Raw genomic sequence first — 72,089 nt, forward strand, 5'->3', positions numbered from 1 at the left:
GTGGGCAATACCTCTTTCCCACATTACTGTTTAAAGCTTATTGTGTTTATTGTTTGCGTTTTGTGCCTTTTACTGTGCGTTAATTGTTTTTTCCGCTCCTGCGTGTGTGTGACTAAAATGAATGGTATTTGACGTCACCACACGCACAAGTCTTATCTACGATTTATGACGTCAGTTTGGTCAGCTCCAACAACTGTTGAGCTGGACCAGTCACGTCATTTTTTTTCAAATGATTGTGGTATGAGTTTTTGCCGAAAGGTCTTTTGTGGAAGTAATCACACAGGTAGTTACTTGCTGTCACGACCATCTATTATGTTCTATATTAGACACAGATATGTGTTGTGACGGTCTGGGAGGAGTTTTGTAGCGAGTTTGCACGTCAGTGGCGTTGAAACGTAACGGAACTGATGAATCCGCACGAATTCAGGTTAGCGGGTGTGCAATTTGTGCAGCTTAATATCAGTTGTGTTCCAGTTTTTATTGAGAAAGCGCTCCAGTTCCGGCGTGTTCGTGTCGCTGCCCGATGGTTGACTTGTGTGGAATACAATTGTGTGTTGTGCTTTATGCGCTGGATGACGATCTGTGTGACATTTTGATCCTGTTTGCCAGTAATTTTGCGCGGAAAAGAAGGGAAATACTGTGTGACGTGTTGTTGCCAAACCAATTTAAAGACTGTTTCTAACACGGTATAATGTTGCAGTGTTCAAACGACTCACAGAGTTCAGTTCAGCGACCGCAAATCCTTGAGTCGGCGAGAGATTTCGCTGCACAAACAACTGCTTGCAAACCTTGTTTCTGTGCAAAATTATGCTCAAAATTTGGTGGAAAGATGTCGAAAGAAATATATTTGTATGTTAGACACAGCTTAAAGTTTAGTGCGTGTGCAATTGTTGTGGTGCTTCAAATCGGCGGTACGTACGTTGATTTGCAATTTAAAATTTTCCGGAGGGTTGCTGTCGCGGCCATCCATTATGTTCTATATTAGACAGAGCTGTGTGTTGTGAAGGTCTGGGACGAAGTTTGTGGTCCCGGGTAAGATAAGCGGGCAACTTTTATGCAGCTTACTATCAGTTTCACATTTGATTTGATTTTGTATCCTTAGATTTCGTGTTTACTTGTAGCGTAGATAGATTCTAGTCTTAATGAAGTCATGTTGAAGTATTACTTGCAAGCTTTACAATTCCTGTTGTTTTATGGGCAATATCCAAATGTATGCAATTCGATGATAGGTAAGCTGTGTGTTAAAGTTGACCGATTAAACGATTAAACAAAACTTTTCGAAAAGTTTAGTATTTTAATCTGTTACTCTTTTTGCAGCATCGTGTGCCACAAGGTTGTCAGATTTAAATCACTCAATTTCAAAAGTAATCTGCCCACCGAACTGCAGGAAGAGATATTCGGATTTATGTGGAAGTGATGATTACGCAAAAGGTCCTCTTTGTCTGGCCGCAATACATGCAGGACTGATGGATAGTAAGTTTTATCATAAATAGTTAGCATTTCATTTAGGCCACCTGATGAAGGTTGGACGGATTTTCTTTGATATAAAATTATACCAAATTTCATTTACATAGATGATGGAGGCTACTTTGAAATATATAAAAATGACCCAATACATGAATATAAAGGAACAACCAGGAACGGAGTGACGAGCGAATCTTGTTCGTTTGCAGGATCCTCTTATACATTTGAAAGTACGCATCGGGTAGCGGTAAAGTTTGAAAAAAATATTTAATGTTATCATTACCATCAATTTAGTGAAATGCAGCACGAAAGGAAATACCGAGTTTTCTGTAACTGAAGTATTTTGTCCATCTGGTTGTTCGACCAACTACGTTTGTGGGACAAATTCGTACAACAAAAATTCCTCCGTTTGTGCCTCTGCCATTCACTTTAGAATTTTGACGCGTAGGTTTTCGTGTTCAACACGTTGTGATTTGTTTGAATTAACAATAAATATCTCAGAGAAAGGAGGCTATGTGACGGTTTATTCAAGAAACGGAAGTCGCTCATTTAGTGGTTCGAACAACGGTGGTGTTACTAGTCAAACCTGTGGGTCAGCAAATCAATATTTTTCGTTCCAACGTAAGTGAACAAAGCACTGTAAACGTGAAACAAATCACAAGCGAAATAAAGCTTGCTCACTAGTTACTAATTAATATCTCAGATGAAGATTGTTCACGAACTTGTTCAAACAACGGTGAATGTTTGTCCGGAGTTAATGATCAGCATTGTTCTTGCAAAAGTGGATGGATCGGGTCGGATTGTGAAATAAGCGAGAAATTGGCGAATGGTTCATATTAATTGTTATATTTTGTTATGAAATATGACATAGTAATTTGTGCTCGACTCCCAATCACTCCTAATACACAATAACACCCGTCTGTATTTCCAAAAAACGATAAAATTGTTTTCTTTGAAAATTACGATGGTCCTTCCATAATGATAAATGATGATTTCATGTTTAGCAGTGACTGACGTATGTGCAGTACCATTCAAACAAATTGTCGTTCTATGCGATACATAGAATGTCGTTAATTTATATCAACAAGTTTCACGGTTTTCGAAACCCAGGCAGTTTTTCATCTTGCATGGACGCATTGCAACACGGTGTTACCAAGAGCGGAGTCTACAATTTGACGTCCCCTCGGCCTTACCAAGGATATTGCGACATGGACACAGACGGCGGTGGTTGGCTGGTAAGTTTATGTCTGCAAAGCAAACAAATATCTCAGGGGTATGGCATAGGAACTTAATCATTTTTTTTAATTGACAAATATTTGACAGGACGTAACTTCTAATTGAAAGAACTGGGTTCAATGCTATATAAAAGAGTTAATGCCACCGTAGTTCCGAAAAATAGTTTTTTCAAAATCCATTTACATAAAAAGTCCTGCCTGAAATACGGTTACATGCGGTTACATGCGGTTACATGCGGTTACATGCGGTTACATGCGGTTACATGCGGTTACATGCGGTTACATGCGGTTACATGCGGTTACATGCGGTTACATGCGGTTACATGCGGTTACATGCGGTTACATGCGGTTGCATGAAACGTTTCCCCCAATGTCTGATTATAGTGGTGGAGATCCCGTACGCACATGTGAAGGTTACATGGCAAGTTGTTCGCTTGCTTACCAGTGTATTTGAACACAATGCGGACCCTACAAAACCACTAGGCTCCCGCAGTTCAGTTGGTAGAGCGTTGGGCCGTGTTTGCCAGGAGCTTGATACCTCAAATCTCTCTTAGACTTGACGGGAAAAAGTGGCTGATCCAGCTAGACTCCATTGTCTAGACTGCTAAGCCTATAAATCTGAAAAAACACAAACGTTTTCTATGCAAGTACTTGTTACTACTGCAACTATATCTTACCAAGTATATTGCGACATAACAAATGAAGGCGGTTGGCCGATGGAAAAATTAAACAAAACCGCACTTACTGACAAAACAAAACATCAATTGGGTTTCTTAAAATTTTCAGGTTGTACAGAAAAGATTTAATGGTTCCATTGATTTTTATCGGGACTGGAGAGAATATGAAAATGGATTTGGTTCCTTGACTGGAGAGTTTTGGTTAGGTATTGCGACAATAGCATTACCCGCATTTAAATCAATTGTGTATTTTGTTTATTTACATTTTACCAACTCCCAATTAGTTTTCGTTCTTTAGCGCCTCCAGTGGTAAATCATATAGTATCCAAGGTAGATAGGATTGTGTGCAAATGTGTTATTATTTCCTCGTCGTCACGATTGTCATATCTTGGGCTGCGCATTAGTGCAAGCAAAGCTTTTCATCGTCAAACACCAACACAGTTTGCAAAAGCATAAACAAATAAAACTTAACGTTTGTTGATTAATTAAGGCTTGGAGCTGATGCACGAACTTACAAGTTGGAAACGTCAAGAGCTCCGCGTTGACCTGCAAAATTTCGATAACACAAAGTATTATGCAAAGTACAGGTAAATACATGCGTGCGTTTGAGTCCCAAGTTTTTGAGTTCCTATTTGTATCATCTTGACAGCAACTTCAACATCGGTTCATCAGCGGAGAATTACCGTCTGACTGTTGGTGGGTACACTGGTGACGCAGGTAAGTGAGCAAACACGTTCAAATAAATTAGTCTTGATACAAAGGTAGTTTAATAGAGTCTCTAACTCAGGGGCGCACAACCTTTAGATTAATACCGGCCGAATCACACAGACTTTATTTTACCAACAGTCGCCAGTGATTCCCAACTGACAATTACGCATTTATTTATGCCTTCGAAGTGTAATGAAATTTTGTAAAAAATACTTGATTTTGTTCTGTTTTTCTACTAAGACTGTCCAATTCAATAAGCCAAACATCCATACAAAACCTGTTAAGTTTTTTACAATGCACAGCCGACAATACAAATGTAATATAAAGCATGTTTACGGCCGCAGGTGAGTCAATGACGTGCTGAATTTCACTCGTTTTGCTCATTTTTTTATACTTTTGAAGTAAATATACGAGCCAATCACTTGTGTGGCGGTTAATAAACATTTTTTTATCATTTGTGAAATTCGCCAGCCGCCAAAATCGAAAGTTTAAAATAAATCGAAAAATTATCTCCAAGAACTAAAATTTTTACGAAGTCTGAATACGCAATACTAAAAAATCGGAATTAAAAAATAATGTGTTTCGCAATCATAGCGTTATTGGCACATTTGTCTATGTTACTCACAAAATGCGTAAAACTTATATATATTAAACATTCACTGCTCTCAATTATATGCCAGTTGATTAGCTGGTTAACATCTGAACCGCAAACTAAACCTTTAAAAAATTTACACCAATAGGTGATCGGCTGGATTATCACAATCAGAGGCCATTCACCACACATGACCGAGATCATGATTCATATGGTGGTGAAAACTGTGCTGTTGTGCGTCATGGAGCTTGGTGGTATGGGTATTGTGGTTACTCCAACCTGAATGGAAAGTATTACAAGGAGGAGACAAGAGCAGCCGATTCGAACCGTTGGAAGCCGGTATCACGTAAACGTTCGGAAATGAAAATAAGACCTGTGATGTAATAAAACTGAAGATAAAACAAAACAAATAAATGAAACTATTTGCGTTATTAACGAGAAATCATCGAAATTACTGGAAACATTTTTTATTCTTTATTCTTTGAAGAAATGAACAATTTATTAACCGCATATACGTTTTACCACCACGATGGCATCGAATTCACAAGTGTGTTTGCTTGATGCTGTGAATATTTTGTAAATACTTTGCTTCATCACATATAAAATAATATACATGGAACTTTAAAACATGAAACCTTTTGCTTTTTGTGTCATTATTCAGATAAGCGGAAGAGACTTTCGGGTCACAGTTTAGCGTTAAAGTTCATATGACATGGAAAATAACTTAAACATAAAATGGTCAGAACTTTCTACAATTTTTGGTGAAAAAAGTAGCTTGATACGATCTCAAGTTTCTAAGATACAGCCGATCGCACTTACGTTTAACCGTTGCGAACGTGATCGTGAGAAAGCGAATTACTTTTAGTCGGGAAGTAGCGTTGCCTACGGGTTTGCGTAACATCTTCAAGCATTTACATGTGAAAAGATTAGACTATAATTACATGCGTTTTCAAAAATTGTTTGTGGGTCATGTAATCACTTGCCACAAAATGGAATTTCTATCATATTTTAGTAACTATGCGGGAGGCAAATGTACATTTACAAGAAAAACAGGCTCTTTTCACCAAAAACGTGAGACTCGAGCCGCTATTAATAAATCAAGCTCAAAACAAATGGGAATTTTCGTAGTGTATGTGTTTCAGTTGCGTCTCCCATTCTGCTCAACATTGAATACAATTGCGTGTTGTGTTCTATGTGCTGGGTGACGGATCTGGCACCGCAAGATATTTCCCTTGCAAAATAATGGACGAGATATTTCTGCATAAGATCTAGACTCAAAACAGATTTCTGTGTGTACTGTTGTATTGTGGACCTCCAAGTCAGTTGTACGAACATAATGACTTCCTATTTCAGTCAGACATCGCTCCAGCGTTGCCGTCGCCACTTAGTGGTTTACGCAATGTCATTCAAGCATCATTAACACGCATTGCATCGTAGGTCCTGTAACATTGTGCATTGTTCATATGCTTGTGGACAAGCCTGATGAATCCATTTGTGAACCCCTGGCTAAGGCATTTGTCAAAAGATTTATAAGTGAGTTGATACAAGTGAACGAAAACTAACACAAGATAAACATATTTGTTTCCCTGTTGATGTTGCGTTTCTTTAAAATGTTCGTATCGAAATGACTGTAGGCTAAACAATCAACTGAAAACGTTCGATAACAAGAACGCATTTATATGACAGTTAATTGCTATCAGTATTCCGCACAGTAATCACACAGGTAGTCACAGATTGATTGTGGCACATTATACTAATCACACGACGTAACCAGAACAGTTGCAAACGGTCGTTTCTTTTAGATTAAATACAAAGATAATACGTTTTTGTTTGTGACTCGTGTACGAAAACCTATCCCTTGCGAAAAAAATAGGTTTCCTAATATTTTTGTTATGCCTTCGAATACAAAGATACTGCAGCTAAAAAACCGGCCCTTTTTCCCGTAATATATTTTGCCACGATCCATAATTCATGCTCCATCACTGTAGCGGTAGAGACAAACTTATTTTGCACTGTAAAATATGCTTATGTTTTTCCATGTTAGACACAGCTTAAAGTTTGGTGCGTGTGCAATTTTTGTGGTGCTTCTAATCGGCGGCACGTACGTTGAGTGGCAATTTCAATTAAAAACTACGTCAGTTCCGGTGCGTTGCTCTCACGGTCATCTATTATGTTCTATATTGGACACAGGTGTGTGTGAAGTTATCGAAACAACTCAAAATCTGTTTCAAACACGGTATAATGTTGCAGTGTTCAAACAACACGACTAATTTCTTCATGAAGTTTCGATGGGAAGCATGAATTTAATCGCTTTGTTTTCCTACGTCCTCAAAAAAACTATACTAAAAGTAGATGTTTCGTGAAAGATTTTTAACGCCATAAGAGTGAGCTTGAATTTTGGGTTTCGATAAGTCGCTATTTTATACTGGGAGTTCAAATACATTTGCGATACTAATGTTTCGGGGAAAATCGTAGTCATATACGAAACCATAGGTTTAAGTCATATAGCGATGTGGATATTGCAGTGGACAATGTCAAGTTTTAACAGTCATTGTGTGACTTCCCTTTTTCCTCTTCCACTACGAGTCGCTGTTGCTCTAGCAATGTCACGTGATCTTGCGTTTCAAATCGCAGCGCATGGCATTACAAGTTGAGTTAAGATCAGTCTGGTAGGTGTTCAATTGCATTCTCTATTATCAATGTAACAAGACTAACAACATTGAGTCTCTATAAGCTATTCGCCGGGAATTGAAATTTATTCTCAAAAGCCCGATAATTAACTGTTATTCGAATTAAAGTGTTTGTCATTGTAAATTCTACAGAGAGACAGTTGGATTTGACATTCGCGCAATTATTGGCCAACAGGACTTTCGCCTCCACGGGATTTGTTGCGCTTATAGGGGCCACAGTGGATGATCAAGCTTAGGTGCCAAGCCTTGACTGCGATGTCAGCGATCACAGTTACGTCTCATACCACAATAAATTTGCTCCAAACTTCGATTCATTTCGCAGTATCAGAACTTAAATATTTGGGAAATCTTATGTGGGAAATTGTTTCATTCTTACGCAATGCCCAAGTTCAAATAACTTGATATATTTGATGATTCACATAAATACGGCAATGTCACTATTCAATGAAACTCTTTTGTTTTGTGCTCCCTTTTATTGGTAAAGCAAAATACATGAAACTTGCACGTAAGAAGCAATTTCTCCCGTAGAGACACCGGAAGTGTTTTTTTGTGTTTATGCATCGTCATATGTACCAAACCAAAATGTTGTTTTATTTTTTGTGAGGCATTAAATTTAGTTACCCTTATGCAGTTTTCCGCGTTTATCCATTGCATTAATACGAAGAACATTGGTTTGATGGAATCACATTGCGCTTTTTGACAATGACTTTGAAATTATTTCCGAGGTTTCAGTGCCGATACCAGTCCTGAATGCATCCTGTACGAGTGGTTTTGACGAATCTATTGCTTCGCTTGCACACACATATTAATAACCAAGGCTTGACCTTCTAGCTCCTGGGAGAAACTTCTTATAGATTTGATAATGAACCCAATGGTTCCCAGCACTATTTCCACAAATGCATAACGTTCCCAAAAATATTTCCAGGTATGTTGTCTGTTGCTGTGCAAAATTATAAAAATATTGAGCGTAACTTTTCGGGGGAAATCTTACTTATTTACGAAACCAAGGTTTGAGTCATATAGCGATGTGGATATTGCAGCGGACAATGACAAGTTTTAACAGTCATTGCGTGACATTCCCTTTTTCGTCTTCCACTATGTGTCGCTGTTGCTCTAGCAACGTCACGTGATCTTACGTTTCAAATCGCAACGCATGGCATTACAAGCAGTGTTAAGATCAGTCTGTTACATGTTCAATTGCATTATCTATTATCATTGTGACAAGCAAACCATCACTGCGACTCTATAAGCTATTCGCCGAGGCTTGAGATTTATTCCCAAAAGGCCTGATAATTAACTGTTATTCCAATTAAAGTGTTTGTCATTGTGAGTTCAACAGAGAGACATTCAGGCAATTATTGTCCAACAGGCCTTTCGCCTCCACAGGATTTGTTGCGCCCATAGGGGCCACAGTGGATGATCAGGCTTAGGTGCCAAGTTTTGGCTGCGATGCCAGTGAACATTTGATAAAAAATATATGACAAAAAAACTATTAATGAAAATATTTAAATTGCATTATTTTGTTAACATTTGTTACCCTTTCATTTGGCAACATTTGAGTCAATCAAATAATTGTGCAGTGAGTTTAGTCTGTGACTACACATTACGCATACTTCCAAGCTCGCACCTAGAAAGAGCAAGACATGCCGTTAAAATAAAAGAGAGAGACATGGAAAGAAGTCAACGTTCTTTTTTCCCAACCTTCCCTCAGAAAACGCCCAGCTTCGTTTTCCAATATAAAAATCCCATGCAAAAGTCGAACTCAAACCAAAGCTTACATTTGCACAAGTTTATTATGTAGCAATCTGCAGCAATTACTATTACGTGTTACACCCAGGGTTATTATCGACAACGTAAGCATGTTGCTTTTGAATGCCGACATTTCTAATGCATTTCACACTTCGTCCCATCTTGAAGATATATTAATTCGTGAGAATGATTGGACTTTTCTGAAGGTGGTCCATCAGAAATCGTTTACCACCGCGCCATGTCACTGATAATCCGTAGTTGTTGAGGAAATAGACCCGTTAGGACGCAAAACATCAACAAAAAAACAAACACGTAAGCACAAAGGAAACACGTGTCATGAAAAAGGGCACATTTTTATTTTCAAAAACACTGCTTGTGGAAATATGCACAAATTCTAGAAATAAGCATGGTATGGAAACCCTCTTTATACTCCACACCAAATCACAGTTATGTGTAATACAACAAGAAATTTGCCATCCAGACAAACTCCAAACTTTGACTCATTTCGCAGTATCAGAACTTAAATATTTGGGAAATCTTTTGTGGAACTTTCATTCTCACGCAATGCCCAACTTCAAATAACTTGATCTGTTTGATGATTCACATAAATATGGCTATGTCACTATTTCAGTATATTCCCTTGTGTTTTTGTGCGCCCTTTCATTGGTAAAGGAAAATACATGAAACTTGCTCGTAAGAGGGAATTTCCCCCGTACAGACACCGGAAGGGTTTTTTGTGCTGATGGTCGTCATATTTACCAAACCAAAATGTTATTTTTTGTGAGGCAATAAATTCAGTTATCATTATGCAGTTTTCCCCGTTTATCCGTTGCATTGATACGAAGAATATTGGTTCGATGGAATCACATTGCGATTTTTGCCGATGACTTTGACATTATTTCCCAAGTTTGAGTACCGATACCAGTCCTGATCGGTTCCTGTACGAGTGGTTTTGACGAATCTATTGCTTCGCTTGCACACATATTGAGAACCAATACTTCACCTTCTGTATAGCTCCTGCGAAAAATTTCTAATGGCTTTGGTAACGAACCGAATGGTTCTCAGCAATATTTCCACAAATGCATTACGGTTCCCAAAAATATTTCCATGTGTGTTGTCTGTTGCTGTGCAAATTGTGAACACATTTACTTTACAAAATATTAAGCGTAACATTTCCGGGAAAATCTTGCACATATACGAAACCAAGGTTTAAGTCATATAGCGATGTGGATATTGCAGCGGACAATGACAAGCTTTAGCTGTCGCTGCGTGACATTCCCTTTTACCTCTTCCACTATATGTCGCTGCTGCTTTAGCAACGTCACGTGCTCTTAAGTTTCAAATCGCAGCGCATGGCATTACATGCGTTGAGTTAAGATCAGTCTGTTAGATGTTCAATTGCATTCTCTATTGTCACTGTAACAAGCAAATCATCACTGGGACTCTATAAGCCATTCGCCGGGGATTGAAATTTATTCCCAAATGCCTGATAATTAACTGTTATTCGAATTAAAGTGTTTGTCATTGTAAATTCTACAGAGAGACAGTTGGAATAGACAGGCCTTTCGCCTTCACAGGATTTGTTGCGCCTATAGGGGCCACAGTGGCTGATCAAGCTTAGGTGCCAAGCCTTGGCTGCGATGCCAGTGAACATTTGATTAAAAATATATAAGAAAAAACTATTAATTAAAATATTTAAATTCCATTATTTTGTTAATATTTGATACCCTATGATTTGGCAGCGTTTGAGTCCATCATATAGTTGTGCAGTGAGTTTAGTCTGTGACTACACATTACACATACTTCCAAGCTCACACCGAGAAAGAGCAAGACATGCAGCTAAAATAAAAGAGAGAGACGTAGAAAGAAGTCAACGTTCCTTTTTCCCAACCTTCCTTCAGAAAACACCCAGCTTCGTCTTCTAATACAAAAACCCCATGCAAAATCGAACTCAAACCAATGCTTTCATTTGCACGGTTTATTATGTAGCAATCTGCAGCAATTACTATTACGTGTTTCACCCAGGGTTAATATCGACAACGTAAGTATGTTGCTTTTTACGTCGGGATTTCTAATGCATTTCACACTTCGTCCGATCTTGAAGATATATTAATTCGTCAGAATGATTGGACTTTTCTGAAGGTGATCCATCAGAAATCGTTTACCACCGCGCCATGTCACTGATAATCCGTAGTTGTTGAGGAAATAGACCCGTTAGGACGCAAAACATCAACAAAAAAACAAACACGTAAGCACAAAGGAAACACGTGTCATGGAAAAGGGCAGAGTTTTATTTTCAAAAACACTGCTTGTGGAAATATGCACAAATTCTAGAAATAAGCATGGAATGGAAACCCTCTTTATACTCCACACCAAATCGCAGTTATGTGTAATACAACAAGAAATTTGCCATCCAGACAAACTCCAAACTTTGATTCATTTCGCAGTATCAGAACTTAAATTTTTGGGAAAGCTTTTGTGGAACTTTCAATCTTACGCAATGCCCAAGTTCAAATAACTTGATCTGTTTGATGATTTACATATATATGGCAATGTCACTATTCCAGTATATTCCCTTGTGTTTTTGTACGCCCTTTCATAGGTAAAGGAAAATACATGAAACTTGCTCGTAAGAAGCAATTTCCCCCGTAGAGACACCGGAAGTGTTTTTGTTCTGATGGTCGTCATATGTACCAAACCAAAATGTTATTTTATTTTTGTGAGGCATTAAATTCAGTGACCATTATGCAATTTCCCGCGTTTATCCATTGCATTAATACGAAGAACGTTGGTTCGATGGAGTCACATTGCGCCTTTTGCGGTTGACTTTGACATTATTTCCGAGGTTTGAGTGCCGATACCAGTCCTGATTGCTTCCTGTACGAGTGGTTTTGACGTATCTATTGCTTCGCTTGCACAAACATATTAATTACCAAGTCTTGACCTTCTGTATAGTTCCAGAAAGAAACTTATCATGGCTTTGCTAATGAACCCAAAGGTTCCCAGCAATATTTCCACAAATGCGTGACGGTTTCCAAAAATATTTCCATGTGTGTTGTCTGTTACTGTGCAAATTGTGAACATATTTACTTTAAAAGTATTGAGCGTAACTTTTCGGGGAAAATCTTAAACATATACGAAACCAAGGTTTAAGTCATATAGCGATGTGGATATTGCAGCGGACAATGACAAGTTTTAACAGGTCATTGCGCGACATTCCATTTTTCCTCTTCCACTATGTGTCGCTGTTGCTCTGTCACGTGATCTTACGTTTCAAATCGCAGTGCTTGGCATTACAAGTTGAGTTAAGATCAGTCTGTTACATGTTAAATTGCAATCTCTATTATAATTGTGAAAAGCAAATCATCACTGAGACTCTATAAGCTATTCGCCTCGTCATATTTGACCGAACCATAATGTTATTTTATTTTTGTGAGGCATTAAATTCAGTAACCATTATGCAGTTTTCCGCGTTTATCCATTGCAATGATACTAAAGAACGTTGATGGAATCACTTTGCGCCATTTGCCGATGTCTTTGACATTGTTTCCCAGGTTTGAATGCCGATACCAGTCCTGATTCCATCCTGTACGAGTGGTTTTGACGAATCTGTTGCTTCGCTTGCACACACATATTCCTTACCAAGGCTTGACCTTCTGTATGGCTCCTGCGAAAAACTTCTTGTGGCTATGCTAATGAACCCAAAGGTTCCCAGCAACATTTCCACAAATGCACGACGGTTTCCAAAAATATTTATAATTGTGTGTTGTCCGTTGCTGTGCAAATTGTGAACATATTTACTTTACAAAATATTGAGCGTAACTTTTCGGGGAAAATCTTAAACATATACGAAACCAAGGTATAAGTCATGTAGCGATGTGGATATTGCAGCGGACAATGACAAATTTTAACAGTCATTGCTAGACATTCTCTTTTTCCTCTTCCACTATGTGTCGCTGCTGCTCTAGCAATGTCACGTGATCTTACGTTTCAAATCGCAGTGCATGGCATTACAAGTTGAGTTAAAATCAGTCTGTGACGTGTTCAATTGCATTCTCTATTGTCACTGTAACAAGCAAATCATCACTGGGACTCTATAAGCTATTCGCCGGGGATTGGAATTTATTCCCAAAAGTATGATAATAAACTGTTTTTCGAATTAAAGTATTTGCCATTGTGAATTCTACAGAGAGACATTCGGGCAATTGTTAGCCAACAGGCCTTTCGCCTCCAAAAGGGTCATTGTGCCTATAGGGGTCACAGAGGCTGATCAAGCTTGGGTGCGAAGCCTTGGCTGCGATACCAGTAAACATTTGATTTGAAGAAATAACTAAAATCTACCATTTAAATCATCAAAATTCTTTATTTTGTTTATATTTTTTCCATTCATTTTGCGAACATTTGAGTCAATCATATAGTTGTGCAGTGAATTTAGTCTGTGACTACACATTACACATACTTCCAAGCTCGCACCGAAAAAGAGCAAGACATGCAGCCAAAATAAAAGAGAGAGACGTAGAAAGAAGTCAACGTTCTTTTTCCCAGTGTTCTTGCAGAAAACGTCCAGCTTCCCCTTTCAATATAAAAACTCCAGGCAAGTTTTGTCTACGATCGGAAGTCGAACTCAAACCAATGCTTTCATGTGCACGGTTTATTATGTAGCAATCAGCAACAATATTTACGGAAATAATTTTTGTGGAACTTCCATTCTTATGCAATGCCCAAGTTGAAATAACTTGATTTGTTTGATGATTCACACAAATATGGCAAAGTCACTATTCCAGTATATTCTCTTCTGTTTTTGTGCGCTCTTTCTTTGGTAAAGGAAATTACATGAAACTTGCACGTAAGAGGGAATTTCCCCCGTGGAGACACCGGAAGTGTTGTTTGTGCTGATGGTCGTCATATGTAACAAACCAAAATGTTGTTTTATTTTTTGTGAGGCATTAAATTCAGTTACCATTATGCAGTTTCCCGTGTTTATCCATTGCATTGATACGAAAGAACGTTGGTTCGATGGAATCACATTGCGCCTTTTGCCGATGTCTTTGACATTATTTCCCAGGTTTGAGTGCCGATACCAGTCCTGATTGCATTCTGTACGAGTGGTTTTGACGAATCTGTTGCTTCGCTTGCACAAACATATTACTTACCAAGGTTTGACCTTCTCTATAGCTCATGAGAGAAACTTCTTGTGGCTATGCTAATGAACCCAAAGGTTCCCAGCAATATTTCCACAAATGCGTGACGGTTTCCAAAAATATTTCCATGTGTGTTGTCTGTTGTCTGTTGATGTGTAAAATGTGAACATATCTACTTCACAAAATATTGAGCGTAACTTTTCGGGGAAAATCTTTAACAGATACGAAACCAAGGTTGAAGTCATATAGCGATGTGGATATTGCAGCGGACAATGACAAGTTTTAACAGTCATTGCGTGACTTTCCCTTTTTCCTCTTCCACTATGTGTCGCTGCTGCTCTAGCAATGTCACGTGATCTTACGTTTCAAATCGCAGCGCATGGCATTACAAGTTGAGTTACGATCAGTCTGTTACATGTTCAATTGCATTCTCTATTATCATTGTGGCAAGGCCATCAATACTGAGACTCCATAAGCTATTCGCCGGGGCTTGGATTTTATTCCCGAATCCCTGACAATAAACTGTTATTCGAATTGATGTATTTGCCATTGTGAATTCTACAGAGAGACATTCAGGCAATTATTAGCCAACAGGCCCAAAAGACCCATTGCGCCTATAGGGGCCACAGTGGCTGATCAAGCTTGGGTGCCAAGCCTTGGCTGCGATGCCAGTGAACATTCGATTAAAAGAGATTGAAGAATAAACTAATAATTAAAATATTTAAATTCCATTATTTTGTTAATATTTGTTACCTTTGATTTGGCAACATTTGAGTCAATAATATAGTTGTGCAGTGAGTTTAGTCTGTGACTACACATTACACATACTTCCAAGCTCCCACCGAAAAAGAGCAAGACATGCAGTTAAAATACGAGAGAGACGAAGAAAGAAGTCAATGTTCCTTTTTCCCAAAATTCCCCCAGAAAACTTCCCGCTTCGTTGCTTTCTTGTCTGAGTATCAGAACCTTAATTAGTGGTTCTTAACCTTTCAACCTCATCGAAGCCCTTGGATTCTCTGCAAGGATTCGTCGAACCCCCGAAAACATGCAAAAATAGCAATAATTAGAATATATAGACTTCAAACGAAACGGAATACGAACTGAAATCAATCTCAACTCAAAGATCCTGCAGCTATTTTGCAGCCATCCACAAATTAAGAAAAGATCCTATGCAGTACGACCTGGTTGATGTCGTCAAAGTTGACACCAAGCTTTTCGAAAATTACCTCGAAAAACACAGAAATCAAATGTAGCGGCCATTCATTGCTCTTTCGATGGCCTACACATACAATTCAAAATAATTTTTTTGTAATTATTTTGATAATTATGAAAGGTGTTGGTGGTAAAATAATCCAGCAATTAAACGGTTTCAGTTGAACGTTTCTGTGCTAGATTCGCTCCAAAATGGATCACACCCAATTTACCTTTGCAGACGGAGTAATATCCCAAGGCATACAAGCTTGTTTCCTAACTATTGTCAGAGCAGCCAAAATGACTGAATGTAGTTGGAGGTAAACTTTTATTCATAGCTCCGACATCATTTCTGACACCAGACTGGGCGACCCATACCCCGACAATTGATGATACACTGCTCTTTTCTGCTTTAGTGCTGTATTAAAAACTCACCTAACAGTTTGATTCCCATCTTACGCCAAACTTGTATTTCGACTCAAACAAGTTTGTTTGCCGGAGTAAAAGGTATGGTAAAGAACACGCAACAGCACAATAGAATTCAGGTTCAATAGAATTCAGGCAGCCAACCGAAAATATACCAAAAAGAAAACCTAATCGGGATTTGCAAAAGCCGCAAAATTCCGCAAATAAATTGGATAGTTGGCATCCTATATTCCAAATATGTAGAAGGGAAGAAAGTAAAAAAAGAATTTTGACATCTTTTTGCATCTCACTCTATCAGTTTAGCTGCATGTCCTGCTCTTTCTCGTTGCGTGCTTGGAAGTATGTGCAATGTGTCGTCACAGACTGAAGGACGCATATTTTTATGAAAATAAGTTTCGGTGGCGGGAAATGCCCACCGTGTTGACCTTTGTCACAAAGGAAAGGGCCTCAATTTTTCAGTTGAATGGATGCACATGCGTGTGTTGTTGTCATGGCGAATTTGTGTGTTCGGGCAGTTTTAGCTATTTCAATCAGGTAGTTACTTGGTGGTGGGTGCTACTAAAAATTATGGTGAAATTGGAGCACAAAATTCAGGCTGTATTTGTAAAAAATGAATCGTTTAAGTGGCCGATCATTCGTGATTTTATGAAAGATTCATCCCGGATCAACAAATTTTGATCAAAATTAGTCACTAGTAAAATGGTTTAGCCACACCCTGGGGGCATTTGCCTCTCTGGTTAGTCAATATTTTGATATGAATCGTTCAACTGCCCACTTATTTGCATTTTTGTGTAAGTTCATACTCTTCTCTATGCAATGGCATCAAGGTCCTAAGAACAGTGCACAACTGCCTAACTCAACAGTGCAAAATAAAGAATTTAAATTATTTAAATTTTAGGTTTTTGTTATTTCTTTTAATAGAATCTTTGCCCGCATCGCAACCAAGACTTGGCACCCAAGCTTGATCAGCCACTGTGGCCCCTATAGGCGCAACAAATCCCGTGGAGGCGAAAGGCCTGTTGGCTAACAATTGCCCGAATATCCATTCCAACTGTCTCTCTGTAAAATTCACTATGCCAAACACATTAATTCGAATAGCAGTTTATTGTTAGGCTTTCGGGCATAAATCTCAAGCCGGCAAACGTCACAAAAACATGGTATAGCAGCAACGTTATTACTCTTCACTTCAATAGACGTGGATGGTGCGTTGCTTCGCTCAGTGACATTACATGACGTCATTTGGGGTTTGATGTCATAACTTTAACCTCACCTTTGTGGTGACGTAATCTGATGTTTGTAACATTTCTAGTTACAAACTGTATTGCGATAAGTGTTTTGTGGTTGATTGCGGCGAATTTAGTTGTGATAATAAACTTGAACAATCACCAGTGAAGTCCCTCATCGTTTAACTAAGTTGTGACCGAAACTGATTATTGAGCACCACGAATTTATTCGGATAAATTAATCGAATCATATAAGATGTTCCGCGAACCCGTAGGCAAAGATACTGCCAGACAAAAAGTAGTTCTACGAAAAGATATCTGTGTTCCATAAATTTTAGTTTTGTGGGTTTTCCTCAGCGGTCTTTGCCGGCCTTAAAAAATTAATTACCGGTACTTATCATTTGCCGGGAGTGGACAAATCGACAAGGCTTCAATAAATACTAATTGACGCGATAAATAAACCAATAACGGTTCGTCTCCCTAGCTCATCATTCACTTTTTGTGCTCCTGTTTATGGAAAATTACCAAACCAGCAGTTTTACAATGTTTTCCTTTTGCGCGCATAAGCTCCCACACGAATGAATTGCCTTGTAAGACGTCACGCAACAATGATCTCGCTTTCGCACGATTACGTTCGCAACGGTTTAAACGTAAGTGTGATCGGCTGTATCTTACAAACTTGAGATCGTATCAAGCTACTTTTTTCGCCAAAAATTGTAGAAAGTTCTGACCATTTTATATTTAAGTTATTTTCCATGTCATATGAACTTTAACGCTAAACTGTGACCCGAAAGTCTCTCCCGCTTTTCTGAAAAATGACACAAAAAGCAAAAGCTTTCATGTTTTAAAGTTCCATGTATATTATTTTATATGTGATGATTTGTGAAGCAAAGTATTTACAAAATATTAACAGCATCAAGAAAACACACTTGTGAATTCGATGCGATCGTGGTGGTAACGTGTATATGCGGTTAATAAATTGTTCATTTCTTCAAAGAATAAAGAATAAAAAATGTTTCCAGTAATTTCGATGATTTCTCGTTAATAACGCAAATAGTTTCATTTATTTGTTTTGTTTATCCTCAGTTTTATTACATCACAGGTCTTATTTTCATTTCCGAACGTTTACGTGATACCGAATACCAACGGTTCGAATCGCCTGCTCCTGTCTCCTCCTTGTAATACTTTCCGTTCAGGTTGGAGTGATGACAATTCTTATACCACCAAGCTCCATGCCAACTAACAGCACAGTTTCCATCATCTGAATCATGATCTCGGTCATGTGTGGAGAATGGCATGTGATTGTGAAAATCCAGCCGATCACCTATTGGTGCAAATTTTTAACAGTTTAATTTGCGGTTCAGATGTTAATCAGCTAATCACCTTGCATATAATTGAGAGCAGTGTATGTTTAATATATATAGATTTAACGCATTTTGTGAGTAACATAGACAAATGTGCCAATAACGCTATAATTGCGAAACACATTATTATTTAATTCCAATTTTTAGTATTGCGTATTCAGACTTCGTAAAAATTTTAGTTCTTGGAGACATTTTTCCATTTATTTTATTCTTTCGGTTTTGGCGGCTAGCGATTTTCACAAATGATAAAAAAATGTTTATTAACCTCCACACAAGTGATTGGTTCGTATATTTACTTCAAAAGTATAAACGGTCAACAGATGAGGATCTAAAAAGTCTTGTCAGGAGGCACGCGACCGGATAATACAAAATATTTTAGCACGCATCCTCATGTGAGTTTTGTAACTCACCCACGATTTAGAGCAGGGGCGCACAACCTGCGGCCGTAAACATGCTTTATATTACATTTGTATTGTCGGCCGTGCATTGTGAAAAACTTAACAGGTTTTGCTTGGATGTTTGGCTTATGGAATTGGTCAGTCTTTGTTATAGAACAGAATAAAATCATGTGTTTTTACGTAAGAAATATTGTTAAATATAACATTTCATTACATTTCAAGACATAAGTAAATGCGAAATTGTCAGTTTGGGACTCACTGGCGACTGTTGGTAAAATAAAGTCTGTGTGATGCGGCCGGTATTAATAAAAAGGTTGTGCACCCCTGAGTTTGAGACTTTATTAAACTACCTTTATATCAAGCTAATTAGTTAAAAATGTTTGCTCACTTACCTGCGTTACCAGTGTACCCACCAACAGTCAGACGGTAATTCTCCCCTGATGAACCGATGCTGAAGTTGCTGTCAAGATGGTACAAATAGGAACTCAAAAACTTGGCACTCAAACGCACGCATGTAGTTACCTGTACTTTGCATAATACTTTGTGTTATCGAAATTTTGCAGGTCAACGCGGAGCTCTTGACATTTCCAACTTGTAAGTTCGTGCATCAGCTCCAAGCCTTAATTAATCAACAAACGTTAAGTGTTATTTGTTTATGCTTTTTAAAAATGTTGGTGGTGTTTGGAGATGAAAAAGCATTGCTTGCACTAATGCGCAGCCCAATATATGACAATCGTGACGACGAGGAAATACTAGCATATTTACACACAAGCCTATCTACCATTGTTAGTGTTTGATACTACCGCTGGAGGCGCTAAAGAACGAAACCTAGTTGGGAGTTGGTAAAATCTAAATAAACAAAAGAAACTATTGATTTAAATGCGGGTAATGCCAATGTCGAATTACCTAACCAAAACTCTCCAGTCAAGGAACCAAATCCATTTTCATATGCTCTCCAGCCCCGATAGAATTAAGTTGAACCGTCAAATCTTTTCTGTACAACCTGAAAATAGAAAACAAACCCAATTGACGTTTTGTTTGGTCAGTAAATGCGTTTTTGTTAAATATTTCAATCGGCTAACCGCCTTTATTTATCATGACGCAATATTTTTGCTAAGGTTTAGTTGTAGAATATTTTTCGTGACGTAATGTTGAAATTTGAGCAGGAACAAATAGAAAACGCTCTTTTTTGTATAATTTGATTTAATGCATCCCGTTTTATTTGATCTTCGGCGCCTTTTAACGTGTTTGCATAGCATTATCCTATTCATTCTAATAGAGTTTTCCATTCTTGGACAAACCTTTGTCAATGAACAATAAATGATTGAACTCTAATCTATCTTCATTATGTAAATTTACCAGCCAACCACCGCCGTCCGTTTGCATGTCGCAATATCCTTGATAGTAAACAGGGTTAGTGAAGAAATAGACTCCGCTCTTGTTAAAACCCTTGTCCAGTGCATCTTTGCAACTTGTCAATTTTAAGTGAGAAACAGATTCTCGAAACAAAAACAACACGATTTAAAAAAATACGATATTACAAACTTCAAGCCACAAATACCTGTATTAACTTGAAGTTTTGTTTCCATTGCTTCCATCTTTGCTTCCAATCTTCTAAATTCGTCTTCCCAGGTGTTATTGGCACCGGGCTCCCCTTTCGGTCCCTGGACACCACGAGGCCCAACAGCTCCCTTTGGACCCCGTTTTCCAGGAGGACCCGCTGGTCCTGGTATCGGATCTTCGTTGCTTCCTCCACAAGTCAGGATGACCTGATTGGCTCTTTGGCACAAGCTTACAATTGGACAAGTTAGAAAAAGCAGCAGAATGCAGCTGATATTTGCCATTTGCATTTCGAAAGTAGGCCTACAGAAGTTAAACAAGAAACAACATGAAATGTTACATGCTGATTATGTCAAATCGGACGCAGCAGAATGCTTTAAAAAAGGAAACTATCATTTTTATTACATTTTATCCGTTTGTTGTTCATTTTGCTTTTCTTTAGGGTTTTAAGAGTTCTGTTTTAGGTTACCTGAATTGCGAAACCAGAGCGTTTTTTCGGCGATTGTTGATTTGATAACTTGGTCGTTTGCTATTGAAATATCTTTTTAGCCGTGTGACCTAATTTAAAAACTTAATATTTAACATACAAAAACGACTGCAGTTCATCCAGATGATTTTAGCGTTTCATATCTTTCGTCACAAACTCCTCACACTGTGCAAACATGCAACCACCTTTACACATAGCAAGTATGTCCCTCTGTTTTGATCTGCAACGATATAATAAACACTCTATCTTTGGCGACGGCACTGCCTACATTAGCACGAAAACACTTGAGACTCGAGAGTTTTCAACTGATGATGGCATAAGCATTTGCCGAAACGTTTAGATATATAAAACATTGCAAAGTTTTCAACATGGGCCAGTCTCTTTATTCTCAGAATCTTACCTAAATCTGCAACAATATTTCAAGCTTCCAGGCGCTTATATGCTTGAATGTTATTTTAGTTTGTTGAAAAACAAAAAAAGGCGGTTTGCTGGTGATATTTGGATCTGGGAACCGTCGGGTACTTGTCGAAATATTGCTGGGAACCGTCAGGTACTTGAGGAAATATTGCCTGGAACCGTCATTTAATTGTGGAAATTTTGCAGGGAACCTTTGGTTATTTGTGGAAATATTGCTGGGAACCGTCATTTAATTGTGGAAATATTGCAGGGAACCGTCATTTAATTGTGGAAATTTTGCAGGGAACCGTCATGTATTTGCGGAAATGTTGTTGGGAACCGACATGCAATTGTGGAAATATTGCTGGGAACCGTCATTTAATTGTGGAAATTTTGCTGGGAACCGTCATGTATTTGCGGAAATGTTGCTGGGAACCGTCATGTATTTGTGGAAATATTGCAGGGAACCGTGATGTATTTGCGGAAATGTTGTTGGGAACCGTCATGTATTTGTGGAAATATTGCTGGGAACCATTGGGTTCATTAGCAAAGCCATAAGAAATTTCTCGCAGGAGCTATACTGAAGGTCAAGCCTTGGTAAGTAATATGTGTGTGCAAGCGAAGCAACAGATTCGTCAACACCACTCGTACAGGATGCAATCAGGACTGGTATCGGCACTCAAACCTCGGAAATAATATCAAAGACATCGGCAAAAGGCGCATGTGATTCCATCGAACCAATGTTCTTCGTATCAATGCAATGGATAAACACAGAAATCTGCATAATGGTAACTGAATTTAATGCCTCACAAAAAATAAAACAACATTTTGGTTTGGTACATATGACGATGCATCAACACAAAAAAGCAATTAACTAATTTTTTCCACGCCTCCACCAAGTAAATTCCTTCTTACGTCCAAGTTTCATGCATTTTCCTTTACCAAAGAAAGAGCGCACAAAAACAGAAGAGAATATACGGTAATTCTGACATTGTCATATTAATGTGAATCATCAAACAGATCAATTTATTTGAACTTGGGCATTGCGTAAGAATGAATGTTCCACAAAAGATTTCCCAAATATTTAGGTCAGTGGTTTTTAATCTTGGTTAGATCAAACCCCAGGGGTTCGATTTCGACGTTTTAGGTGTTCGACGAGGCTCCAATGATTTACAAAAATCAGCGAACGTTTCAGTCACATTTTTCTCTTAAACAGTTTCGCAAGTTAAGTTGGCACGAGGCGGTTGGATTGTAAACATTGAAAACTTTCACTTGCATGAGTTAAGATGGTAATTGCTGGGCACTTGCGTGAATTTGAAAATCGTTCGTAGTCATGGCTGACGTAAACATTCATCACACACGTACAACATAAGTGGCTGGCGGTGCGGTTTTCGATATCGCGGCAAACCGCCGGGCGTTCATACGAGCCGGCGCCATACCGTGAAGACGTGATTTTCTCCCTTGCAGCGACTGACGGCGGAGTTAAATCTGCTTTTCCATCAACCGCAATGCTCGGAAGATTGTTTTCGCATGGTATTTGGTTTGTTATGATGAATTTTAGGTGGTTTAAAATACTTTTATTTATACATTGAGTGTTTGGTGAAAAATTTACAGAAATTAATTAATACATGATTATTGTTCGCAATGACGCAATAATTATTTTTTTTTATTTTGAAAACGTTTGTTTAAATAAATCTTGTATATCAGTACCACAAACCTGGTCATTTTCTGATCCAAAAGTAATAGCAAACTAAATAATGCATTTGTTTTGAGTAACGCTCTGTACAGGATTATTTTATTGATTTTGAAGTTAAACGTTAACAACAATTTGTCCTATCAACGATTTTTGGATACAGAGGTCAATGGGTTTTGGTTATTTAAACAGTACTTCGGGTATGAATCCCGCTGTCGCTTCAGACGGTGCAAAAATAATCCGCGAACAATCGCGTCTGTTGTGCAGAAGAGGGCGTTCCAAAACATATTTTTTCGTGCTATGGTGCAATCAAAACACATTCCCGTGGCTAGGTCAGATATGCTTTATAGAGCGACCATATCTGACCACGTATGCGAATTCAAAGTCTCGGGCTTTAGTCATATCTCCCCGACCCATCTTCAACACCATTGCATTCTGGTTTCGGTAAACAAAAAAACATAACATCCTGCATGCGAAAATGTCCTTGCTTGTACGCAGTATCCAAATACTAAAATTGTGTCAGATTGATTTCAGTTCGTATTCCGTTTCGTTTGAAGTCTATATATTCTAATTATTGCTATTTTTGCATGTTTTCGGGGGTTCGACGAATCCTTGCAGAGAATCCAAGGGCTTCGATGAGGTTGAAAGGTTAAGAACCACTAATTAAAGTTCTGATACTCAGACAAGAAAGCAACGAAGCGGGAAGTTTTCTGGGGGAATTTTGGGAAAAAGGAACATTGACTTCTTTCTGCGTCTCTCTCGTATTTTAACTGCATGTCTTGCTCTTTTTCGGTGGGAGCTTGGAAGTATGTGTAATGTGTAGTCACAGACTAAACTCACTGCACAACTATATTATTGACTCAAATGTTGCCAAATCAAAGGTAACAAATATTAACAAAATAATGGAATTTAAATATTTTAATTATTAGTTTATTCTTCAATCTCTTTTAATCGAATGTTCACTGGCATCGCAGCCAAGGCTTGGCACCCAAGCTTGATCAGCCACTGTGGCCCCTATAGGCGCAATGGGTCTTTTGGGCCTGTTGGCTAATAATTGCCTGAATGTCTCTCTGTAGAATTCACAATGGCAAATACATCAATTCGAATAACAGTTTATTGTCAGGGATTCGGGAATAAAATCCAAGCCCCGGCGAATAGCTTATGGAGTCTCAGTATTGATGGCCTTGCCACAATGATAATAGAGAATGCAATTGAACATGTAACAGACTGATCGTAACTCAACTTGTAATGCCATGCGCTGCGATTTGAAACGTAAGATCACGTGACATTGCTAGAGCAGCAGCGACACATAGTGGAAGAGGAAAAAGGGAATGTCACGCAATGACTGTTAAAACTTGTCATTGTCCGCTGCAATATCCACATCGCTATATGACTTCAACCTTGGTTTCGTATATGTTTAAGATTTTCCCCGAAAAGTTACGCTCAATATTTTGTGAAGTAGATATGTTCACATTTTACACATCAACAGACAACAGACAACACACATGGAAATATTTTTGGAAACCGTCACGCATTTGTGGAAATATTGCTGGGAACCTTTGGGTTCATTAGCATAGCCACAAGAAGTTTCTCTCATGAGCTATAGAGAAGGTCAAACCTTGGTAAGTAATATGTTTGTGCAAGCGAAGCAACAGATTCGTCAAAACCACTCGTACAGAATGCAATCAGGACTGGTATCGGCACTCAAACCTGGGAAATAATGTCAAAGACTTCGGCAAAAGGCGCAATGTGATTCCATCGAACCAACGTTCTTTCGTATCAATGCAATGGATAAACACGGGAAACTGCATAATGGTAACTGAATTTAATGCCTCACAAAAAATAAAACAACATTTTGGTTTGGTACATATGACGACCATCAGCACAAACAACACTTCCGGTGTCTCCACGGGGGAAATTCCCTCTTACGTGCAAGTTTCATGTAATTTCCTTTACCAAAGAAAGAGCGCACAAAAACAGAAGAGAATATACTGGAATAGTGACATTGCCATATTGATGTGAATCATCAAACAGATCAAGTTATTTCAACTTGGGCATTGCATAAGAATGGAAGTTCCACAAAAATAATTTCCGTAAATATTGTTGCTGATTGCTACATAATAAACCGTGCACATGAAAGCATTGGTTTGAGTTCGACTTCCGATCGTAGACAAAACTTGTCTGGAGTTTTTATATTGAAAGGGAAAGCTGGACGTTTTCTGCAAGAACACTGGGAACAAAGAACGTTGACTTCTTTCTACGTCTCTCTCTTTTATTTTGGCTGCATGTCTTGCTCTTTTTCGGTGCGAGCTTGGAAGTATGTGTAATGTGTAGTCACAGACTAAACTCACTGCACAACTATATGATTGACTCAAATGTTCGCAAAATGAATGGAAAAAAATATTAACCCAAATAAAGAATTTTAATGATTTAAATGGTAGATTTTAGTTATTTATTCAAATCAAATGTTTACTGGTATCGCCGCCAAGGCTTCGCACCCAAGCTTGATCAGCCACTGTGACCCCTATAGGCACAATGACCCTTTTGGAGGCGAAAGGCCTGTTGGCTAACAATTGCCCGAATGTCTCTCTGTAGAATTCACAATGGCAAACACTTTAATTCGAATAGCAGTTAATTATCAGACTTTTGGGAATAAATTCCAATCCCCGGCGAATAGCTTATAGAGTCCCAGTGATGATTTGCTTGTTACAGTGACAATAGAGAATGCAATTGAACACGTCACGGACTGATCTTAACTCAACTTGTACTGCCATGCACTGCGATTTGAAACGTAAGATCACGTGACATTGCTAGAGCAGCAGCGACACATAGTGGAAGAGGAAAAAGAGAATGTCTAGCAATGACTGTTAAAACTTATCATTGTCCGCTGCAATATCCACATCGCTATATGACTTAAACCTTGCTTTCCTATATGTTTAAGATTTTCCCGAAAAGTTACGTTCAATACTTTTAAAGTAAATATGTTCACAATTTGCACAGCAACAGACAAACCGTCACGCATTTGTGGAAATATTGCTGGGAACCTTTGGGTCCATTAGCAAAGCCATAAGAAGTTTCTCTCAGGAGCTATAGAGCAGGTCAAACTTTGGTAAGTGATATGTTTGTGCAAACGAAGCAACAGATTCGTCAAAACCACTCGTACAGGATGCAATCAGGACTGGTATCGGTACACAAACCTGCCGTGAAGGCGTGATTTTCTCCCTTGCACCGACTGACGGCGGAGTTAAATCTGATTTAACTTTTCAGTCAACCGCAATGCTCGGAAGATTGTTTTCGCATGGTATGTGGTTGGTTATGATGAATTTTATGTGGTTTAAAATACTTTTATTTATTCATTGGGTGTTTGGTAAAAAAATACCAGAAATCAATTAATAGATGATTATTATTGTTCGCAATAACGCAATAATTATTTTTTTGTTATTTTGAAAACGTTTGCAACAAAGCGGGAAGTTTTCTGGGGGAATTTTGGGAAAAAGGAACATCGACTTCTTTCTTCGTCTCTCTCGTATTTTAACTGCATGTCTTGCTCTTTTTCGGTGGGAGCTTGGAAGTATGTGTAATGTGTAGTCACAGACTAAACTCACTGCACAACTATATGATTGACTCAAATGTTGCCAAATCAAAGGTAACAAATATTAACAAAATAATGGAATTTAAATATTTTAATTATTAGTTTTTTCTTCTATCTCTCTTAATCGAATGTTCACTGGCATCGCAGACAAGGCTTGGCACCCAAGCTTGATCAGCCACTGTGGCCCCTATAGGCGCAATGGTTTTTTTGGGCCTGTTGGCTAATAATTGCCTGAATGTCTCTCTGTAGAATTAACAATGGCAAATACATTAATTCGAATAACAGTTTATTATCAGGGATTCGGGAATAAATTCCAAGCCCCGGCGAATAGCTTATGGAGTCTCAGTATTGATGGCCTTGTCACAATAATAATAGAGAATGCAATTGAACATGTAACAGACTGATCTTAACTCAACTTGTAATGCCATGCACTGCGATTTGAAACGTAAGATCACGTGACTATGCTAGAGCAACAGCGACACATAGTGGAAGAGGAAAAGGGGAATGTCACGAAATGACTGTAAAAACTGGAATAGTGATTTTGCCATGTTGATGTGAATCATCAAACAGATCAATTTATTTGAACTTGGGCATTGCGTTAGAATAAAAGTTCCACAAAAGATTTCCCAAATATTTAAGTTCTGATACTGCGAAATGAAACAAAGTTTGGAGTTTGTCTGGATGGCAAATTTATTGTGGCATGAGTCGTAACAGTGATTTGTTATGAGGTATAAAGAGGGTTTCCTGGGCGTAGCACGTAATTGTAATTGCTGCAGATTGCTACATAATAAACCGTGCAAATGAAAGCGTTGGTTTGAGTTCGATTTTGCATGGGGTTTTTATATTGGAAGACGAAGCTGGGCGTTTTCTGAATGAAGGTTGGGAAAAAAGAACGTTGGCTTCTTTCTACGTCTCTCTCTTTAATTTTAGCTGCATGTCTTGCTCTTTTTCGGTGCGAGCTTGGAAGTATGTGTAATGTGTAGTCACAGACTAAACTCCCTGCACAACTATTTGATTGACTCAAATGTTGCCAAATAAAAGGGTAGCAAATGTTAACAAAATAATTCAATTTAAATATTTTAAATAATAGTTTTTTCTTCTATCTTTTTTTATCAAATATTCACTGCCATCGCAGCCAAGGCTTGGCACCTAAGCTTGATCATCCACTGTGGCCCCTATAGGCGCAACATATCCTGTGGAGGCGAAAGGCCTGTTGGCTAATAATTGCCCGAATGTCTATTCCATGCATCTGTCTGTTTGTAGAATTTACAATGACAAACACTTTAATTCGAATAACAATTTTTTATCGGGCTTTGGGAAAAATTCCAATGACCGGCGAATGGCTTATAGAGACTCAGTGTTGATGTTGTTGTTACAATGATAATAGAAAATGCAATTGAACACGTAGCAGACTGATCTTAACTCAACTTGTATTGCCATGCACTGCGATTTGAAACGTAAGATCACGTGACAATGCTAGAGCAGCAGCGACATATAGTGGAAAAGGAAAACGGGAATGTCACGAAATGACTGTTAAAACTTGTCATTGTCCGCTGCAATATCCACATCGCTATATGACTTCAACCTTGGTTTCGTATATGTTTAAGATTTTCCCCGAAAAGTTACGCTCAATATTTTGTAAAGTAGATATGTTCACATTTTACACAGCAACAGACAACAGACAACACACATGGAAATATTTTTGGAAACCGTCACGCATTTGTGGAAATATTGCTGGGAACCTTTGGGTTCATTAGCATAGCCACAAGAAGTTTCTCTCAGGAGCTATAGAGAAGGACAAACCTTGGTAAGTAATATGTTTGTGCAAGCGAAGCAACAGATTCGTCAAAACCACTCGTACAGGATGCAATCAGACTGATATCGGCACTCAAACCTCGGAAATAATGTGAAAGACATCGGCAAAAGGCGCAATGTGATTCCATCGAACCAACGTTCTTCGTATCAATGCAATGGATAAACACGGAAAACTGCATAATGGTAACTGAATTTAATGCCTCACAAAAAATAAAACAACATTTTGGTTTGGTACATATGACGATGCATAAACACAAACAACACTTCCGGTGTCTCCACCGGGGAAATTCCCTCTTACGTGCAAGTTTCTTGTAATTTCCTTTACCAAAGAAAGAGCGCACAAAAACTGAAGAGAATATACTGGAATAGAGACATTGCCATATTTATGTGAATCATCAAACAGATCAAGTTATTTCAACTTGGACATTGCATAAGAATGGAAGTTCCACAAAAATTATTTCCGCAAATATTGTTGCTGATTGCTACATAATAAACCGTGCACATGAAAGCATTGGTTTGAGTTCGACTTCCGATCGTAGACAAAACTTGCCTGGAGTTTTTATATTGAAAGGGGAAGCTGGACGTTTTCTGCAAGAACACTGGGAAAAAAGAACGTTGACTTCTTTCTGCGTCTCTCTCTTTTATTTTGGCTGCATGTCTTGCTCTTTTTCGGTGCGAGCTTGGAAGTATGTGTAATGTGTAGTCACAGACTAAACTCACTGCACAACTATATGATTGACTCAAATGTTCGCAAAATGAATGGAAAAAAATATAACCAAAATAAAGAATTTTAATGATTTAAATGGTAGATTTTAGTTATTTATTCAAATCAAATGTTTACTGGTATCGCCGCCAAGGCTTCGCACCCAAGCTTGATCAGCCACTGTGACCCCAATAGGCACAATGACCCTTTTGGAGGCGAAAGGCCTGTTGGCTAACAATTGCCCGAATGTCTCTCTGTAGAATTAACAATGGAAAACACTTTAATTCGAATAACAGTTTATTATCAGACTTTTGGGAATAAATTCCAATCCCCGGCGAATAGCTTATAGAGTCTCAGCGATGATTTGCTTGTTACAGTGATAATAGAGAATGCAATTGAACATGTAACAGACTGATCTTAACTCTACTTGTAAGCCATGCACTGCGATTTGAAACGTAAGATCACGTGACATTGCTAGAGCAGCAGCGACACATAGTGGAAAAGGAAAAAGGAAATGTCACGCAATGACTGTTAAAACTTGTCATTGTCCGCTGCAATATCCACATCGCTATATGACGTAAACCTTGCTTTCGTATATGTTTAAGATTTTCCCCGAAAAGTTACGCTCAATATTTTGTAAAGTAAATATGTTCACAATTTGCACAGCAACGGACAACACACAATTAGAAATATTTTTGGAAACCGTCTTGTATTTGTGGAAATGTTGCTGGGAACCAATGGGACCACTAGCAAAGCCATAAGAAGTTTTTCGCAGGAGCCATACAGAAGGTCAAGCCTTGGTCAGGAATATGTGTGTGCAAGCGAAGCAACAGATTCGTCAAAACCACTCGTACAGGATGGAATCAGGACTGGTATCGGCACTCAAACCTGGGAAACAATATCAAAGACATCAGCAAATGGCGCAAAGTGATTCCATCAACGTTCTTTAGTATCATTGCAATGGATAAACACGGAAAACTGCATAATGGTTACTGATTTTAATGCCTCACAAAAATAAATCAACATTTTGGTTCGGTATATATGACGAGTCGAATAGCTTATAAAGTCTCAGTGATGATTTGCTTTTCACAATTACAAAAAAGAATGCAATTGAACACGTAACAGACTGATCTTAACTCAACTTGTAATGCCAAGCACTGCGATTTGAAACGTAAGATCACGTGACAGAGCAACAGCGACACATAGTGGAAGAGGAAAAGGGGAATGTCACGAAATGACTGTTAAAACTTGTCATTGTCCGCTGCAATATCCACATCGCTATATGACTTAAACCTTGGTTTCGTATATGTTTAAGATTTTCCCCGAAAAGTTACGTTCAATACTTTTAAAGTAAATATGTTCACAATTTGCACAGCAACAGACAACGCTCAATTAGAAATATTTTTGGAAACCGTCACGCATTTGTGGAAATATTGCTGGGAACCTTTGTGTTCATTAGCAAAGCCATAAGAAGTTTCTCTTAGGAGCTATAGAGAAGGACAAACCTTGGTAAGTAATATGTTTGTGCAAGCGAAGCAACAGATTCGTCAAAACCACTCGTACAGGATGCAATCAGGACTGGTATCGGCACTCAAACCTCGGAAATAATGTCAAAGACATCGGCAAAAGGCGGAATGTGATTCCATCGAACCAACGTTCTTTCGTATTATTGCAATGGATAAACACGGAAAACTGCATAATGGTAACTGAATTTAATGCCTCACAAAAAATAAAACAACATTTTGGTTTGGTACATATGACGATCATCAGCACAAACAACACTTCCGGTGTCGCAACGAGAAAAATTCCCTCTTACGTGCAAGTTTCATGTATTTTCCTTTGCCAATGAAAGGGCGCACAAAACAGAAGAGTGTCATTGAATAGTGACATTGCCATATTGATTTGAATCATCAAATAGATCAAGTTATTTGAATTTGGGCATTGCGTGAGAATGAAGCAATTTCCCACAAAATATTTAAGTTCTGATACTGCGAAATGATTCAAAGTATGGAGTTTGTCTGGATGGCAAATTTCTTGTGGTATGAGACGTAACTTTGATTTGGTGTCTATAACGAGGGTTTCCATACCATGCTAATTTCTAGAATTTGTGCATATTTCCACAAGCAGTGTTTTTGAAAATAAATCTATGCCCTTTTCCAAGACACGTGTTTCCTTTGGACTTGCGTGCTTGTGTTTTGTTTAGGTTTTGCGTCCTAACGGGTCTATTTCCTCAACAATTACGGATTTTCAATGACATGGCGCGGTGGTAAACGATTTCTGATGGATCACCTTCAGAAAAGTCCAATCATTCTGACGAATTAATATATCTTCAAGATCGGACGGAGTGTGAAATGCATTAGAAATGTCGACATCTAAAAGCAACATGCTTATGTTGTTGATAATAACCCTGGGTGTAACACGTAATAGTGATTGCTGCAGATTGCTACATAATAAACCTGTGCAAATGAAAGCGTTGGTTTGAGTTCGATTTTTTCATGGGGTTTTTATATTTGAAGACGAAGCTTGGCGTTTTCTGAAGGAAGGTTGGGAAAAAGGAACGTTGACTTCTTTCTACGTCTCTCTCTATTTTAGCTGCATGTTTTGCTCTTTTTCGGTGCGAGCTTGGAAGTATGTTTAATGTGTAGTCACAGACTAAACACACTGCATAACTACATGATTGACTCAAATGTTGCCAAATAAAAGGGTAACAGATATTAACAAAATAATTCAATTTAAATATTTTAATTAATAGTTTTTTCTAATATATTTTTTATCAAATGTTCACTGGCATCGCAGCCAAGGCTTGGCACCTAAGCTTGATCATCCACTGTGGCCCCTATAGGCGCAACAAATCCTGTGGAGGCGAAAGGCCTGTTGGCTAATAATTGCCCGAATGTCTATTCCATGCATCTGTCTGTTTGTAGAATTTACAATGACAAACACTTTAATTCGAATAACAATTTTTTATCGGGCTTTGGGAAAAATTCCAATGACCGGCGAATGGCTTATAGAGACTCAGTGTTGATGTTGTTGTTACAATGATAATAGAAAATGCAATTGAACACGTAGCAGACTGATCTTAACTCAACTTGTATTGCCATGCACTGCGATTTGAAACGTAAGATCACGTGACAATGCTAGAGCAGCAGCGACATATAGTGGAAAAGGAAAAAGGGAATGTCACGAAATGACTGTTAAAACTTGTCATTGTCCGCTGCAATATCCACATCGCTATATGACTTCAACCTTGGTTTCGTATATGTTTAAGATTTTCCCCGAAAAGTTACGCTCAATATTTTGTAAAGTAGATATGTTCACATTTTACACAGCAACAGACAACAGACAACACACATGGAAATATTTTTGGAAACCGTCACGCATTTGTGGAAATATTGCTGGGAACCTTTGGGTTCATTAGCATAGCCACAAGAAGTTTCTCTCAGGAGCTATAGAGTCAAAACCTTGGTAAGTAATATGTTTGTGCAAGCGAAGCAACAGATTCGTCAAAACCACTCGTACAGGATGCAATCAGACTGATATCGGCAATCAAACCTATAAAATAATGTGAAAGACATCGGCAAAAGGCGCAATGTGATTCCATCGAACCAACGTTCTTCGTATCAATGCAATGGATAAACACGGAAAACTGCATAATGGTAACTGAATTTAATGCCTCACAAAAAATAAAACAACATTTTGGTTTGGTACATATGACGATGCATAAACACAAACAACACTTCCGGTGTCTCCACCGGGGAAATTCCCTCTTACGTGCAAGTTTCTTGTAATTTCCTTTACCAAAGAAAGAGCGCACAAAAACAGAAGAGAATATACTGGAATAGAGACATTGCCATATTTATGTGAATCATCAAACAGATCAAGTTATTTCAACTTGGGCATTGCATAAGAATGGAAGTTCCACAAAAATTATTTCCGTAAATATTGTTGCTGATTGCTACATAATAAAGCGTAAACATGAAAGCATTGGTTTGAGTTCGACTTCCGATCGTAGACAAAACTTGCCTGGAGTTTTTATATTGAAAGGGGAAGCTGGACGTTTTCTGCAAGAACACTGGGAAAAAAGAACGTTGACTTCTTTCTGAGTCTCTCTCTTTTATTTTGGCTGCATGTCTTGCTCTTTTTCGGTGCGAGCCTGGAAGTATGTGTAATGTGTAGTCACAGACTAAACTCACTGCACAACTATATGATTGACTCAAATGTTCGCAAAATGAATGGAAAAAAATATAACCAAAATAAAGAATTTTAATGATTTAAATGGTAGATTTTAGTTATTTCTTCAAATCAAATGTTTACTGGCATCGCAGCCAAGGCTTCGCACCCAAGCTTGATCAGCCACTGTGACCCCTATAGGCACAATGACCCTTTTGGAGGCGAAAGGCCTGTTGGCTAACAATTGCCCGAATGTCTCTCTGTAGAATTAACAATGGCAAACACTTTAATTCGAAAAACAGTTTATTATCAGACTTTTGTGAATAAATTCCAAACCCCGGCGTATAGCTTATAGAGACTCAGTGTTGATAGTCTTGATACTGTGATAATAGAGAATGCAATTGAACACGTCACAGACTGATCTTAACTCAACTTGTAATGCCATGCACTGCGATTTGAAACGTAAGATCACGTGACATTGCTAGAGCAGCAGCGACACATAGTGTAAGAGGAAAAAGGAAATGTCACGCAATGACTGTTAAAACTTGTCATTGTCCGCTGCAATATCCACATCGCTATATGACTTAAACCTTGCTTTCGTATATGTTTAAGATTTTCCCCGAAAAGTTACGCTCAATATTTTGTAAAGTAAATATGTTCACAATTTGCACAGCAACGGACAACACACAATTAGAAATATTTTTGGAAACCGTCGTGCATTTGTGGAAATGTTGCTGGGAACCAATGGGACCACTAGCAAAGCCATAAGAAGTTTTTCGCAGGAGCCATACAGAAGGTCAAGCCTTGGTCAGGAATATGTGTGTGCAAGCGAAGCAACAGATTCGTCAAAACCACTCGTACAGGATGGAATCAGGACTGGTATCGGCACTCAAACCTGGGAAACAATATCAAAGACATCGGCAAATGGCGCAAAGTGATTCCATCAACGTTCTTTAGTATCATTGCAATGGATAAACGCGGAAAACTGCATAATGGTTACTGATTTTAATGCCTCACAAAAATAAATCAACATTTTGGTTCGGCATATATATGACGAGGCTAATAGCTTATATAGTCTCAGTGATGATTTGCTTTTCACAATTATAATAGAGAATGCAATTGAACATGTAACAGACTGATCTTAACTCAACTTGTAATGCCAAGCACTGCGATTTGAAACGTAAGATCACGTGACAGAGCAACAGCGACACATAGTGGAAATGGAAAAAGGGAATGTCACGAAATGACTGTTAAAACTTGTCATTGTCCGCTGCAATATCCACATCGCTATATGACTTAAACCTTGGTTTCGTATATGTTTAAGATTTTCCCCGAAAATTTACGCTCAATATTTTGTGAAGTAGATATGTTCACATTTTACACAGCAACAGACAACAGACAACACACATGGAAATATTTTTGGAAACCGTCACGCATTTGTGGAAATATTGCTGGGAACCTTTGGGTTCATTAGCATAGCCACAAGAAGTTTCTCTCAGGAGCTATAGAGTCAAAACCTTGGTAAGTAATATGTTTGTGCAAGCGAAGCAGTAGATTCGTCAAAACCACTCGTACAGGATGCAATCAGGACTGGTATCGGCAATCAAACCTCGGAAATAACGTGAAAGACATCGGCAAAAGGCGCAATGTGATTCCATCGAACCAATGTTCTTTCGTATCAATGCAATGGATAAACACGGAAAACTGCATAATGGTAACTGAATTTAATGCCTCACAAAAAATAAAACAACATTTTGGTTCGGTACATATGACGACCATCAGCACAAACAACACTTCCGGTGTCTCCACGGGGGAAATTCCCTCTTACGTGCAAGTTTCATGTAATTTCCTTTACCAAAGAAAGAGCGCACAAAAACAGAAGAGAATATACTGGAATAGAGACATTGCCATATTGATGTGAATCATCAAACAGATCAAGTTATTTCAACTTGGGCATTGCATAAGAATGGAAGTTCCACAAAAATTATTTCCGTAAATATTGTTGCTGATTGCTACATAATAAACCGTACACATGAAAGCATTGGTTTGAGTTCGACTTCCGATTGTAGACAAAACTTGCCTGGAGTTTTTATATTGAAAGGGGAAGCTGGACGTTTTCTGCAAGAACACTGGGAAAAAAGAACGTTGACTTCTTTTTGCGTCTCTCTCTTTTATTTTGGCAGCATGTCTTGCTCTTTTTCGGTGCGAGCTTGGAAGTATGTGTAATGTGTAGTCACAGACTAAACTCACTGCACAACTATATGATTGACTCAAATGTTCGCAAAATGAATGGAAAAAAATATAAACAAAATAAAGAATTTTAATGATTTAAATGGTAGATTTTAGTTATTTCTTCAAATCAAATGTTTACTGGTATCGCAGCCAAGGCTTCGCACCCAAGCTTGATCAGCCACTGTGACCCCTATAGGCACAATGACCCTTTTGGAGGCGAGAGGCCTGTTGGCTAACAATTGCCCGAATGTCTCTCTGTAGAATTAACAATGGCAAACACTTTAATTCGAATAACAGTTTATTATCAGACTTTTGGGAATAAATTCCAATCCCCGGCGAATAGCTTATAGAGTCCCAGTGATGATTTGCTTGTTACAGTGATAATAGGGAATGCAATTGAACACGTAACAGATTGATCTTAACTCAACTTGTAATGCCATGCACTGCGATTTGAAACGTAAGATCACGTGACATTGCTAGAGCAGCAGCGACACATAGTGGAAGAGGAAAAAGAGAATGTCTAGCAATGACTGTTAAAACTTATCATTGTCCGCTGCAATATCCACATCGCTATATGACTTAAACCTTGCTTTCGTATATGTTTAAGATTTTCCCCGAAAAGTTACGCTCAATATTTTGTAAAGTAAATATGTTCACAATTTGCACAGCAACGGACAACACACAATTAGAAATATTTTTGGAAACCGTCACGCATTTGTGGAAATATTGCTGGGAACCTTTGGGTTCATTAGCAAAGCCATGATAAGTTTCTCTCAGGAACTATACAAAAGGTCAAGACTTGGTAATTAATATGTTTGTGCAAGCGAAGCAACAGATTTGTCAAAACCACTCGTACAGGAAGCAATCAGGACTGGTATCGGCACTCAAACCTCGGAAATAATGTCAAAGTCAACAGCAAAAGGCGCAATGTGATTCCATCGAACCAACGTTCTTCGTATTAATGCAATGGATAAACACGGGAAACTGCATAATGGTCACTGAATTTAATGCTACACAAAAAATAAAACAACATTTTGGTTTGGTACGTATGACGACCATCAGCACAAAAAACACTTCCGGTGTCTCTACGGGGGAAATTGCTTCTTGCATGCAAGTTTCAGGTATTTTCCTTTACCTATGAAAGGGCGCACAAAACACAAGGGAATATACTGGAATAGTGACATTGCCATATTTATGTAAATCATCAAACAGATCAAGTTATTTCAACTTGGGCATTGCGTGAGAATGAAGCAATTTCCCACAAAAGATTTCCCAAATATTTAAGTTCTGATACTGCGAAACGAAACAGAGTTTGGAGTTTTGTCTGGATGGCAAATTTCTTGTGGTATGAGACGTAACTGTGATTTGGTGTGGAGTATAAAGAGGGTTTCCATACCATGCTTATTTCTAGAATTTGTGCATATTTCCACAAGCAGTGTTTTTGAAAATAAAAATGTGCCTTTTTCCAAAACACGTGTTTCCTTTGGACTTGCGTTCTTGTTTTTTGTTTAGGTTTTGCGTCCTAAAGGGTCTATTTCTTCAACAATTACGGATTATCAGTGACATGGCGCGGTGGTAAACGATTTCTGATGGATCACCTTCAGAAAAGTCCAATCATTCTGACGAATTAATATATCTTCAAGATCGGACGAAGTGTGAAATGCATTAGAAATGTCGACGTAAAAAGCAACATACTTACGTTGTCGATAATAACCCTGGGTGTAACACGTAATAGTAATTGCTGCAGATTGCTACATAATAAACCTGTGCAAATGAAAGCGTTGGTTTGAGTTCGATTTTTTCATGGGGTTTTTGTATTTGAAGACGAAGCTTGGCGTTTTCTGAAGGAAGGTTGGGAAAAAGGAACGTTGACTTCTTTCTACGTCTCTCTCTCGTATTTTAGCTGCATGACTTGCTCTTTTTCGGTGCGAGCTTGGAAGTATGTTTAATGTGTAGTCACAGACTAAACACACTGCATAACTACATGATTGACTCAAATGTTGCCAAATAAAAGGGTAACAGATATTAACAAAATAATTCAATTTAAATATTTTTTGATTATTAGTTTTTTCTTATATATTTTTTATCAAATGTTCACTGGCATCGCAGCCAAGGCTTGGCACCTAAGCTTGATCATCCACTGTGGCTCCTATAGGCGCAACAAATCCTGTGGAGGCGAAAGGCCTGTTGGCCAATAATTGCCTGAATGTCACTCTTATGAACTTACAATGACAAACACTTTAATTGGAATAACAGTTAATTATCAGGCCTTTTGGGAATAAATCTCAAGCCTCGGCAAATAGCTTATAGAGTCGCAGTGATGGTTTGCTTGTCACAATGATAATAAAGAATGCAATTGAACATGTACCAGACTGATCTTAACACTGCTTGTAATGCCATGCGTTGCGATTTGAAACGTAAGATCACGTGACATTGCTAGAGCAGCAGCGCCACATAGTGGAAGACGAAAAAGGGAATGTCACGCAATGACTGTTAAAACTTGTCATTGTCCGCTGCAATATCCACATCGCTATATGAATCAAACCTTGGTTTCGTAAATAAGTAAGATTTTCCCCGAAAAGTTACGCTCAATATTTTAAAATTTTGCACAGCAACAGACAACATAATTGGAAATATTTTTGGGAACGTTATGCATTTGTGGAAATAGTGCTGGGAACCATTGGGTTCATTAGCAAATCTTCAAGAAGTTTCTCGCAGGAGCTATACAGAAGGTCAAGCCTTGGTTATTAATATGTGTGTGCAAGCGAAGCAACAGATTCGTCAAAAACACTCGTACAGGAAACAATCATGACTGGTATCGGCATTCAAACCTGGGAAACAATGTCAAAGACATCGGCAAATAGCGCAATGTGATTCCATCGAACCAATGTTCTTCGTATTAATGCAATGGATAAACACGAAAAACTGCATAATGGTAACTGAATTTAATGCCTCACAAAAAATAAAACAACATTTTGGTTTGGTACATACGACGATGCATCAGCACAAAAAACACTTCCTGTGTCTCTACGGGGGTAATTGCTTCTTACGTGCAAGTTTCAGGTATTTTCCTTTACCAATGAAAGGGCGCACAAAACAGAAGAGTGTCATTGAATATTGACATTGCCATATTTATGTGAATCAATTTACAATGGCAAACACTTTAATTCGAATAACAGTTTTTTATCAGGCTTTTGGGAATAAATTCCAATCCCCGGCGAATAGCTTATAGAGACTCAGTGGTGATAGTCTTGTTACAGTGATAATAGGGAATGCAATTGAACATGTAACAGACTGATCTTAACTCAAATTGTAAGCCATGCACTGCGATTTGAAACGTAAAATCACGTGATAATTCTAGAGCAACAGCGACACATAGTGGAAGAGGAAAAAGGGAATGTCACGCAATGACTGTTAAAACTTGTCATTGTCCGCTGCAATATCCACATCGCTATATGACTTAAACGTTGGTCCCATATATGTGTAAGATTTTCCCCGAAAAGTTCGCAAATGTATTTGAACTCCCAGTATAAAATAGCGACTTATCGAAACCCAAAATTTCAAGCTTACTCTTATGGCGTTAAAAATCTTTCACGAAACATCTCCTTTCAGTATAGTTGATATAAATAATGTAAGAATACAAAGCGATTAAATTCATGCTTCCCATCGAACCTTTATGAAGAAATTAGTCGTGTTGTTTGAACACTGCAACATTATACCGTGTAAGAAACAGTTTTGAAGTTGGTTCGGTAACTTCACACACACCTGTGTCCAATATAGAACATAATGGATGGTCGCGACAGCAACGCACCGGAACTGACGTAGTTTTTAATTGAAATTGCAACTCAACGTACGTACCGCCGATTAGAAGCAACGCAAAAATTGCACTCGCACCAAACTTTAAGCTGTGCCTAACATGGAAAAACATTTTTTTCGACATCTTTCCACAAAATATTGAGTACCAATTAAACACAGAAACAAGTTTTACAAACAGTTGTTTGTGCAGCGATTCCATGAAATGGAGACGATACATGTCTCTCGCCGACGCAAGGATTTGCGGTCGCTGAACTTAACTCTGTGAGTCGGGTTGTCGAGCACGTGTTTGCACACTTCCGACGTTGCCGATCGTTGATGTTCAGCGATGCGTGTCCACAAGTTTCTTAATATCTGTTCAATGTAGGATTGACCGCACGAATATAGGAGTTTGTTAACGACGGACGAAAGGTCTTCTTTTTGAATGGAAAATGCTGCGCAAGTTTGAGTGGGTCATGTTCCACGCCCTATACAGTCTTACTGTCTGTGCAGCGGTAATCGAAACGTGTTGATTTCCGATGGACTCGGTGGTTGATACGATCTGGGTGTGCTGGCAGCCTCATCACACAGAATTTTGCGTTTTTGTGTGTGGATTTTGGAATGGCCACCTCATATTGTTTATTCATTACCGAACTTACGCACATAGCAAAGAACTTGTTTTACCTATTTTTTACGAAATTATGATTGTTTTGTTGATAGGTGTGCACTACGGTATATATGCATATTTTACCGTGCAAAATAAGTTTAATTCTAGCGCTATATGAAAGGAGCATGAATTAGGGATCGTGGCAAAAGATATTACGGAAGAAAAGGCCCAATTTTTTAGCTGCAGTATCTTTGTATCCGAAGGCATAACAAAAATATTAGGAAAGCTATTTTTATAGCAAGCAATAGGTTTTCGTACACGAGTCACAAACCGTTGTCATTTGTATTTAATCTAAAAGAAACGACCGTTTGCAACTGTTCTGGTTACTTCGTGTGATTAGTATAATGTGCCAAAATCAATCTGTGACTACATGTGTGATAACTACCACCGTGCGGAAAACTGATAGCAATTAACTGTCATATAAATGCGTTCTTGTAATCCAGGGGTGCACAACCTTTTTACTATTGCCGACCGCATCACACACACCACTGTGTGCTAACGGCCGCCACTGAATATGCTATTTTTTCAACGATATACTCCTGATAATTACGACAAGTTGACGTGAGGATTATTAGAAAGGAATGGAAATGATTCCATACCTGAAAAAATGTGCACTGTTTATTATTTACATTTGCCAAATTACTTATATTACAATGTAATGAAATGTCGAATTATTCAATGACTGCCTTGTTCTTGCACGCTAGGTTCACGTCTCCATCATAAAACAATCCACTTCCCATTTGGGATTAAATGCCCTTTTCTCTTGTTTTAACAGCCTTTTGCGTTTCAGCGACATGACTGAGCGATTCCACTGTTTAGCTTTTCGACAACTGCACATGCGTACTTGACAATTCACCGATATGCTATTAATGTTTTATGACGTCACCATCCCTATTGTTGCGCTTTGTCTCGGTTGCGGTGGCTGCACCAGTTACTACTCGCTACAGCGAACGTATGTGTATAACGCGGAAATGGACCTAATCAATAGCTTAACCCTTGAGACCGCTGGAAAAACAAGTTTCAGAAGCAACGACGGCCGCCAATGCATATATTTTGATATAAATGTGCACGGCCGCAAAAAATAGCGTCCGCGGCCGCAGGTTGTGCACCGCTGTGTAATCGAACATTTTAGTTGATTGTTTAGCCTACAGTCATTTCGACACGAACAATTTAAAGAAACTCAACATCAACGGGAAAACAAAAATGTTCATCTTGTGTTAGTTTTCGTTCACTTATATCAACTCACTTATGAATGTTTTGACAAATGCCTTAGCCAGGGGTTCACAAATGGATTCATCAGGCTTGTCCACAAGCATATGAAAAATGCACAATGTTACAGGACCTACGATGCGATGCGTGTTTATGATGCTAAAATGTCATTGCGCAAACCACTAAGTGGCGACAGCAACGCTGGAGCGATGTCTGACTGAAATAGGAAGTCATCATGTTCGTACAATTGACAATACAACATCACACATAGAAATCTGTTGCCTTCCGCAGAGTTATTAAAATATGATAGGAATTCCATTTTATGGAAAGTGATTACTTGACCCACAAACAGTTTTTCAAAAAAAAAGGCATGTATTCCATAGTCTAATCTTTTTGCATGTAATTGCTTTAAGCGTAGTTCTTGTTGGTGTTGGCAAAAGTTGTTGTGGAAATAATATAACATTTTCAATTTGCCGCTAGATGTCGCAAGTGGTAGCGTATTGACAATATATTTTTATGTGTCATGATCAGTATACTGGGAAAGTGTATGCTGTTGGCTTAGTGCCCAACTTCTTATTTTATGGCCAGTGGTTGGTTTCGAACACGATTCACAAACAGGTTTTGTGATGACGATTACATGCTACTGTCACGTGATTTATGAAATCGTCACCAATCCATCTGTGACCACCTGTGTGTGATTATTATGTTTTTTGTGTTGTGCTAATTGCAATTATCTGTGTTTAAAGTGTGCTTGGTATCTAACCTTTTCATTCATTGGTTTAAAATCATTTCAATACGAACAATCCAAAGAAAAACAGCATGAATTTTATCGCAATTCCAGTCCCAGCATTTAGCAGGTTTCGAGACATTGAAATTAGCGAAATACTTGGTTCACTGACTTTTCTGACACCTCTTGCTTAAAGTTCCAGATGATTGATAGGCCACGCTTTCGCGGTCTGTATTCATGCCGAAAATCAAGTGAGCTTTTGCCCTTTTAATCTACGCAAGGTTTCCGTCCTCGCTGAGCTCACCTAAGGACACCCCACCCCAGTCAAACTCCCCGCCTGACAAGGTTTGCAGGGCGGGCGCCACACTTAAGACTAAACCGTGACCTGAAGGTCTCTACTGCTTTACTGAATAATGACACAACAAGCAAAAGGTTCCATGTTTTAATGTTCCATGTATATTTTTTTAATTTTATATGTGATGATTTGTGAAGCAAAGTATTTACAAAATATTCACAGCAACAAGCAAACACACTTGTGAATTCGATGCAATCGTGGTGGTAATAAGTATATGCGGTTAATAAATTGTTAATCACTTTGCAAAGAGTAATGAAAAAAGGTATTTCCAGTAATTTCGATGATTTCTTTGTATTTTTATTAAATCACGCAAATAATTATATTTATTTGTTTTGTTTTATCTTCAGTTTTATTACATCACAGGTCTTATTTTCATTTCCGAACGTTTACGTGATGCCGGACCCCAACGGTTCGAATCGGGCGATGCTGTTTCCTCCTTGTAATACTTTCCGTTCAGGTTGGAGTGATGACAATCCCCATACCACCAAGCTCCATGGTAAATAACAGCGCAGTTTCCACCATGTGAATCATGATCTCGGTCAAGTGTGGAGAATGGCCTCTGATTGTGATATTCCAGCTGATCAACTATTGGTGCAAATTTTTTAAAAGTTTAGTTTGCGGTTCAGATGTTAATCAGCTAATCACCTTGCATATAATTGAGAGCAGTGAATATTTAATATATGTGGATTTAACGCATTTTGTGAGTAACATAGACAAATCTGCCAATAACGCTATAATTGCGAAACACATTATTTTTTTATTCCGATTTTTTAGTATTGCGAATTCAGACTTCGTAAAAATTTTAGTTCTTGGAGACATTCCTCGATTTATTTTCAACTTCCGATTTTGGCGGCTAGCGAATTTCACAAATGATAAAAAAATGTTTATTAACCGCCACACAAGTGATTGGTTCGTATATTTCCTTTAAAGTACGCAGACATTTATGGAAAAAAGTCTTGCACAAAAAAATGGGCAAAACGAGTGAAATTCAGCACGTCATTGACTCACCTGCGGCCGTAAACATGCTTTATATTACATTTGTATTGTCGGACGTGCATTGTGAAAAACTTAACAGGTTTTGCTTGGTTGTTTGGCATATTGAATTGGTCAGTCTTTGTTATAAAACAGAATAAAATCAAGTATTTTTTACAAAATTTCATTACACTTTTAAGGCATAATTAAATGCGTAATTGTCAGTTGGGAATCACTTGCGACTGTTGGTAAAATAAAGTCCGTGTGATGCGGCCGGTATTAATCTAAAGGTTGTGCACCCCTGAGTTAGAGGCTTTATTAAACCTCCTTTGTATCAAGCAAATTTATTTGAACGTGTTTGCTCGCTTACCTGCATCACCAGTGTACCCACCAACAGTCAGACTGTAATTCTCCCCTGATGAACTGATGCTGAAGTTGCTGTCAAGATGGTACAAATAGGAACTCAAAAACTTGGCACTCAAACTCACGTATGTAGTTACCTGTACTTTGCATAATATATTGTGTCATCGAAATTTTGCAGGTCAACGCGGAGCTCTTGACGTTTCCAACTTGTAAGTTCGTGCATCAGCTCCAAGCCTTAATTAATAAACAAACGTTAAGAGTTATTCGTTTTTTCTTTTACAAATGTTGTTGGTGTTTGACGATGAAAAGCTTGCACTCAAGAGCGCAGCCCAAGATATGACAATCGTGACGACGAGAAAATACTAACATATTTGCATCTTCGATTGCTAGTGTTTGAAACTACCGCTGGAGGCGCTAAAGAACGAAACCTAATTGGGAGTTGGTAGTGATTGGCTGCATTGGTCAAGCGCCCAACCCGTATACCAAGAAATGAAACCTGATCGGGATTCGTGCATAGGATATTCCAGGGTGCAAATCACGGTCTGGTCAAAAAAAAATCTAAATAAACAAAATCCTGCCAATCATGCCATTGCATGTAATATTATTGCCTGATATAGTGGTAGAGATCCACTACGTACATGTGAAGGTTGCCTGGCAACTTGTACATTTGCGCACCAGTGTACATTGGTCACAATATACCCCGTGAAACCACAGAGCTCCTGTAGCTCAATTGGTAGAATGTTGGGCCTGGTCAGCCCAGGGTCGGGAGTTCAAACCTCACCGGGAGCTTGATTTTTCAAATCTTGCTCCGACTTGTCAGGAAAAAGTGGCTGATCCAGCTACTGCATTGCGTGGACTGCCAAGCCTGCGAACCTAATGATCGCGATACGATAGCTGTGATCCTCAAACAAGCACCTGCGCATTTGGGCGATCCTGCCAATAATGCCATTGCATGGAACATTAATGCGTTGTAAACAAAAGAAACAAATTGATTTAAATGCGGGTGATGCTAATGTCGCAATACCTGACCAAAACTCTCCAGTCAAGGAACCAAATCCATTTTCATATTCTGTCCAGCCCCGATAAAAATTAGTTGAACCATCAAAACGTTTCTGTACAACCTGAAATATGTAAAGAAAAATAATTTACATTGTTTTGCTTGGATTTTTATATTTCGAGCAAACATCGAGCAACTACGTATATCCGTTACGTTACAATGTTCTTTGTGTTTTATAGTTAAAATTGAAACAAATAATTTATTGAAAACGTGTGTATTTAAGACACCCTGTTTTGATTTGTAGCTTCGGTTCCATTATTATTAATATCATGACCCTGTTCTGTTGAAGAGGGGTTTCCATTCTTGGTCAAACGTTTGCAATTAACCAATAATTTATTTAGTTCTAATCGCAGAAATATGAACTCACAAGCCAACCACCACCATCAGTTTGCATGTCGCAATATCCCTTGTATGGTTTAGGAGGAGAATATAAATTGTAGACTCCGCTTTGTGTCATTCCGTTCTGCAATGCATCCTTGCAACTGGCGTAAACAAAACGATTCATATCTCCTGCAAAATAAAACGTAATCATTGGTCTGAATAGGAATTATGTCCCTTTAACGCCGATATATTGAACTATCACCAAACTTAACGTTACTGTAAGATTTTTCTGCAATTCATCCTGTTTTGATGCTAATTTCGCGACAGAGACGGTAACGCAGGCTAAAAAAATACAAACTATTAAAAATAACCTTAAATCATTTTTGCTTGAGGTTTAAACCAAGTGCCACTAACGCAGTTCCAAAATAAAATTAATGGAATAATTTAGCAAAACTAAATACGCCTGAGTTCAGTTTCCATTGCTTCCATCTTTGCTTCCAACCTCCTAAATTCATCTTCCCAGGTGTTATTGGCACCGGGCTCTCCTTTCGGTCCCAGGACACCACGAGGCCCAACAGCTCCCTTTGGACCCCGTTTTCCAGGTGGACCCGCTGGTCCTGGTATCGGATCTTCGTTGCTTCCTCCACAAGTCAGGATGACCTGATTTGCTCTTTGGCACAAGCTTAGAATTGGACAAATCATAAGGACTAGAGCGAGACATTTCATCAATATTTTGAACATCATTTTGCAGCTTGAAACAAGCAATGCGGTAACTTAAAATACTGTTCGTGCCCGGTATGCAGCGTCGGGTATGATTCGAGGCAGAAATAATTTGGTAGGTTCCTATTCAAACGTGACAAACAAATTGATTGTTAATTACAGTTCTGACGGACGAACACCACGATTGAAGAGCTTTCGGGAACCTAACATTTCAGATTTAAAAAAAACGTGACAGACAGATAGAAAGTTAATGACATCCGTGACGACGATTTCAACACGACAATGATTTCAACACGACATTGATTTCAACATGACTTGCTTTGATCTTTGATCCAATGTAACGAAGAGGTTACATTTGCATTTTATTTTGCAATACATCTGCCCTAGGTGCAATTTTTTAAGATGGCTGTGATTTTCTGATGCATCATAAGCATTCATTAACAGTTATCTTGATAGTTGCCGTCGTTACTATTCTGTTTTATTCATTTTACGCCCAAGAGCATTCAAACACCGCAATCTGCGTCAAAATATCCATATTTACAAGTGATCAATCCAATGCTTCAGACTTGTCAGTCATCAGTATTATCAATAGTTTAAATTTTAGTTTAATGCACAGAAGAAAAAGTATGGCAATTGCGACATAACCATATTTATGTAAATTATGAAACATATCAACTTATTTGAACTTGGGCATTGCGTGAGAATGAAAGTTCCACAAAAGATTTCCCAAATATACAGGTTCTGAAACAGTGTCTTAGAAAATCTGGCATGATTTGCTTTTGTTTTGGGCATCTGCAACGTATGTCGCAAAAGGTAGCGTTTAGTTTATGTATGGAGTTTCTAGGTGAATTTGGCACTCTCTTTTCTTCTGTTTTCGAACCAATCAATCTTCCAATTTGTATACACAATTTTATTCTTAACAAGTTCCAATATGAAGACACAAGGAATGTCAACTTCAATCCTTTTCACATAAGCAGTTTACGTGGCAACCGATAGAGTTTAGAACAGAATTAACGGTCAAACGCCAGAATGCACAAAGGCAGCCCAGAGCAGACGAAATAATTTACAATATAACATGAACTAGCACTGAACAGTTCACATGGGAAACAGGAATTGCTTACACACACATGCATTGAACATATTGCACAACTCAGCCGTTGCCTTGATGGTGATGACGTAGCAATATTTTAGCTTGGCAATTAAAAGATCGTTGCCCATCCAAACGTACTTATTTTTTTTTATTAATCACGGATTATCAGTGATATGGCGCGGTGGTAAACGATTTCTGATGGATCACCTCCAGAAAAGTCCAATCATTTTGACGAATTAATATATCTTCAAGATCGGACGAAGTGTGAAATGCATCAGAAATGTCGACATCATAGCAACGTGTTTATTTCTGAGTCATGTCGGTGGTAACCCTATGTGTAACACTTAATTGTGATTGCTGTTTATTGCTACTTAATAAACTGTGCATAGGAAAGCATTGGTATCATTCCCAGTGGGTAAAATGGCATGACTTCCGATCGCAGACAAAACTTGCGTAAGGTTTTTTTTACTGAAACCTGCAATAACGTACATAAGTTGGCTAAGACGAAGAGGGACGTTTTGTGAAGGAAGATTGAGAAAAAAGAACGTTGACTTCTTTCTACGTCTCTCTCCTTTATTTTAGCTGCATGTCTTGCTCATTCTCGGTGCGAGCTTGGAAGTATGCGTAATGTGTAGTCACAGACTAAACACACTGCACAACTACATGATTGAATCAAATGTTCGCAAATGAAAGGAAAAAATATGAACAAAATACAGAATTTTAATTATTTAAATTTTAGTTTTTAGATATGAAATCTAAATATTTTAGTTTTGAATTTGTTCTCTTATTTCTTTATATCAAATGTTCACTGACATCGCAGCCAAGGCTTGGCACCTAAGCTTGATCAGCCACTGTGGCCCCGCAACAAATCCTGTGGAGGCGAAAGGCCTGTTGGCCAATAATTTCCTGAATGTCTCTTTCTGTTGAACTTACAATGACAAACACTTTAATTCGAATAACAGTTAATTATCAGGCCTTTTGGGAATAAATCTCAAGCCTCGGCGAATAGGTTGTAGAGACCCAGTGGTGATTTGTTTGTCACAATAATAATCGATAATGCAATTGAACACGTAACAGACTGATCTTAACTCAACCGATAAAGCCATGCACTGCGATTTGAAACGTAAGATCACGTGAATTTCTACAGCAGCAGCGACATATAGTGGAAGAGGAAAAAGGGAATGTCACGCAATGACTGTTAAAACTTGTCATTGTCAGCTGTAATATCCACATCGCTATATGTCTTACACCTTGGTTTTCTATATAAGTAAGATTTCCCCCAACAAGATCGCAAATGTATATGAACTCTCAGTATAAAATAGCGACTTATCGAAACCCACAATTTCAAGCTTACTCTTATGGCGTTAAAAATCTTTTATGAAATTTCCACTTTCAATTGGACGCAGTGTAGTTGCTATAAATAACGTAAGAAAACAAAGCGATTCAATTCATACATCGAACCTTCATGAAGAAATTAGTCGTGTTGTTTGAACACTGCAACAAAACACCGTGTTAGAAACAGTTTTTTAGTTGTTTCGGTAACTTCACACACACCTGTGTCCAATATAGAACATAATGGATGACCGCGACAGCAAGGAACTGAAGTAGTTTTTTATTAAATGGCAACTTAATGTACGTACCGCCGATTTGAAGCACCACAAAAATGGGACACGAGCCAAACTTTAAGCTGTGTCTTACATACAAATACATTTCTTTCCACGTCTTTAATCCAAATATGTTTCATGGGCACCAATTTTGCACAGACACAAGGTTTACAAACAGTTACAACAATCACTCTCTACGAATCATTGACGAACAACAAATCATAAGAAACTTTGATGACGGTTTCATTCATATAATTGAGAATGCAGAGGCTTCCCCATACAACAGAAAATATTGAGATGTTTTGCTTATTGGTAAAAACTCATGCCATAATAAGTTTAAAAATCTCGTGACTGGTCCAGCTCCACAATTATTAGTGACGTCATTGATCGTAGATAAGACTTTCGTGGGTGGTGACGTCATATATCATTAATTTTAGTCACACACCCGCAGGAGCGGATAAAACAATTAACGCACAGTAAACGGCTCAAAACGCAAACAATAAACACATTAGGTTTTAAACAGTAATGTGGGAAAGAGGTATTGTTCACTTTAAGTTGCAAGTGTTGATGTTGTTTTTACAGCGATTCCATGAGCAGGAGACGATACATGTCTTTTCTCTCGATGCAAGGATTCGCTGTCGCTGAACTAAACTCTGTGAGTCGGGTTGTCGAGCGCGTGTTTGCACACTTCCGGCGTTGCCGATCCGTGATGTTCAGCGATGCGTGTCCACGAGTTTCTTGATATCTGTCCAATGTAGGATTGACCACACGAATATAGGAGTTTGTTAACGACGGATGAGAGGAGAAAGGTCGTCTTTTTGATTGGAAAATGCTGCGCAAGTTTGTTTGGATCATGTTTCACGATCTATACAGTCTTCCTTTCTGTGCAGCGAATCGGGTTAATTCCTGTCGGAATAAGTGGTTGATACGGTCTAGGTATGACAACCTCATTACACAGAATTTTGCGTTTATGTCTGTGGAGTTTGGAATGGCCACCTCATATTGTTTATTTATTACCGAACTTACGCACCTGGCAATGAACTTGTTTTAACGTATTTTATTCGAAATTGTAGTTGTTTTGTTGATATGTGTGCACTACGATATACAAGCATATTTTGCCGTGCAAAATAAGTAAGTCAGGACCTACGATGCGATGCGTGTTTATGATGCTAAAATGTCTTTGCGTAAACCACTAAGTGGCGACAGCAACGCTGGAGCGATGTCTGACTGAAATAGGAAGTCATTATGTTCGTACAACTGACTTGGAGGGCCACAATACAACAGCACACACATAAATCTGTTTTGAGACTAGATCTTATGTAGAAATATCTCGTCAAATATTTTGCAAGGGAAATATCTTGAGGTTCCAGATCCGTCACCCAGCACATAGAACACAACACGCAATTGTATTCAATGTTGAGCAGAATGGGAGGCGCGACGGAAACACAAACACTACAAAAATTCCCATTTGTTTGAGCTTGATTTATTAATAGCGGCTCGAGGCTGACGCTTTTGGGGAAAAGAGAAAAAATAGTGTTTTTCTTGTAAATGTGTATTTGCCTTCCGCAGAGTTATTAAAATATGACAGGAATTCCATTTTATGGAAAGTGATTACTTGACCCACAAACAGTTTTTCAACGCATGTAATCCATAGTCTAATCTTTTTGCATGTAATTGCTTTAAGCGTAGTTCTTGTTGGTGTTGGCAAAAATTGTTGTGGAAATAATATAACATTTTCAATTTGCCGCTAGATGTCGCAAGTGGTAGCGTATTGACAATATATTTTTATGTGTCATGATCAGTATACTGGGAAAGTGTATGCTGTTGGCTTAGTGCCCAACTTCTTATTTTATGGCCAGTGGTTGGTTTCGAACACGATTCACAAACAGGTTTTGTGATGACGATTACATACTACTGTCACGTGAATTATGAAATCGTCACCAATCCATCTGTGACCACCTGTGTGTGATTATTATGTTTTTTGTGTTGTGCTAATTGCAATTATCTGTGTTTAAAGTGTGCTTGGTATCTAACCTTTTCATTCATTGGTTTAAAATCATTTCAATACGAACACTCCAAAGAAAAACAGCATGAATTTTATCGCAATTCCAGTCCCAGCATTTAGCAGGTTTCGAGACATTGAAATTAGCGAAATACTTGGTTCACTGACTTTTCTGACACCTCTTGCTTAAAGTTCCAGATGATTGATAGGCCACGCTTTCGCGGTCTGTATTCATGCTGAAAATCAAGTGAGCTTTTGCCCTTTTACTCTACGCAAGGTTCCCGTCCTCGCTGAGCTCACCTGAGGACAACTGTGTTATTCTTTGACAGATGTACCGCCCCAGTCAAACTCCCCGCCTGACAAGATTTGCAGGGCGGGCCCCACACTTAAGACCGTGACCCGAAGGTCTCTTCTGCTTTACTGAATAATGACACAACAAGCAAAAGGTTCCATGTTTTAATGTTCCATGTATATTATTTTATATGTGATGATTTGTGAAGCAAAGTATTTACAAAATATTCACAGCATCAAGCAAACACACTTGTAAATTCGATGCGATCGTGGTGGTAACGTGTATATGCGGTTAATAAATTGTTCATTTCTTCAAAGAATAAAGAATAAAAAATGTTTCCAGTAATTTCGATGATTTCTCGTTAATAACGCAAATAGTTTCATTTATTTTGTTTAACCTCAGTTTTATTACATCACATGTCTTATTTTCATTTCCGAACGTTTACGTGATACCGGATTCCAACGGTTCGAATCGTATGCTGTTGTCTCCTCCTTGTAATACTTTCCGTTCAGGTTGGAGTGATGACAATTATAATACCACCAAGCTCCATGAGCACGAACAGCGCAGTTTACATCACCAAGTGAATCATGATCCCGGTCATGTGTGGAGAATGGCATCTGATTGTGATATTCCAGCCGATCAACTATTGGTGCAAATTTTTCAACAGTTTAGTTTTCTGTTCAGATGTTAACCAGCCAATCAACTTGGATATAATTGAAAGCAATGTATGCTTAATATATGGATTTAACGCATTTTGTGAGTAACATAGACGAATGTGCCAATAACGCTATAATTGCGAAACACATTATTTTTTAATTCCGATTTTTTAGTATTGCGTATTCAGACTTCGTAAAAATTTTAGTTCTTGGAGACATTTTTTCGATTTATTTTAAACTTTCGATTTTGGCGGCTGGCGAATTTCACAAATGATAAAAAAATGTTTATTAACCGCGACACAAGTGATTGACTCGTATATTTACTTCAAAAGTACGCAGACTTTTATGGAAAAAAGTCTTGCATAAAAAAATGGGCAAAACGAGTGAAATTTAGCACGTCGTTGACTCACCTGCGGCCGTAAACATGCTTTATATTACATTTGTATTGTCGGCCGTGCATTGTGAAAAACTTGGTTTACAGGTTTTGCTTGGATGTTTGGCTTATAGAATTGGTCAGTCTTTGTTGAAAAACAGAACAAAATCAAGTACTTTTTGCAAAATTTCATTACACTGTGAAGCCATAAATAAATGCGTAATTTTCAGTTGGGACTCACTGGCGACTGTTGGTAAAATAAAGTCTGTGTGGTGCGGCCGGTATTAATAAAAAGGTTGTGCGCCCCTGAGTTAGAGACTCTATTAAACCTCCTTTGTGTCAAGCTAATTTATTTAAACCTGTTTGCTCACTTACCTGCGTCACCAGTGTACCCACCAACAGTCAGACGGTAATTCTCCCCTGATGAACCGATGCTGAAGTTGCTGTGAAGATGGTACAAATAGGAACTCAAAAACTTGGCACTCAAACTCACGTATGTACTTACCTGTACTTTGCATAATACTTTGTGTTATCGAAATTTTGCAGGTCAACGCGGAGCTCTTGACGTTTCCAACTAGTAAGTTCGTGCATCAGCTCCAAGCCTTAATTAATCAACAAACGTTATGAGTTATTCGTTTTTTCTTTCACAAATGTTGTTGGTTTTTGAAGATGAAAAGCTTTGCTCACACTAATGCGCAGCCCAAGATATGACAATCGTGACGACAAGAAAATACTAACATATTTGCATCTTCGATTGCTAGTGTTTGAAACTACCGCTGGAAGCGCTAAAGAACGAAACCTAATTTAGAGTTGGTAGTGATTGGCAGCATTGGTCAAGCGCCCAACCCGTATACCAAGAAATGAAACCTGATCGGGATTCGTGCATAGGATATTCCAGGGTGCTAATCACGGTCTGGCCAAAAAAAAATCTAAATAAACAAAATCATGCCATTGCATGTAATATTATTGCCTGATATAGTGGTAGAGATCCACTACGTACATGTGAAGGTTGCCTGGCAAGTTGTACGTTTGCGCACCAGTGTACATTGGTCACAATATACCCCGTGAAACCACAGAGCTCCTGTAGCTCAATTGGCAGAATGTTGGGCCTGGTTAGCCCAGGGTCGGGAGTTCAAACCTCACCGGGAGCTTGATTTTTCAAATCTTGCTCCGATTAGTCAGGAAAAAGTGGCTGATCCAGCTAGACTGCATTGCGTGGGGTGCCAAGCCTGCAAACCTAATGATCGCGATACGATAGCTGTGATCCTCAAGCAAGGACCTGCACATTTAGGCAATCCTGCCAATCATGCCATTGCATGAAACATTATTGCGTTGTAAACAAAAGAAACAAATTGATTTGAATGCGGGTAATGCTAATGTCGCAATACCTGACCAAAACTCTCCAGTCAAGGAACCAAATCCCTTTTCATATTCTCTCCAGCCCCGATAAAAATTAGTTGAACCATCAAATCGTTTCTGTACAACCTGAAAATATATAAAGAAAAATAATTTACATTGTTTTGCTTGGATTTTTATATTTCAATCGAGCAACTACGTATATCCGTTACGTTGCAATAATCTTTGTATTTTATAGTTAAAATTGAAACAAATAATTTATTGAAAACGTGTGTATTTAAGACACCCCGTTTTGATTTGCAGCTTCGGTTCCATTAATATTGATAACATGACCCTGTTCTTTTGAAGAGGGGTTTCCATTCTTGGTCAAACGTTTGCAATTAACCAAAAATTTATTTAGTTGTAATCGCCGCAATATGAACTCACAAGCCAACCACCACCATCAGTTTCCATGTCGCAATATCCCTTGTATGGTTTAGGAGAATATAAATTGTAGACTCCGCTTTGTGTCATTCCGTTCTGCAGTGCATCCTTGCAACTGGCGTAAACAAAACGATTCATATCTCCTGCAAAATGAAACGTTATCATTGGTTTGAATAAGAATTATATCCCTTTAACGCCGATATATTGAACTATCACCAAACCTAACGTTACTGTAAGATTTTTCTGCAATTCATCCTGTTTTGATGCTAATTTCGCGACAGAGACGTTAACGCCGGTTAAAAATATACAAGCTATTAAAAATAACCTTAAATAATTTTTAGTTTAAGGTTTAAAACAAGTGCCACTAACGCAGTTCCAAAATAAAAGTAAATGTTTTAACTTAAGCAAAACTAAATACGCCTGAGTTCAGTTTCCATTGCTTCCATCTTTGCTTCCAATCTCCTAAATTCATCTACCCAGGTGTTATTGGCACCGGGTTCTCCTTTCGGACCCTGGACACCACGAGGCCCAACAGCTCCCTTTGGACCCCGTTTTCCAGGTGGTCCCGCTGGTCCTGGTATCGAATCTTCGTTGCTTCCTCCACAAGTCAGGATGACCTGATTTGCTCTTTGGCACAAGCCAAGAATTGGACAAATCGTAAGGACTAGAGCGAGACATTTCATCAATATTTTGAACATCATATTGCAGCTTGAAACAAGCAATGCGGTAACTTAAAATACAGTTCGTGCTCAGAATGCAGCGTCTGGTATGATTCGTGGCAGAAATAAGTTGGTACTTTCTTATTCAAACGTGACAAACAAATTGATTGTTAATTACAGTTCTGACGGACGAACACCACGATTGCAGAGCTTTCGGGAACCGAACATTTCAGATTTAAAAAAAACGTGACAGACAGATAGAAAGTTAATGACATCCGTGACGATGATTTCAACACGACTTGCTTTATTCTTTGGTCAAATGTTACGATGAGGTTACATCGCAAATTTGCATTTTATTTTGCAATACCTCTGCCCTAGGTGCAATTTTTTAAGATGGCTGTGATTTTCTGGTGCATCATAAGCATTCATTAACAGTTATCTTGATAGCTATGGTCGTTATTATACTGTTTTATTCATTTTAGGCCCAAGAGCATTCAAACACCGCAATCTGCGTCATAATATCCATAATTACTAGTGATCAATCCAATGCTTCAGACTTGTCAGTCATCAGTATTATCAATAGTTTAAATTTTAGTTTAATGCACAGAAGAAAAGTACGGCAATTGCGACATAACCATATTTATGTAAATTATGAAACATATCAACTTATTTGAACTTGGGCATTGCTTAAGAATGAAAGTTCCACAAAAGATTTCCCAAATACATAGGTTCTGATACAGTGTCTTTTTGCGCGTTATTTGTCTGGTGTGCTCGGTTTTTGTTTAGTGTTGGCATCCAAGTGTGACTATTTTTCCATCAGTTACGGATTATCAATGACATGGCGCGGTGGTAAACGATTTCTGATGGATCACCTCCAGAAAAGTCCAATCATTCTGACGAATAAATATATCTTAAAGATCGGACGAAGTGTGAAATGCATTAGAAATGTCGACATCATAGCAACGTGTTTATTTCTGAGTCCATGTCGGTGGTAACCTTATGTGTAACACTTAATTGTGATTGCTGATTATTGCTACATAATAAACTGTGCATAGGAAAGCATTGGTATCATTCCCAGTGGGTAAAATGGCATGACTTCCGATCGTAGACAAATCTTGCGTAAGGTTTTTTTTACTGGAACCTGCAATAACGTACATAAGTCGGCTAAGACGAAGAGGGACGTTTTGTGAAGGAAGGTTAGGAAAAAGGACGTTGACTTCTTTCTACGTCTCTCTCTCTTTTATTTTAGCTGCATGTCTTGCTCTTTTTCGGTTGGAGCTTGGAAGTATGTGTAATGTGTAGTCACAGACTAAACACACTGCACAGCTACATGATTCACTCAAATGTTCGCAAATGAAAGGAAAAAATATGAACAAAATACAGAATTTTAATTATTTAAATTTTAGTTTTTAGATATGAAATCTAAATATTTTAATTTTGAATTTGTTCTCTTATTTCTTTATATCAAATGTTCACTGACATCGCAGCCAAGGCTTGGCACCTCAGCTTGATCAGCCACTGTGGCCCCGCAACAAATCCTGTGGAGGCGAAAGACCTATTGGCCTATAATTGCCTGAATGTCTTTCTGTTGAATTTACAACGACCAACATTTTAATTCGAATAACAGTTAATTATCAGGCCTTTTGGGAATAAATCTCAAGCCTCGGCGAATAGCTTATAGAGACCCAGTGATGATTTGTTTGTCACAATAATAATCGATAATGCAATTGAACACGTAACAGACTGATCTTAACTCAACCGATAAAGCCATGCACTGCGATTTGAAACGTAAGATCACGTGAATTTCTACAGCAGCAGCGACATATAGTGGAAGAGGAAAAAGGGAATGTCGCGCAATGACTGTTAAAACTTGTCATTGTCAGCTGTAATATCCACATCGCTATATGTCTTACACCTTGGTTTTCTATATAAGTAAGATTTTCCCCAACAAGATCGCAAATGTATATGAACTCTCAGTATAAAATAGCGACTTATCGAAACCCACAATTTCAAGCTTACTCTTATGGCGTTAAAAATCTTTTATGAAATTTCCACTTTCAATTGGGCGCAATGTAGTTGCTATAAATAACGTACGAAAACAAAGCGATTCAATTCATACATCGAACCTTCATGAAGAAATTAGTCGTGTTGTTTGAACACTGCAACAATACACCGTGTTAGAAACAGTTTTTTAGTTGTTTCGGTAACTTCACACACACCTGTGTCCAATATAGAACATAATGGATGACCGTGACAGCAAGGAACTGAAATAGTTTTTTATTAAATTGCAACTTAATGTACGAACCGCCGATTTGAAGCACCACAAAAATGGGACACGCACCAAACTTTAAGCTGTGTCTAACATAGAAATACATTTCTTTCCACGTCTTTAATCCAAATATGTTTCATGGGCACCAATTTTACACAGAAACAAGGTTTACAAACAGTTACAACAATCACTCTCTGCAAATCATTGACGAACAACAAATCACAAGAAACTTTGATAACGATTTCATTCACATATCTGAGAATGCAGAGGCTTCCCCATTCAACAGAAAATATTGACATGTTTTACTTATTTTAAAGACCTTTCGGTAAAAACTCATGCCATAATATGTTTAAAAATCTCGTGACTGGTCCAGCTCCACAGTTATTAGAGCTGACCAAACTGACGTCATAAATCGTAGATAGGACTTGCGTGGGTGGTGACGTCATATATCATTGATTTTAGTCACACACCCGCAGGAGCGGAAAAAACAATTAACGCACAGTAAAAGGCACAAAACGCAAACAATAAACACATTAAGCTTTAAACAGTAATGCGGGAAAGGGGTAGGTATTGCCCACATTAAGTTGCAACTGTTGATGTTGTTTTTACAGCGATTCCATGAGCAGGAGAAGATACATGTCTCTCGCCGACTCAATGATTTGCGGTCGCTGAACTTAACTCTGTGACTCGGGTTGTCGAGCACGTGTTTGCACACTTCCGACGTTGCCGATCGTTGATGTTCAGCGATGCGTGTCCACAAGTTTCTTGATATCTGTTCAATGTAGGATTGACTACACGAATATGGGAGTTTGTTAACGACGGATGAGAGGTGAAAGGTCTTCTTTTTGCATGGAAAATGCTGCGCAAGATTGAGTGGGTCATGTTCCACACCCTATACAGTCTTCCTGTCTGTGCAGCGGTAATCGAAACGTGTTGATTTCCGATGGATTCGGTGGTTGATACGATCTGGGTGTGCTGGCAGCCTCATCACACAGAATTTTGCGTTTTTGTGTGTGGGTTTTGGAATGTCCACCTCATTTTTTATGCATTACCGAACTTGCGCACTAAGCTACGAATTTGTTCTAACCTATTTTTTTCGAAATTATGATTGTTTTGTTGATATGTGTGCACTACGATGCATAGGCATATTTTACCGTGCAAAATAAGTTTGTTTCTAGCGCTACATGGAAAGAGCATGAATTAGGGATCGTGGCAAAAGATATTACGGGAAAAAAGGCCCGATTTTTTAGCTGCAGTATCTTTGTAATCGAAGACATAACAAAAATATTAAGAAAGCTATATTTAACTATTTTATTCGGGGCACATCAAATCCCCACGAATATCACACCACGTGAACGAATAACGCCACGCATAAAATTGAACAAAGTAAGTGGGGAAACGCAACGAATAAGGGAAAGGTCTTGACGATACACAGCGACTCCTTGCGGCAGCCAGTCCCTCGCGGGTAACGCACTAGTTGGCGCAAATACCTAGTAGGCACACGAGAAAACACAAGGAAAAAAACAAACGCAAAACACATAAAAAATAATCGCATGGGGGGCTATCGTCCCCTAGTGGTTGATTTAACATGGTGTAACTGACCACGTGTTGGCGCAGCTAAATGGCGGGCGAAGTGGGCGCTTTTATGGGGTGTCGGTATGCGTGATGTTAAGCGTGTTTACGACATCGGCCAGGATTTCCTCGAGAAAGGGGTTGTCCCTATTTCGCTGGACAGTGAGTCTTAAGCGAAAGGAGGATTTGCAGGATGTTACTAGGTGGCGGGGTATGTCGTTGATGGGGCGTGTTTAATTCTGTTGCGTGTTTTCCAGATAGTGTGTGTTAGTGCGGTGTTTAACAGTGCTCCTAATGTTTTCGTGTAAGGTGTTGTGTTGTAAAGTTGTGGAAATGTGATGTGTAAAGGGGTGTCGAAAGGACAGGTGTTCAGGTCAGATAAAGTTCGAAAGACGTTGCGAATTAAGGTGAGCAGAGGTTGAATGGAAGGACAGTTGTTGAATAGGTAAGTAAAAGTTTCAAAGGGGAATTTGCACAGGTAGCAGTGGGGTTGTTGGTCCAAGGGAGGTATGATTTTTGACAATTTAACGGAAGAATTTTATGTGTTAGCCGAAAATTAAATGTTTTGAGATAATTTGGAAAGATGGGATGGTGAATTTGGTGCCAGTCGTTAAAGGGATGTGGTGTGTTGGTTTCGTCGATGATCCGGAGATAGAGGGGTTTGAATTTTTTTGTCATGATCTCAGTTTCGGTGAGTTTGAAAGATTTGAGAAGATTAAGAATATGAAGAAAGTGCGGAGAAGGTGTTGAAGCGTGTGGAAGAAAGTTTCTAGAACGAAGGTTAAAAAGTTTGGGGGGAGTCCAATGTTATATTCTATAAAGGAAAGTTGTGGAGAGGTTGGGGATTCCAAAAGGCGGTGGTTGTAATATTGCTTTATAGGAGAGAGAAGTGATAGGTCAGCGTAGAGGGGAATGTTTGCCGCGCCGTAACCGCCATGGTCACGACGGGCTGCCAGGATGTTAATTGGCAGGGTTGGGCTGTTTGGGCCGACGACGAACTTTACCACAATGCCGTCGATCCGTTCTCGTTGCTGGGGAGATAAAGGGTAAGTTTTACCAAGGTATGAAATTTGGGGCAAAAGTAAAGTTTTTGAGAGGATGCATTTAGAATCAAAGGTAAGAAACGGGTTGCTGATAGATTTGGCGCGGGATTGCAAAGAGGTAATTGTTTTGTGCCATGTCGCTGTAATGTCTGATGGTGCGCCTATTGGGGTGTTTAACGGAGTTATCGATTTAGGGTTGCACTTTATATTACACAAGGTCGGGTCATCAATGGGAGGTCGAAGGATGGCAATCGCTTCGGTTTTGGTGGGGTTTAGTTTTAATCCAGAAAATTTACCAAAATGATCAATGAGGCCGAGGGCTTTGGTGAGGGAGTGCCGATGCGCCACCACTATGGTGACGTCATCGGCGTAAGCGATTGCCTTGGGTGTGTTGCGGCATGGCACTGGGGTTGAGTCGATAGAAGAGTTATTTTAAAGGGCAACGAGGAGCGGATCTAGGGCAATCAGGAAGAGGTTCAGACTAAGGGGGTCTCCTTGTCTGACTCCTCTCCTGGTGGCAAAGCCGTTTATGAAGGCCCGGGAGTTGGCGCTAGAGTGAAGTGCAGAAAGGTAATTAGTAAAGCAAGTGGGAAAGCGTTTAAGAGTTAACTGAAGGAGTAGCCAAGAAAATGAAACAGAATCGAAGGCTTTTTGAAAATCGAGGGAAATGAAGTAAGTGTCCGAATTGATGGAGGAAGCGTGATGGTGGAGATCGCGTAGGAGAGAAGTTGCGTCGGTGGTGGAAGAGCCGGGGGTAGCGAATTGATTTGAAGAAAGAAGGGTTTGAGTCTGAGATTTAGAAGCTTGTAAAGAATTTTCAGGTCCGTATTAAAAAGAGAGATTGGCCGGTAATTATTAAGAAGAGTGGGGTCATTTTTTTTAAGATAAGGGTAAGATTGTATTCTGAAGGGGTGTAGGAATTAAAATATGAGAAGTTAAGAGCTTGGGTGAGGTCGGGGGTTTTGCCGGAGGGAAAGAGGGAAAGAGTTTTTCTAATTTCATGTTGCGTGATGGGGATTGATAGGGTTTCAATGTGTTGGTCCGAATTTAATTTAAGGGGAATTTTAGCGAATAAATTAGAGGGGTCAGGTATTGGAAGGTTTTGATTAGAATATAAAGTTTCGAAGAATTGCCGAGTGTGAGAAAGAAGTTCCTTGGGGGTAGAGAGAGGGAGGCCGTGGTCGTCTTGTAGTTCGAAAATGGGATTGTGAATGCGTGAGGGTAGTACTTCGGAATAGAGTAATTTATCGGTAATGTTTTTAAAATGGGAGTCGGAGGAAAGAGATTTTAGAATAGGGTCGCGGGATTTAGAAAGGTAGAGAGAATTTAGGAATTTTTTTATAGATTGAAAGAGCGAAAGTTTTCAGAAGAGGGATTGTCGTTGAAAATTTGGCGGGCGGTGTCGAGTTGTTGCTGTAGGGTGTAAGTTTCTTCTCGGGATTGTTTAGCCAAACGTTTCGAATGTGATTTTGTCAGGGATTGAAATTTAAGTGTTAGCCAAAAATCCATGAGGTTAGGGTGTAAGGGAGCGAGAGTTTGCCAAAGGGGGTAGAAGCGGTGAAAGTCGAGACGGAAAAGAGGGTCGTTAAGAGTTTTAGTATTATTTTTCCATGTGCCACGGCCTCTGGGTGGAGAAGAGATAAGGTTAAGAGAGACCGAAACTGAGTCATGGTCCGAAAAGGGGCAAGGAGTAAAAAGATGATTATTGGGAGATAATGAAAGGAAGAGGTAAATTCGATCTATTCTAGGCTGAGAGTTTGAGGCGCGGCGGGAAAATTGACGGAGATTTGGGTGTAGAAGCCGAAAAGAATCTTGTAAATTAAAAGTTTGTAATTTTATGAGGTTATAGCTGGGTTGTCGATTGGGTAGTGATGGGTATCTGTCTAAGGTAGGGTCGGTTACGCAATTAAAATCTCCAGTAAAAACAATTGGGTGGGTAGAAGAGATGTAGGGGTAGAGAGAGTCGAAGAATTTGTTATTGAATATGTATTTTTTTGTGCCGGAGGGTGCGTATATATTAACTAAGTGAAAGGTGTGGGTCAGGGTTGATATATCGGCCGCAATAATGCGACCGTCAGAGTCGGAAGTTGAATTAAGAATTCGGAGGCTGGAGGAGTTTAGAAGAACTGCGACACCCCCGTAGACAGAGCCTTTTAGAGGTGCCGAATTTAAGAGGATTGGGCCGGAAGTCCATTCGGACTTCCACAGGGATTCGGTATGGGGGGTAGAGTGAGTTTCTTGGAGGTAAAAAAGGTCAAAGTTCAAAGAGGAAAGGTGCCGAAATAGGGCCCTTCTCTTGGTTTCCTGGCCTAAGCCGTTAACGTTCAGAGTGCAAATGCGCAGATGAGAAATTGGCGCCATTATAAAAACAAAATAAAAAGAAGGTCACGTGGTCAGTGGGGTTATTTCAAAAACAGGTGGAATTAAAGTCGTCCGGTATATTCGCTTTACAACTACAAACAACTTTTTCTCCGGGCAAAAGATTGTAAACCGCGCCGCAGGTACAGCTGATTACAATCCGCTGGCAGTTCTTATTAGTGCAGCGGGATGGGCTTGTATAGGCCTCATCCGGCGCCCAATTGCCGCATCGGCATTTAAAATGCACAGTACCACAAGAACATTTAATATCCTTGCCTGTATATGCATTGAGCCAACATGTCGTTTTCTTCGGTATGGGTGGTGAGTCACTCTGTTTTCGTTTGCGGGAACGCACCTCGGTGAAGCCTTCTTCGTCACGTTTGGCTGCTCTGGGTGTTGACGTTGCCACGGGTGATGGTTGGTGTGTCGGAGCGGTAATAGCCAACTCGGGCTGCGGGATACGGTGTTGTACCGCCTCTGGTGTCTTGCATTTTGGACTCACGATGAGCGTTGCGGCGCTAGAGGGTGGTAGCGCCTCTGCCGTCTTGTTGATGTTGTGGTGCGTTGTAGCGATAATAGCCACCTCGGGCTGCAGGATACGATGTTGTAAAATAAAATCAAGTCACCAGAGGCGGTGATTTTATTCTTCTTCGCGGGCGTTGGGGCGCGCTTGAGTGACGCCTCTGGAGACTTCACGCCCCTTTGTGTGACGTCAGCGCGGGCGTTGGGGCGTACTTGGCAAAATATGCGAGGAGCGCTTGCATTGGTATACGCGGGGGGACCTTGGTAAGTGTAACACATTCTTCATCTTCACATCTCGCGGTTGCGTAAACCGGCTTTCCGGTCGCTCGAAGTGCCATGGCGAATTCACGCGCCTTATCCTTGGTGGGGCAGTAAAACTTTACTCTGCCGTTAGAGAACTGCAACAGACCTTCTAGGAAGGTCCGCCAACGAATGTTATGTTGCCGCAGCAACGTTAAGATTTCGGGACGCTTCAGCCCGGGATTGAAACGGGCGTCCACTTCCAAATTCTCATCCGTGTCGAACGGATCTTTAACTTGCACAGATCGGGCCGCCACACTGGGCCCGGCTACAGCTTGTGCAAAATTCATAACAGACATATTACAAAACAGAAAAATGGTGTGTCAAGTGACAAAGGACACACCCTGGCCGCTTGTCGATAACCTCTACTAAAACGTACGAAATAGTGGCCCTGAAAAGGGCCGGGCTGGCTAAACAAGCGACCTCAAGAATCTCCTCCAAACACATTCACAGCTGACAATTACGTTTCAAAAGAAGTTCCAAAAACAAACTGGTAAATCCTTCCGATAACTGCTTTGAACAACTTGCAAATGATTAAATAGAGAAAATAGCTTGTCGAAACAGTAGGTAACTCACGTATGATACTTGCCTTATTCAAATAGCAATTAACTGTCACATATATGCGTTCTTGTTATCGAACGTTTTCAGTTGATGGTTCAGCCTTTTCGACACGAACAATTTAAAGAAACGCACCATCAACAGGGCCAGGGTTTCGCTAATGGATTCATCAGGCTGTCCACAAGCATATGGAAAATGACAATGTTACAGGACCTACGATGCGATGCGTGTTTATGATGCTTGAATGACATTGCGTAAACCACTAAGTGGCGACGGCAACGCTGGAGCGATGTCTGACTGAAATAGGAAGTCATTATGTTCGTACAACTGACTTGGAGGTCCACAATACAACAGCACACACAAAAATCTGTTTTGAGACCCGATATTATGCAAGAACAGCTCGTCCACAATTTTGCAAGGTAAATATCTTGCGGTGCCAGATCCGTCACCCAGCACATAGAACACAACACGCAATTGTATTCAATGTTGAGCAGAATGGGAGACGCGACGGAAACCCATACACTACAAATATTCCCATTTGTTTGAGATTGATTTATTAATAGCGGCTCGAGGCTCACGCTTTTAGTGAAAAGAGCATGTTTTTCTTATAAATGTCTATTTACCTTCCGCAGAGTTATTAAAATATGATAGGAATTCTATTTTATGAAAAGACATTACATGAGCCACAAACAGTTTTTGAAAAAAAACGCATGTAATCATAGTCTAATCTTTTTTCATGTAAATGCTTTAAGATGTTACGCAAACCCGTAAGCAATTTCACTGCCAGGCAAAAAGTAGTTCTCTGACAAGATATCTGTGCACTATACATCTTAGTTTTGTGGGTTTTTCTCGGCGGTCTTTGCCGGCGTTAACATTTGATTACCGGTACTTATCATTTGCCGGGATTAGACAAATCGACAGGGCTTCAATAAATACTAATTGACGCGACAAATAAACCAATAACGGTTCGTCTCCCTAACCCATCATTCACTTGTTGTACTTCTGTTTAGTGTAAAATTACCAAACCAGCAGTTTTACAATGTTTTCCATTTGTGCGCATAAGTTTGTGCGCAAAAACGTCGCTGGCAGCTCCCGCACGAATGAATCGCCCTGTATGACACCACGCAACAATGATCTCGCTTTCGCACGATTACGTTCGCAACGGTTTAAACGTAAGTGTGATCGGCTGTATCTTAGAAACTTGAGATCGTATCAAGCTACTTTTTTCACCAAAACTTGTAGAAAGTTCTGACCATTTTATGTTTAAGTTATTTTCCATGTCATATGAACTTTAACGCTAAACTGTGACCCGAAGGTCTCTTCCGCTTATCTGAATAATGACACAAAAAGCAAAAGGATCCATGTTTTAAAGTTCCATGTATATTATTTTATATGTGATGATTTGTGAAGCAAAGTATTTACAAAATATTCACAGCATCAAGTAAACACACTTGGGAATTCGATGCAATCGTGGTGGTAATAAGTATATGCGGTTAATAAATTGGTAATCACTTTTCAAAGAAAAAAGAAAAAATAGTTGCAGTAATTACGATGATTTCTTTTTATTTTTATTAAACCACGTAAATAATTCCATTCATTTGTTTCGTTTTATCTTTAATTTTATTACATCACAGGTCTTATTTTCATTTCCGAACGTTTACGTGATACCGGATACCAACGGTTCGAATCGTATGCTCCTGTCGCCTCATTGTAATACTTTCCGTTCAGGTTGGAGGTATAACAACTATTATACCACCAAGCTCCATGAGTAACAACAGCACAGTTTATACCATCTGAATCATGATCTCGGTCATGTGTGGTGAATGGCATCTGATTGTGGTAATCCAGCCGATCAACTATTGGTGCAAATTTTTAAAAGTTTAGTTTGCGGTTCAGATGTTAACCAGCCAATCACCTGGCATACATTTGAAAGCAGTAAATGTTTTTAATATATATAGATTTAACGCATTTTGTGAGTAACATGGACAAAAGCGCAAATTACGTCATACTTGCGTAACTCTTTATTTGTAAGTCCAACTTTTTCGTATTGCGCATGCAGACTTAGTAAAATTGCAATTTCAGTTCTTGAAGATTTTGTTTCCATTTATTTTATTCTTGCGGTTTTGACGGATAGCGAATTTCACAACTGATAAAACAATGTTCATTAACCTCCACACAAGTGATTGGCTCGTATATTTACTTCAAAAGTATAAACGGTCAACAGATGAGGATCTAAAAAGTCTTGTCAGAAGGCACGCGACCGTGTAGTATAAAATATTTTAGCGCGCATGCTCATGTGAGTTTTGTAACTCACCAACGATTTAGAGCAGGGGTGCACAGTTTGCGGCCGTAAACATGCTTTATATGACATTTGTATTGTCGGCCGTGCATTGTGAAAAACTTAACAGGTTTTGCTTGGATGTTTGGCTTATGGAATTGGTCAGTCTTTGTTATAAAACAGAATAAAATCAAGTATTTTTTACAAAATTTCATTACACTTTTAAGGCATAATTAAATGCGTAATTGTCAGTTGGGATTCACAGGCGACTGTTGGTAAAATAAAGTCTGTGTGATGCGGCCGGTATTAATCTAAAGGTTGTGCGCCCCTGAGTAAGAGACTCTATTAAACCTCCTTTGTATCAAGCTAATTTATTTGAACGTGTTTGCTCGCTTACCTGCATCACCAGTGTACCCACCAACAGTCAGACGGTAATTCTCCCCTGATGAACCGATGCTAAAGTTGCTGTCAAGATGGTACAAATTGGAACTCAAAAACTTGGCACTCAAACGCACGCATGTAGTTACCTGTACTTTGCATAATACTTTGTGTCATCAAAATTTTGCAGGTCAACGCGGAGCTCTTGACGTTTCCAACTTGTAAGTTCGTGCATCAGCTCCAAGCCTTAATTAATCAACAAACGTTAAGAGTTATTCGTTTTTTTCTTTTACAAATGTTGTTGGTGTTTGACGATGAAAAGCTTGCACTCAAGAGCGCATCCCAACATATGACAATCGTGACGACGAGAAAATACTAACATATTTGCATCTTCGATTGCTAGTGTTTGAAACTACCGCTGGAGGCGCTAAAGAACGAAACCTAATTGGGAGTTGGTAGTGATTGGCTGCATTGGTCAAGCGCACAACCCGTATACCAAGAAATGAAACCTGATCGGGATTCGTGCATAGGATATTCCAGGGTGCAAATCACGGTCTGGTCAAAAAAAAATCTAAATAAACAAAATCCTGCCAATCATGCCATTGCATGTAATATTATTGCCTGATATAGTGGTAGAGATCCACTACGTACATGTGAAGGTTGCCTGGCAAGTTGTACATTTGCGCACCAGTGTACATTGGTCACAATATACCCCGTGAAACCACAGAACTCCTGTAGCTCAATTGGCAGAATGTTGGGCCTGGTTAGCCCAGGGTCGGGAGTTCAAACCTCACCGGAGGCTTGATTTTTCAAATCTTGCTCCGACTTGTCAGAAAAAAGTGGCTGCTCCAGCTACTGCATTGCGTGGACTGCCAAGCCTGCGAACCTAATGATCGCGATACGATAGCTGTGATCCTCAAGCAAGGACCTGCGCATTTAGGCGATCCTGCCAATCATGCCATTGCATGAAACATTAATGCGTTGTAAACAAAAGAAACAAATTGATTTAAATGCGGGTGATGCTAATGTCGCAATACCTGACCAAAACTCTCCAGTCAAGGAACCAAATCCATTTTCATATTCTCTCCAGCCCCGATAAAAATTAGTTGAACCATCAAATCGTTTCTGTACAACCTGAAAATATAAAAAGAAAAATAATTTACATTGTTTTGCTTGGATTTTTATATTTCGAGCAAACATCGAGCAACTACGTATATCCGTTACGTTACAATGTTCTTTGTATTTTATAGTTAAAATTGAAACAAATAATTTATTGAAAACGTGTGTATTTAAGACACCCCGTTTTGATTTGTAGCTTCGGTTCCATTAATATTGATAACATGACCCTGTTCTGTTGAAGAGGGGTTTCCATTCTTAGTCAAACGTTTACAATTAACCAAAAATTTATTTAGTTCTAATCGCAGAAATATGAACTCACAAGCCAACCACCACCATCAGTTTGCATGTCGCAATATCCCTTGTATGGTTTAGGAGGAGAATATAAATTGTAGACTCCGCTTTGTGTCATTCCGTTCTGCAATGCATCCTTGCAACTGGCGTAAACAAAACGATTCATATCTCCTGCAAAATAAAACGTAATCATTGGTCTGAATAGGAATTATGTCCCTTTAACGCCGATATATTGAACTATCACCAAACTTAACGTTACTGTAAGATTTTTCTGCTATTCATCCTGTTTTGATGCTAATTTCGCGACAGAGACGGTAACGCAGGCTAAAAAAATACAAACTATTAAAAATAACCTTAAATCATTTTTGCTTGAGGTTTAAACCAAGTGCCACTAACGCAGTTCCAAAATAAAATTAATGGAATAATTTAGCAAAACTAAATACGCCTGAGTTCAGTTTCCATTGCTTCCATCTTTGCTTCCAACCTCCTAAATTCATCTTCCCAGGTGTTATTGGCACCGGGTTCTCCTTTCGGTCCCTGGACACCACGAGGCCCAACAGCTCCCGGTGGACCCGCTGGTCCTGGTATCGGATCTTCGTTGCTTCCTCCACAAGTCAGGATGACCTGATTTGCTCTTTGGCACAAACTTAGAATTGGACAAATCATAAGGACTAGAGCGAGACCTTTCATCAATATTTTCAACATCATTTTGCAGCTTGAAACAAGCAATGCGGTAACTTAAAATACAGTTCGTGCTCAGTATCCAGTGTCTGGTATGATTCGTGGCAGAAATAATTTGGTACGTTCTTATTCAAACGTGACAAACAAATTGATTGTTAATTACAGTTCTGACGGACGAACACCACGATTGCAGAGCTTTCGGGAACCGAACATTTCATTTTCAGATTAAAAAAAAACGTGACAGACAGATAGAAAGTTAATGACATCCGTGACGATGATTTCAACACGACTTGCTTTATTCTTTGGTCAAATGTTACGAAGAGGTTACATCGCAAATTTGCATTTTATTTTGCAATACCTCTGCCCTAGGTGCAATTTTTTAAGATGGCTGTGATTTTCTGGTGCATCATACGCATTCATTAACAGTTATCTTGATAGTTGTCGTCGTTACTATTCTGTTTTATTCATTTTACGCCCAAGAGCATTCAAACACCGCAATCTGCGTCATAATATCCATATTTACAAGTGATCAATCCAATGCTTCAGACTTGTCAGTCATCAGTATTATCAATAGTTTAAATTTTAGTTTAATGCACAGAAGAAAAAGTATGGCAGTTGCGACATAACCATATTTATGTAAATTATGAAACATATCAACTTATTTGAACTTGGGCATTGCGTAAGAATGAAAGTTCCACAAAAGATTTCCCAAATACATAGGTTCTGATACAGTGTCCTTTTGCGCGGTTTTTTGTCTGGCGTGCTCGGTTTTTGTTTAGTGTTGGCATCCAAGCGTGACTATTTTTTCATCAGTTACGGATTATCAATGACATGGCGCGGTGGTAAACGATTTCTGATGGATCACCTCCAGAAAAGTCCAATCATTCTGACGAATTAATATATCTTCAAGATCGGACGAAGTGTGAAATGCATTAGAAATGTCGACATCATAGCAACGTGTTTATTTCTGAGTCCATGTCGGTGGTAACCCTATGTGTAACACTTAATTGTGATTGCTGATTATTGCTACATAATAAACTGTGCATAGGAAAGCATTGGTATCTTTCCCAGTGGGTAAAAGAGCATGACTTCCGATCGCAGACAAATCTTGCGTAAGGTTTTTTACTGGAACCTACAATAACGTACAGAAGTCGGCTAAGACGAAGAGGGTCGTTTTGTGAAGGAAGGTTGGGAAAAAAGAACGTTGACTTCTTTCCACGTCTCTGTCTTTTATTTTAGCTGCATGTCTTGCTCTTTTTCGGTGCGAGCCTGGAAGTATGCGTGATGTGTAGTCACAGACTAAACTCACTGCACAACTATTTGATTGACTCAAATGTTGCCAAATCAAAGGGTAACAAATATTAACAAAATAATGCCATTTAAATATTTTAATTAATAGTTTTTTTCTTGTACATTTTTTGATGAAATGTTCACTGGCATCGCAGCCAAGGCTTGGCACCTAAGCTTGATCATCCACTGTGGCTCCTACAGACGCAACAAATCCTGTGGAGGCGAAAGGCCTGTTGGCCAATAATTGCCTGAATGTCTATTCCAACTGTCTCTCTGTAGAATTTACAATGACAAACACTTTAATTCGAATAACATTTTTTTATCAGGCTTTGGGAAATAAATTCCAATCCACGGCGAATAGTTCATTGAGACTCAGTGTTGATAGTCTTGTTACGTTGATAATAGAGAATGCAATTGAACACGTAACAGACTAATCTTAACTCAACTTGTAATGCCATGCGCTGCGATTTGAAATGTAATATCACGTGACAATGCTAGTACAGCAGCGACACATAGTGGAAGAAGAAAAAGGGAATGTTAAGCAATGACTGCTAAAATTTGACATTGTCCGCTGCAATATCCACATCGCTACGTGACTTAAACCTTGGTTTCGTACATAAGTAAGATTTTCCCCGAAATGTTCGCAAATGCGTTTGAACGCTCAGTATAATGTAGGATTGTAGAACATGACCCACTCAAACAATGTAGGATTGACCACACGAATATAGGAGTTTGTTAACGACGGACGAAAGGTCTTCGTTTTCAATGGAAAATGCTGCGCAAGTTTGAGTGGGTCATGTTCCACGCCCTATACAGTCTTACTGTCTGTGCAGCGGTAATCGAAACTTGTTGATTTCCGATGGACTCGGTGGTTGATACGATCTGGGTATGATAACCTCATCACACAGAATTTTGCGTTTTTGTGTGTTGGTTTTGGAATGGCCACCTCATATTCTTTATTCATTACCGAACTTACGCACATAGCAACGAACTTGTTTTAACCTATTTTTTTCGAAATTATGGTTGTTTTGTTGATATGTGTGCACTACGGTATATAAGCATATATTACCGTGCAAAATAAGTTTGATTCTAGCGCTACAGTGATGGAGCAGGAATTATGGATCGTGGCAAAATATATTACGGGAAAAAGGGCCAGGTTTTTATTTTAGCTGCAGTATCTTTGTATTCGAAGACATAAAAAAATATTAGGAAAGTTATTTTTATAGCAAGCGATAGGTTAGCGTACACGTGTCACAAACAAAAACGTATTATCATTGTATTTAATCTAAAAGAAACGACCGTTTGCAACTGTTCTGGCTACGCTGTACGATTAGCATAATGCGCCACAATCAATCTGTGACTACCTGTGTGATTACTACCACCGTGCGGAATAACGATAAAAATTAAATGTCATATAAATGCGTTCTTGTTATCGAACGTTTTCAGTTGATGGGTTAGCCTACAGTCATTTTGATACGAATAATTTAAGGAAACTCAACATCAACAGGGAAACAAAAATGTTTATCTTGTGTTAGTTTTCGTTCACTAATATCAATTCACTTATAAATGTTTTGACAAATGCCTTAGCCAGGGGTTCACAAATGGATTCATCAGGCTTGTCCACAAGCATATGAACAATGCACAATGTTACAGGACCTACGATGCAATGCGTGTTAATGATGCTTGAATGTCATTGCGTAAACCACTAAGTGGCGACAGCAACTCTGGAGCGATGTCTGACTGAAATAGGAAGTCATTATGTTCGAACAACTGACTCGGAGTTCCACAATACAACAGCACACATAGAAATCTGTTTTGAGACTAGATCTTATGCAGAAATATCTCGTCAACTATTTTGCAAGGGAAATATCTTGCGGTGCCAGATCCGTCACCCAGCACATAGAACACAACACGCAACTGTATTCAATGTTGAGCAGAATGGGAGGCGCGACGGAAACACAAACACTACGAAAATTCCCATTCGTTTTGAGCTTGATTTATTAATAGCGGCTCGAGGCTCACGCTTTTGGGGAGAAGAGAAAAAAGAGTGTTTTTCTTGTAAATGTGTATTTGCCTTCCGCAGAGTTATTGAAATATGATAGGAATTCCATTTGATGGAAAGTGATTACTTGACCCACAAACAGTTTTTCAAAAAAAAAATGCATGTAATCCATAGTCTAATCTTTTTGCATGTAATTGCTTTAAGTGTAGTTCTTGTTGGTGTTGGCAAAAATTGTTGTGGAAATAATATAACATTTTCAATTTGCCGCTAGATGTCGCAAGTGGTAGCGTATTGACAATATATTTTTATGTGTCATGATCAGTATACTGGGAAAATGTAAGCTGTTGGCTTAGTGCCCAACTTCTTATTTTATGGCAAGTGGTTGGTTTCGAACACGATTTACAAACAGGTTTTGTGATGACGATTACATGCTACTGTCAGCACGTGATTTATGAAATCGGCCCCAATCCATCTGTGACCACCTGTGTGATTATTATGTTTTTGTGTTGTGCTAATTGCAATTATCTGTGTTTAAAGTGTGCTTGGTATCTAACCTTTTCATTCATTGGTTTAAAATCATTTCAATACGAACAATCCAAAGAAAAACAGCATGAATTTTATCGCAAATCTAGTCCCAGCATTTAGCAGGTTTCGAGACATTGAAATTAGCGAAATACTTGGTTAACTGACTTTCTGACACCTCTTGCTTAAAGTTCCAGATGATTGATAGGCCACGCTTTCGCGGTCTGTATTCATGCTGAAAATCAAGTGAGCTTTTGCCCTTTTACTCTACGCAAGATTTCCGTCCTCGCTGAGCTCACCTAAGGACACCTGTGTTATTCTTTGACAGATGTACCGCCCCAGTCAAACTCCCTGCCTGACAAGGTTTGCAGGGCAGGCGCCACACTTAAGATTAAACCGTGACCCGATGGTCTCTTCTGCTTTACAGAATAATGACACAACAAGCAAAAGGTTCCATGTTTTAATGTTCCATGTATATTATATTATATGTGATGATTTGTGAAGCAAAGTATTTACAAAATATTCACAGCATCAAGCAAACACACTTGTGAATTCGATGCAATCGTGGTGGTAATAAGTATATGCGGTTAATAAATTGGTAATCACTTCTTCAAAGAATAAAGAAAAAATAGTTTCAGTAATTACGATGATTTCTTTCTATTTTTATTAAATCACGTAAATAATTCCATTCATTTGTTTCGTTTTATCTCCAGTTTTATTACATCACAGGTCTTATTTTCATTTCCGAACGTTTACGTGATG

At 38.9% G+C, this 72,089-nt stretch overlaps 2 protein-coding genes and 1 pseudogene across 2 annotated transcripts in view; 1 reads left to right on the top strand and 2 right to left on the bottom strand.

The window, feature by feature from the left end:
- The first annotated feature begins 1,100 nt into the window (after nucleotides 1-1,100).
- On the top strand, nucleotides 1,101-5,370 carry LOC145907347 (uncharacterized). Its single transcript, XM_082994768.1, has 12 exons — nucleotides 1,101-1,229; nucleotides 1,318-1,473; nucleotides 1,575-1,694; nucleotides 1,759-1,908; nucleotides 1,966-2,085; nucleotides 2,168-2,293; nucleotides 2,575-2,699; nucleotides 3,486-3,582; nucleotides 3,867-3,963; nucleotides 4,026-4,093; nucleotides 4,825-5,015; nucleotides 5,338-5,370. The coding sequence occupies exons 1-12, from the start codon at nucleotides 1,151-1,153 to the stop codon at nucleotides 5,368-5,370; spliced, it is 1,362 nt and encodes a 453-aa protein (XP_082850894.1). The 5' UTR covers nucleotides 1,101-1,150.
- Nucleotides 5,371-18,187: 12,817 nt separating this feature from the next.
- LOC145907348 (uncharacterized) lies at nucleotides 18,188-45,671 on the bottom strand (annotated as a pseudogene).
- Nucleotides 45,672-71,790: 26,119 nt separating this feature from the next.
- The window catches only part of LOC145907349 (ficolin-1-like), a 2,744-nt gene continuing 2,445 nt past the window's right edge, over nucleotides 71,791-72,089 (bottom strand). The window contains exon 6 of the mRNA XM_082994769.1: nucleotides 71,791-72,089. This exon is cut by the window's right edge and continues 189 nt beyond it. Coding sequence (XP_082850895.1) covers nucleotides 72,046-72,089 — 44 coding nt within the window. The 3' untranslated portion in view covers nucleotides 71,791-72,045.

The sequence above is a fragment of the Ascidia mentula genome, chromosome 6, assembly GCF_947561715.1.
Source record: "Ascidia mentula chromosome 6, kaAscMent1.1, whole genome shotgun sequence".
NCBI classification, from domain to species: Eukaryota; Metazoa; Chordata; class Ascidiacea; order Phlebobranchia; family Ascidiidae; genus Ascidia; species Ascidia mentula.

Excerpts from the sequence above, each read along its gene's own strand:
- LOC145907347 (XM_082994768.1), top strand. The coding sequence starts at position 1,151 with ATGTTGAAGTATTACTTGCAAGCTTTACAATTCCTGTTGTTTTATGGG. Across the intron at positions 1,474-1,574 it reads ACATGCAGGACTGATGGATA|ATGATGGAGGCTACTTTGAA; the intron begins GTAAGTTTTATC and ends TCATTTACATAG. Across the intron at positions 2,294-2,574 it reads AAGCGAGAAATTGGCGAATG|GCAGTTTTTCATCTTGCATG; the intron begins GTTCATATTAAT and ends TTCGAAACCCAG.